The sequence below is a fragment of the Stegostoma tigrinum genome, unplaced genomic scaffold (assembly GCF_030684315.1).
Source record: "Stegostoma tigrinum isolate sSteTig4 unplaced genomic scaffold, sSteTig4.hap1 scaffold_162, whole genome shotgun sequence".
In the NCBI taxonomy this organism is placed as follows: domain Eukaryota; kingdom Metazoa; phylum Chordata; class Chondrichthyes; order Orectolobiformes; family Stegostomatidae; genus Stegostoma; species Stegostoma tigrinum.
The window spans coordinates 583,890-655,978 of NW_026728103.1; the positions used below are offsets into that span (position 1 = coordinate 583,890).

The window sequence follows — 72,089 nt, forward strand, 5'->3', positions numbered from 1 at the left end:
CCTAAAATTATTGAACTCAATACTGAGTCCGGAGGGCTGCAGGGTCCCCAAGTGGAAAATGAGGTGTTGTTCCTCCAGCTCGCTTTGGGCTTCACTGTAACACTGCAGCAAGCCAGAGACAGAGATGTTGCCCAGGGAGCAGGGTGATGCATTAAAGTGGCAGGCAACAGGCAGTTCAGAGACTTTTTTTTCAAGCCGAGCATAGATGTTCTACCTCGCGTTCACCAAGTCTTCACTTCATTTCCCAATGTAGAGGAGACCACGTTGTGAGCAGCGAATGCAGTAGCCTAGATTCTGGGAAGTGCGGGTGAAGTGTTGCTTCACCTGGAAGGGATGTTTGGTGATACTGGAGAGGGAGGGAGTAAATGGGCAGGTGTTGCACCTTCACCGGTTACAGGGGAAGGGCCGTAGGGCTGTGGGGAATTGTTGGGGGTGAAGGAAGTGTGTACCAGGGCGTCCGGGAGAGAACGGTCCCTGCGGAAGGCAGGCCTGTGATGCTGCTTGGCCTGCTGTGTTCATCCAGCTTCACACTTTGTTATCAAGGGAGAGGTGGTCTGGTGGTGGCATCTCACTGAAAGTGGCAGAAATGGCGTCTGATGATCTTCTGGACGTGGATGCTGTTGGGATGGTTGGTGAGGCTAAGGGGAACCCTATCGTTGTTGCGGGAGGAAGGAGAAGGAGTGAGAGCAGAAGTGTGTGAGATGGATCGGACCTGGTTGAGGCCCTGTCAACAAAGGAGCTGGGGAATCCTTGGTTGAGGAGGAAGGTGGACATGTCGGAGGCTCTCTTGTTGAAGTTAGCCTCATCTGAACATATGTGCTGGAAACGGAGGAACTGAGAGAATGGGATGGAGGGAGTCTTAGCGAAAATAAAGACCGGAGTTTGTAGGCCTTCTGGAGCTGGGAGGGTCTTTCAAAACATGACAGGATTGTGTGTGGGTGCAGTGGGAATATCACTCACTGGGCTGTGGTGTGGCAGATTGTGTTTAATTTGCACAAATGCAAGACATTTACCGGATTTTATCGGAAGGTGGGTGTGAGGACATATAGCCCAGGTAGCTGTGGGAGGCACTGGATTTGTAATGAATATTCGTGGCCAGTCTATCCCAGAAATGGAAACAGAAATGTTGAAGAAGGGAAGGTCAGAGATAGACCAGGTGAATGTGAGGGCAGGGTGGAAGTTGGAAGCAAAATATGTGAAGCTTTCCAATTCCAGACGAGAGAGAGAAGCAGTACTGATAATATCTCAGATTCTCCAGTATCTGCAGTTCCTACTATCTCCGATGATATCATTGATACAGTGGAGAAAGAGCTGTGGGTGGGGGAGGGTAGCAGAATAGGACTGGGAAAAGGAATGTTCCACGTACCCAATGAAGAGACAGGCATAACTCGGGCCCATCTGGGTGCCCATTGGCAAACTCTCTACCCTGAAGAAAATGAATCTCCCCATCACAGGCTGGTCTGCAATCCACACTCCCACCACCACCACCCCACGCCTCCTGCTGCCCGCACAAGGCAAACCAAGCTCAGGGTCTTTGCCAAAATAAAGGCAGGAAAGTGTAGGCCTTCTGGAGATGGGAGGGTCTTTCAAAACATGTCAGGGTTGTGTGGCGGGTGGAAATATCACTCACTGGGCTGTGGTGTGGCAGATTGTGTTTAATTTGCATAAATGCGAGACATTGCTTTTGGTAAAACAAACAAGGGCAGGACTTACACAGTTTTAATTAGGGCCTTTGGTAGTGTTGCAGATCAGAGAGGAGGCCATCAGGTATAATTCTTCGAAGTCTGTGTCACATACAGACAGGCTGGTGAAGAAGGCATTTGGTGTGTTACCTTCTTTGCTCAGACCTTTGAGTTTGGGAGTTGGGATGTCATTTTCATGTTGTACAGGATGTAGGTGAGGCATCTTCTGAAGTACTGTGTCCAGTTCTGGTCGCACTGTTATAGGAAGGATAATATTAATCTGGAGAGGGATCAGCAGAGATTTACCGGGATGTCGGTGGGAATGGGTGGTTTGAGATATAAGGATTAGATTAGATTCCCTACGGTGTGGAAACAGGCCCTTTTGCAGAACAAGTCAACACCACCCCTTGAAGCATCCCACCCAGACCCATCCCCCTATACCCCACACACTCCTGAACACTGCGGGCAATTTAGCATGGCCAATCCACCTAGCCTACACATCTTTGGACTGTGGGAGGAAACCGAAGCACCCGGAGGAAACCCACGCAGACACGGGGAGAACGTGCAAACTCCACACAGACAGTTGCCCGAGGCTGGAATTGAACCCAGGTCCCTGGTGCTGTGAGGCTGCAGTGTTAACCACTGAGCCACTGTGCTGCCTGTGCCAGGACAAGGGGTGCCATGGGTGTCACTGCCAGAGAGAGATGGTCTGGAATCGGTTTAAATATGAACAAATGGGATGGGTTGGATATATAGATAGAGAGGGGCAGATAGAGAGACAGTGCCATGGAAGGATGTGTTCGCAAGTTTCAGAATGCTGTCATGTAGACATACTCCCTTACACCGAAAACACTGCATGGGTCCAACACTGTCGCCTGATTCAATCCGGATACATCACCCCTTCAGAGTGTTTACAGAGGCTGGATAGGCTGGGACTTTACTGACTTATGCACAGGGAGGATGAGGGGTGACCTGATTGAGGCTTATAAATCATGAGGTGCACAAATAAGTTGAATGTCAGTTACCTTTTCTTGGGGATGGAGGATTTCAAGGCTGTGGGGATGTTTCAAATTTTGAGGATCAAACATTTTAAAAGAGACATGAGGGGCAATTATTTTACAGACAGTGGTTCGCGTATGGAATAAAATTCCAGATGAACTGGTGGAAGTGAGTGCAGTTACAACAATTAAAAGACATTTAGATAAGTACATGAAGAAGAAATCAGTTTGGATGGTGTTGTGAGCTGCTGCCCTCCCAGTCCCTCTCTGAATAAATCCCTGACGGTCCCCCATCCTCTGCTGCTGCCTGTGCATTGGCTTGTGGAGACCAGCAGAGGGTGGCATTGCATCACATCAAACAGCACAGAGGCTGTCAGACCTGCCCCACACAGAGACACACAGATACACACACAAATACACCGATACTTACACAAATAAGGGGAGCCTATCAGAATTTCCCTGGGTCTGTGGTTTGTCAATATTTCATTCATTCCATCTGGTGTGTGTCAGGATTTCTGTTATTCCGTGGACAGCATTTCATTATTTGAGTCACTCCATGAGAGTACATCAGTTATTGCTCTCTCCAGTGAGTGTGACAGTATTTCTGTTGTTCCATGGGGACTGTGACTCTGTGAGATTTTCAATGCTTGATTATTGAAGATGTAAGGACAAGTTGGGAGACTAGTAAATATTACAGGTTAGCTTCAGTATCTGAGCTGTCTGAAGGAGGAGGTGTAGGAGGGAGACTCCGTGCTCCCTTCCTGGGAGCTGGTGGAGACGATGTGTTGTGAGCCCACCCTCCTGCCCACCGAGACCGTGGGGATTCCATTTGTACCGGCTCGATATAAAAGGGAGATGGCATCAGGGGCACGGTTTCTCAGCTGTGCCAGGTGGGAATGGAACTGACAGTGGGGTTAAAGTGAGAAATACCCTTCACTGAACATTGCTCCTTACTCGGTCGGTGGGGCATGTATATTTTGAAATCTCCACACAGGTCGCCTGGTTCTCTCCGGTTCATTCCAGGGCCCTCCCCATGCAGCCGGGGAAGGTGGGTGAGGGAACTGATGTGGGGAACACCACCGCCCTGCTTGGCCTTTTCTGTCCTATTCCAGGCTGCTCTTCCTGGAATGAGGGAAAGTGAGGGAGGGAATGAAGTTGAATGTGCGTGGCCCTGCTGTTAGTGATGGTGTAGGTGAGGGAGAAGTGGTGAGGAATCCGGATTGAATCAGTCGACAATGTTGATTCCATGCAATGTTTTCAGTGTAGGGGAGTATGTCTACATGTCAGCATTCTAAAGTTGTCAACACATCCTTCCATGACACAGTCTCTCAATCTCCCCGTCTCTGTCTGTTTATCCAACCCATCCCATTTGTTCGTATTTAAAGTGATTCCCCACCATCTCTCTCTGGCAGTGATTTTCACACCCATGGCACCCCTTGTCATGGCACATTGGAGATATGGAGCTGTCAACGGATGGGAGCCCCACACCCTGTCACTTCCAGCATGGGCTGCAAGTTTCCCCAGGCTGGGAGGTGATTTAACACAGCGTTACCAGGGACTGCACTGGGGTGGTCTGTACAGATCTACACGCTGGGAGAGTAACTGCTCCGGGTTTACAGATCAGTTCAGTGGTGTTCACTTCACAACCCCCTGTGCTGGAGAGATACCTGGTCCGGGTTTATAGATCAATGCACTGGTGTGGTCTGCACAGCTCCCCGTGCTGGACTGATATCTATTTGACTGGTGAGGCCTGCACAGTGTCCCACTCTGGACAGATTGCCGGGTTGTATTGAGCAGGACACTAGCCTGGTCTGCACAGTGCTCCATGCTGAACAGATATTTCATCTGGGTTTGTGGTGCCTGGGCTGGTTCTGTGAGGTGGATTGAGAATGTGGGATAACTGACAACTTCAGCTGATCTGGCAATGCCTTTAATTTGTGTTTGCCAGTTGTGTTGAGTTTGGGGAGAGATTTCTACTTCGAGGCTGAGTGGGTCTCACCAAAACTGATGGACAGAAGGGCCTTTGTGATGTGGATGTTTGTGACTCCATCACATTCTGTAACCGACATTCCCTGGAACATTCTGTAACGGACATTCCCCGGAACATTTTGTAACCAACATTATTTGTGAACGATTAGATGTCACTTAACTGAACAAAGGATAAGATCCCGAGGGAAAAGATCCCATTCCAGGTAGAAGGATACACTGTTTCAAAATCTGCTCAGGCAGTTAAAGGGGTGAGTACATTTTTCCTGTGTTCATGTTTCTTCACAACTGAAAATTTACCACAGTTTAGACTCAAAGACAGAAATTTCCAAACTCTGTTTGTCTTCAAGAAACTGGGAGACAATCCTTCAGGACTGCAACGTCTTCACCCTCTGTATCAGGAACTGTAAAGAAGTGACCTATGCCTGCTCTGGACCGATCGAGTGTGTGGGAATGTTTTAGAAACCATCTGTTCTTATGGATATCTGTTTGTGTCTTCAGGGAGGGAGAGTTTCTTGTGTTTTACATTACATTTCTTATGAGAAAAATGAGACATTACTATTTGTTATTTCAGCTTCATTTTCTTTTCAATATATCGGTGATACGTTTCAAAATGTGACTGGGTCTTCAATCAAACTGGTAACTTTGCCTCCAGACTGATGTGTAATTTATTTATTTTCTTTCCTCACAGTTAACGTAGTGACGATCTACATCCTGCTTTTCAAAGATTGTGGATTGTCTCCATGTGTCAGACGTTACCTGGGGGCCATGGCAGTGGCGGATCTACTGGTCATTATCCTCGACCTGATATTGAGACACATTCCCATTGTTTATCTGGAACAGTTTTATTTCCTGTGGTACATCCCAGTGTGTAATATCCACGCCGTCCTGCTTTTTGCAGCCACTGACTGTTCTGTCTGGTTCACCGTCACTTTCACCTTTGATCGATTTGTGGCCATTTGTTGCCAGAAGCTGAAAAGTAAATATTGCAGTGAGAAAACGGCGGCTGTGGTTCTGGGAACAGTGACTGTGCTGAGCTGTTTAAAGAACATTTTCTGGTATTTTATGCTCACAGCTCGCTATTGGCTGGCGAACCCCCGCTGGTTTTGTGAGGTAACAGACAGTGTTTATGTGTCTCGTGCCTGGGTCACAATCGAGTTCCTCCACCACATTCTAACCCCGACTCTCCCATTTCTCCTGATTCTGCTGCTCAATGTTTTCACCGTCAGACACATTTTAGTGACCAGCAGAGCCCGCAGGAGACTCCGGGCTCACACCAATGGGGACAGTCAGTGTGACACAGAAATGAGAAATCGAAAAAAATCCATCATTTTACTGTTTGTGATCTCAGCCAATTTCATCCTGTTATGGTCAACGTTAATGGTGTATTCTATCTGGGGCCGAATGTGGATGATTGGGTATGACTCTGTGTACCTCGATGCCTTTGTGCAGGAATTGGGCTTCATGCTGCAGCTCCTTAGTTGCTGCACAAACACCGCGATTTATGCCGTGACCCAGACTAAGTTCAGGCAGGAGCTGAAGAATGTGCTGAAATATCCCTTTACCCAAATTCATCAATCAATCAAATTCACTCATTAATCAATCCATCCAGGATTTTCTCATTTCAGTTCAATGTTTCAGCAATGAAGCAGCCTGTCGCTATGGTAACAGACTGAGGGTAGTGCTGGTTTATCCAACCTTATCCCACAGGGGGTCACAGGGAAACATGTCAATGTTTCTCTCAACTCACAGGCCGAAGAGAAAAGGCACCATTCCACTGACTCTATCCATAACTTCAATTTGTAATTTAATCAAGATATTCATTAAAAAGTGCCAAGCAGCATAGCAAAGAACATTGTTGTTTCTCTTTGTGTTGTAGAAGCTGAGCTGGAGAGAGACAGACCCAGCCCCAGGTCCTGCCCTCAGGGAAGGGGAGGGGAATGGGGTCAAGCTCAGGATTTGGTTTTAAGTCACTCTGTCCTTGCTTTCACCTGTGGGTCACCCATTCTGACCTGGCCTCTCCCTTGTTCCATCTTCCTCCATATGTCCCTTCGAATCTCATCATGTCCCTCTCTCTCCTCATTCTTTTTACTCTCCTCTTTTTTCATGGACCCTCTCTCCCGCATTCTCCTTCACACTCTCCCCTTCCCTATCTCCCTCTCTCTCAGCTTTTGACAGCGTCCATGGCTCACTTCATCTAAATCTTCTCTCACCTCCCATTGCAGGGGGATCAGTGTGGATTGGGGAATAGGATGGTGCTAGGGTTTGGGTGAAGGCCACGCCTGTTGTTAAAGGATTAGTGTAGTGGGGGTGCAGCAGGCCAGTGGTTGGGGAACAATGTGGGTGTAGTATCCTTGGCATTTTCCAGGGGAACAGTGTTGTTGTGTGGCTGAAAGTCATCTCCGTGTGGGTTACGAACAATGGACACTGCTGTGGGAAACATCTTGGTGTGGGTCCACATGCCATTGCCGTGGTCAAGGACTCAGTGTGTCAATCTGGTGGTATTAAACATAGGAGTTACTTAAGAATAAACAGTGAAAGCAGCTTGTGATTGGCACAGCTCAGAGACGACCCAAACAGCAGACCAGGTCTGAGCTATGCAGGTCTGCCAAGGGGGATTGTGAATGGAGGTGGGCAATTAGAGCCATAACAGGAAGACGCATCTCCATAAATATTCCCAGAGGCAATGCTGAGGGAACACAGGACATCATTCCACTGACAAGGCAGTACTGTTTGCTTCCATCCTCAAACAGAAGTTTTGAGTTGATGACCCACCTGTTTGATTTGGTTTGATATATTACTGTCGCATGTACTGCGATACAGTGAAAAGTTTTGTTTTGCATGCAGTACAGGCAGATCACACAGGTATATCTTTTGTATCTTCTTGTTGTGGCCACTTCCTGAAAACCTCAATGTCATTGATGTTGATCTTGAACTAATTTGACTCACTCCATGGAATATCGGGAAACAGCTGAAGGAACTGGATATGACAAAAGCTGTAGGCGCTGACAACCCTCCAGCAATAACACTGAAGGGTCATGCTCCAGAACTGGCACGGACACGAGCCAATCTATGCCAGTATATCTACAGCATTGTCATCTACCCAGAAATGTGGGCAATTGCCCAGCAACGTTCTGAGCGCAAAAGCAAGAAAAAAAACCCAGTCGAGTGAATTTACATCCAGTCAGTTGTCTCCCAATGTTCAATGAAGTGATGGCAGGGAAGTGGACAGGACTCTCAAGCATCACATTCTCAACAATTCGCTGCTCACTGACACTCTATACCTTCTAATGCTCGCTGTCTTTGTTCATAGTCTCAATTTGCTTCTCATTTTAGATTTATCACCTTCCTTCCGGCAGGGAGGTGGCGTTCAAACACAATCACATCAAACATGAGCTTTCCGAATGGTGGCCCAGAGCCAAGGGACGAGACAGAGAGGGAGACAGAGAGAGAAAGAGAGAGAAATGTGGAGAGAAAGGGGGGTGGAAGAAAGGGGAGAGATGGTGAGAGAGTGGGTGAGGGGGGGGATGGAGAGAAATGGAGAGGGTGAGAAAGGGACAGAGAGAAGGAGAGAGAGAGGATGTGCGAGCTCAGAGATAGAGAGAGGGAAAGAAAAAGCCCCTGTCTCACCACTGACTGGTCCCTTTTGGTTAAAGTGACACAATGCCGACATCTGCTGGCGTCCCCCGCCACTACACAGGGGATGGTGAAGGGTGAAAAGCATCAGAGGTTCAGTCAGAGAGAAAGAGAGAGGAGCTAGCTCACAGCAACAGCAACACACATACAGAGTGTGCTGGTGTAGAGAGGATTGCAACTGTACTGAGACTGGTCTGAATAAATATGCTAATGTTCAGAAATGTTTGTGTTCCCTCTGCAAATGAGGAAATGGTTTGCCTTTGGGCATTGTTCTGACATTACACACAGTTAATAGAGTATTCCCTTTGCAAGTGTATTCAGGTACCTTCGAGTAAACAGTTTTGTGAGGAGGCATGGTGAATCTTAATGCACTTTCTGCAATTTGTCATGTTTTGGAATCTACTCTCCCAGATCCTAAGCGGGAAAAAATTCAAATGTGAAGGGAGTGAGATACGCAGTGGGTTTATTCATGCCTCATTCTGTTCATATCTCAAGGACAACATCTACCGGACAAAACTGCTTTGTGTCTCCAAAGACATTGGTTGAAGAACAAAACAACTGCAACCAGAGAGGTTCGGAGACTGTGATGCCTTGTGAAGCGAAAAAGAAAATCGGTGGCTTGTGTAGTGTCGTGGGGAGGCAAGAGGGAGCGAGAGAATGAGTCTTTGATTCATGACTTTTTAATTCCTTCATGATTCATTTGTTCAAATTTCCCCCCAGGGAGTCCCACTGCAGCCAGAGATAGAAATACAGATGCAAACACACAGAGACACACATTAATAGGACAGGTGTATCACTTTAAACAAAAGAGGGAGCGACATAATGAAAGAGGAGTGGGGGCAAAACACATTTCAATGGATTCACCCTCAAGACAAGAGATAGCCCATTGCACAGAGACACAGGCACAGAGACACACACAAACAGAGAGACAGATACTAATGCACATACTCAGAAACACTAAACAACAACTCATATTCCGCTTGGGAACCCTGCAGCCCAATGGCATTAATGGGGGTTTCACCAGCTTCAATATCTCCCCTTCCCCCACTGCATCCCAAAACCAGCCCAGCTCCCCCGCAGCTGCCTAACCTGTTCTTCCTCTCACCAATCCCCTCCTCCCACCTCAAGCCGCACCTCCATTTCCTACCTGCTAACCTCATCCCATTCCCTTGACCTGTCCGTCCTCCCCGGACTGACCTATACCCTCCCCACCTCCCCACCCATACTGTCCTCTCCTCCTATCTTCTCCTCTGTACGTATTCAGTCTGCCTTCCCCTCTTCCTATTTACTTCAGAATCCTCTCCCCATCTCCCCTTTTCTGATGAAGGTTCTAGGCCCGAAACATCAGCTTTTGTGCTCCTAAGATGCTGCTTGGCCTGCTGTGTTCATCCAGCTCCAGTCTTTGTTATATCAGATTCTCCAGCATCTGCAGTTCCCATTATCTCTCTCACACTCACACATACAGTTACAGAGACACACAGGCATATTTATACACTGACACAAACATACACAGACCTAGAGACACACAGCCACATTTATACACACAGAAAAACAAAAAAAAAACAAAAACATTGATAGACACAGAGGCACACACTGAGGCACAGACATACAATCCGATACTGACATCCACACAGACACACTAACACACAAACACACAGAAACATACACACATACAGCGAAACACAGCCACATATATACCGACACACAGAAACACACACACAGGGAGACAGAAACAAAGCATACACGGACAGATTCTATATGCAGTAACTGACACTGCGCTGAGATTAACCACCGTTAACATAGTTTTTGTTAATCAGATAATGCCCAGTTTTTCATGATGAAATGTCAATGAGAAAGTGGGAAAGCGCCTTGATGTCCCTTACTTTATTGTCAGGGCAAAAGTGAATGTAAACTCACTGACTTTACAAGATACCACGATGTGAAGCTGGATGAACACAGCAGGCCAAGCAGCATCTTTGGAGCAGGAAAGCTGAGTTTTCGGGCCTCGACCCTTTATCAGAAATGGGGGAGGGGAAGGGGGATCTGAAATAAATATGGAGAGTGGGGAGGTGGATCAAAGATGGATAGAGGACAAGATAGGTGGAGGAGACTGACAAGTTAAAGAGGCAGGGATGGAGCCAATAAAGGTGAGTGTAGGTGGGGAGGTAGGGAGGAGATAGGTCAGTCCAGGGAGGACGGACAGGTCAAGGGGGTAGGATGAGGTTAGTAGGTACGGAATGGGGGTGCAGCTTGAGATGGGAAGAGGGGATAGGTGAGAGGAAGGACAGGTTAGGGAGGCAGGGATGAGCTGGGCTGGTTTTGGGATGCGCTGGGGGGGATTGAAGCTTGTGAAATCCACATTGATACCATTGGGCTGCAGAGTTTCCAAGCGGAATATGAGTTGCTGTTCCTGCAACCTTCGTGTGGCATCATTGTGGTATCGTTGTGGTACTGCAGGAGGCCCAGGGTGGACATGTTATCTTAAGAATGGGAAGGGGAGTTGAAATGGTTCGCGACTGGAAGGCCTGGTGGTTTCATGGTGAGGTTGGGGTTGGAGCAGAGGGAGCGGAGGGCTGCAAGTTCTGCAGGGGCGAGGTTGTAGTGGGTGGGAGGGTGGAGAGGTTGAGGCGATTGATGCCTCAATACCTCCCTCACCTTCCTCGACCTCTCTGTCTCCATCTTGGGCAACCACTAGAATCCGATATCTATTTCAAGCCCACCGACTCCCACAGCTCCCTAGTATACACCTCCTACCACCCACCTTCCTGCAAAAATGCCATCCCATAATCGCAATGGCTCCATTGCATCTGCTCCCAGGATGAGGCATTCCACTCCGATACATCTCAGATGTCCTCGTTTTTCAAGTGCCACAAGTCACCCCCCGCAGTGGTCAAGAACGCCCTCGACCATGTGTCACACATTTCCTGCAACTCATCCCTCACGCCCCATCCCCGCAATAACAACTATTGTGATGAGAAAAGGGTGGGCATTGGTTCATAGGTCATTGCCAGGAGAAGAGATTGGGGTGTTTTGCACCCTGTAGCTTGTGGAAAAGAGTGAACATGAGTTCACACAACGACATAAGTCATAGCATGAAGGAAGTGTGAATGCTCTCACAGGCTGTTACTAAGGGAACAGTGTTGGGATGGTTTTGTAGACTATAGCAGGAAGAATATTGTGGGTTCCGGTTCGCAGCATGTTGGTAGGGGAACTGAGGAAGGATGCGTTCACAGGCTGTTGCTTGCAGAACAGTGGAGATGTGCTGATAGGCCGTTACTAAGTTAACAGAGTGGGGCACGTTCACAGGGTTTTGCTGTTAGAGAAGAGAGGGGATGGGTTTACTTGTTGTTGCTGTGAGAAACGATTGCGGATGGTTCACAGGTCAGAGAGAGGGTAACATAGACAGGATGGGCTCACAGGCCACCGCGAGGGTGTCCAAATGGAATAATTTCACAGGTACTTGCTGAGGAAATGGAGTGTGAACGTGTTCACAGGATTTTGCTATGAAAGGGAGTAGGGTGGGTTCAGAGGTTGTTGATTGGAGAACAGAGTGGGGAGGGATTAACTGGCTGTTAGTGTGAGAACAGATTGTGGATGGGATCTCAGGTCACCGTTAGGATGACAGAATGGGGATGGGATTATAGGTCACTGTTAGGATGACAGAGTGGGGATGGGTTCGCTGGTCACTGTTAGGCTAACAGAGTGGTGAAGGGTTCACAGGTCACTGCAGGATGATAGACTGGGGATGGGTTCACAGGTCACTGTTAGGATAATAGAGGGGGATGGGTTCACAGGTTACTGTTAGGATAACAGCGTGGGGATGGGTTCACAGGCCATTGGCAGGGGATCAGAATAATGAAGGGTTCACATGCTTTTTCTAGGGGATCAGCATGGGGATGGGTTTGCAGGCCGTTGCCAGGAGAACAGAGTGGGTTATCATCTCCCAAACCATTCACAACCTCATCACCTCAGGTGACCTCCCACTCACAGCCTCCAACCTCATTGTTCCCCAAACCCGCACCGCCCACTTCTATCTCCTTCCCAAAATCCACAAACCTGCCTGCCCCTGTCCGACAAAACTCATCTCCACCTATCTGGACTCCATTTTCTCCCCCTTGGTCTGGGAACTCCCCACCGACATACATGACACCACCCAGCCCCTCCACCTCCTCCAGAACTTCCAATTCCCCGGTCCCCAACACCTCATTTTCACTATGGGCGTCCAGACCCTATACATCTGCATTCCCCATGCAAATGGCTTATAGGCCGCCCCGCTTGTTCCTGTACTGCAGACCCGACCAATCCCCCTCCACCGACACCCTCATCCTCACCCTCAACAACTTCTCTTTTGATTCCTCCCACTTCCTACAAAGGGGGTGGCCATGTGTACCCGCATGGGCCCAAGCTATGCCTGCCTCTTTGTAGGTTATGTGGAATAGTCCCTCTTCCACACCTACACTGGCCCTAAACCCCACCTCTTCCCGCGTTACATTGATGACTGCATCGGCGCCGCCTCTTGCTCCCCAGAGGAACTTGAACAGTTCATCCACTTCACCAACACCTTCCGCCCCAACCTCAAGTTCACCTGGGCCATCTCCAACACATCCCTCACCTTCCTAGACCCTTCTGTCTCTATTTCAGGCAATCACCTAGAAACCAATGTCTATTTCAAGCCCACAGCTACCTAGAATACACCTCCTCCCACCCACTTTCCTGCAAAAATTCCATTCCCTCTTCACAATTCCTGCACTTCCGCCACATCTGCTCCCAGGATGAGGCATTCCACTGCCGTACATCCTAGATGTCCCCATCCTTCAAGGACTGCAACTTCACTCCCGCCCCCCTACCACCCCCCCACCCCGCAGTGGTCGAGAACGCCCTCATCCATGTCTCCCGCTTTTCCCACAACTCATCCCTCACATCCCGCTCCCGCAATAACCGCCAAAAGAGAATCCCCCTAGACCGCACATACCATCCCACCAACCTCCGGATACAACGCATCATCCTCCGACACTTCCGCTATCTGCAATCCGACCCCACCAACAAAGACATTTTTCCATCCCCACCCTTGTCTGCCTTCCCGAGAGACCACTCTCTCCATGACTCACTTGTCTGCTCCACACTCCCCTCCAACACCACCACATCCAGCACTTACGCCTGCAACCGCAGGAAATGCTCCAATTGCCCCCACACCTCCTCCCTTACCCCCATCCCAGGCCCCAAGATGACTTTCCACATTAAGCAGATGTTCACCTGCACATCCGCCAATGTGCTGCATCCACTGTACCCGTTGTGGCTACCTCTACATTGGGGAAACCAAGCGGAGGCTTGGGGACCGCTCTGCAGAAATCTATGCTCGGTTCGCAATAAAGAACTGCACCTCCCAGTCGCGAACCATTTTAAGTCCCCCTCCCATTCCTCAGATGGCCATCATGGGCCTCCTGCAGTGCCATAACGATGCCACCCAAAGGTTGCAGGAACAGCAACTCATATTCCGCTTGGGAACCCTGCAGCCCAATGGTATCACTGTGAACTTCACCAGCTTCAAAATCTCCCCTCCCCCACTGCATCCCAAAACCAGCCCAGCTCGTCCCCGCCTCCCTAAACTGTTCTTCCTCTCACCTATACCCTCCTCCCAACTCAAGCCTCACCTCCATTTCCTACCTACTAAAATCATCCTGCACCCTTCGCCTTTCCGTCCTCCCTGGACTGACCTATCCCCTCCCTACCTCCCCACCCATAATCTCCTCTCCACCTATCTTCTCCTCTATCCATCTTCGGTTGCCTCCCCCTCTCTCCTTATTTATTTCAGAATTCTCTCCCCATCCCCCTCTCTGATGAAGGGGCTAGGCCCGAAACATCAGCTTTTGTGCTCCTAATATGCTGCTTGGCCTGCAGTGTTCATCCAGCTCCAGTCTTTGTTATCTCAGATTCTCCAGCATCTGCAGTTCCCATTATCTCAGACAAGCCCAATAGGTCTGGCAGCATCTGTGAAGGAAAAAACAGAGTTAATGTTTTGGGTCCAGTGACCCTTCCTCAGAGCTTTGTTTTTGTTCTTGCTTCACAGCATCTGCAATTTTTTCAGTTTTTATTTAGTATTTAACTCACTGCCACATCTCTTCCAGGCATGCCCACCTTGAAGAATTTCTGCTCCTCTCTCTAATGGGATGTCTGTTCCGATCTTTCTTCTTGTCCACCGACATCAATTTCACTGTCACTCCTGGTGTTTGCCCAAGTATTTGCTCAAACCTCCTCGCACGGACATATCACATTCTTCAGTGACTACCTCCAGCTCAGACTTCCCTCACGTGGATTCCAGCTGAAGTTTTATCCATCATGTTTTGAATCTTCCCACTGTCATAGATCTCTGAGATGTTCAACGTTCCATAGATAGCTGCTGTTGCCGCACCCAGAGATCCACACTCACTGCCATGCGGTGCCACATACACACTCTCAACCTTTCTTTCCAATAGCATCGCATCACACGGGCTCAGGGCTGCACCACTCTGTAGTTCCACTTCATCCTCCGGCTTATTCGTTGTGCTAATAAGAAACTTCTTCTTTTCCTTTCAGGCATCAAGGCCCACAAGATGCAACAACTCAGAGATACCCATGAGCCTTTGGAAACTTCCTCTCCTCCCCGTCCCTCAGCCTCCATCTCCTCCCCAACTCCACCTCCTGGCGGGTATTCACCATCCTGCCTAACCTTCTGCTCTCTGATGCTGAACGTTCTGTACTCAGCAAAGGCCTCAGCTTTATTCCTCTGCGTTCTCACCCAGTTCTGAGGAAGGGTCACCGGACCCGAAACACTAACTCTGTTTTTTTCGTTATAGACGCTGCCAGACCGCCTGAGCTTTTCCAGCAACTTTGGTTGTTCCAGAAAATCTTCAACTGTACTTTCCTGCCTTATCCCCAAAACTGCTGATTCCCAAATTAAACAGAAATTTGTTTAATATCAAGTGTGCATTGCCAAAAGAGCTTTTAAATATCTGATTGCAGGGTGTGGTGTGTGTGTGTGTTCTGTGGAGCTGACTTGCCAAGGTGCTCACATTGACGAGACCATTCAGGTGTTCTCACCATGGGAAAGGCTGGAGACGATCATGGGAATTCACTGTCCATCTGCAAATTCATACAGCAGGGAGAGAGCCATCATCTGTTCTGCGTGTGGCAAAGGATTCAAATCAATCATTTATCTCATTGTATAGCGACTTGCTCATTTTGATAAGAAAACTTCTCTATATTCTGTGAACATAGTCTTAAAAGCAAAATGGACTTGGTGTCCACAAAATCCCACAGACACTGGTGAGAAGCGGGTCACCTGCTTCGTGTGTGGGCCAATAGTCACTCAGTCATCTCACCAACTGAGATACTTGTGAGTTTGCTAGTGACTGCAGGGATTTAGATCCTGCAGTTAGTCGCTCCTAGAGTAAATAATGTTCTGATCGCTGGGTTTTGCTTTTGCTCATATTGACAATTCTTGGTATTCTAGATACATGGTTAGTACTTCAGTTTTACTGAATTAAAAACATTATTGTTGATATTCTTTCCCAAATCAGTGTTTAACATCATCTGTTGGATCTCAAAGGATAATCTGGAGAGGGAGCGTTGGTAGGAACAGAACCCGTAGCCTGGACACACTCCTCGGGGACACACTGTGAGAGGCAAATAGCACATTGGTCTTTCCCATCTCTCTGTTCTCACAGAAAAGTCCCCACGTGGGTTAACAGTGAGGTGTGCTGCAAATGTTTTCCAACTGTACTTTTTAATGGTTCCAACTCCTAGGCACAGAACAGAAGCCACTTTCTAAGTCTGTTTCGAGTCAGGAAAAACATGACTGAATCCTGGAAATGTGTGTCAGTTCAGATACTGATGTCAAACTGTCAACTGTTCCAGAATAAAAGTAAACATGTTGAAACTTCTAATCTGAAATTGACTGTTGCCATTACAATGTAACCATGCCTGGTGCTCACTTTTAAAATAGACCTGATCAAAGTCTGTATTAAAATAGATGGAGAATGTTAACCTCAGACACGATGATACAATTGGCATTTCATCTGCCAGGTGAGCAAGGACTTCTAGCATCTTTCTAGGATTGCTCTGTTTTATTTTGTTAAATACCAGAATAAAGAAAAGTACATTAAAAAACATTACAAGTCATAGCAACACGGGAGTAGACTATTCTGCCCATCAGATGCCTCTGCATGTGGGTTATAGTAAACAACGGCGCTTGTCTTAAATGGTATTACGTCCTGTCCAGTCTGTCCAAAGGCCTCAGAAACTGATAGTCAGACTTTGAGGCACACAGTGACTACACCTAGAGAAATGGTGGTTAGCAGCAAGAAAATGCCTGAGGTCAAGATCAGCAGCAGGACAGCAGTAGGTGAAGGGCTCAGAGGTGAAACCTAGCAATCAGACTGGAGGGAGGACTGTGGTGCGGACAGCCCTGACTAGACGAGAGAACACCTCGAGATTTGACTTTATTTATTTACTACCATATGTACGGTGTAAAACTTTGTCTTGTGACCACTGCAGGCAAATCATAGTAAGCAAGGACATACAGGTCAAAGGATGCTGGGACAGAGTGAGGTGTGTAGCTTACGTCACACAGGAGATGTGCTGAGCAAGATCAGCATTTGAACATGATTTGAAGTTAGATAGCCCATTCATCAGTCTAATAAAGTCCGGAAAAAAGCTGTTCTTGAACCTGCTGGTGCGTTTGTTCAAGCTACTGTATCGTCTGCCTGATGGAAGAGGTTGTGGGAGAGCATTACACAGTGGGAGGGGTCTTTTATGATGTTGGTAGCCTTTCTTTGTAGGCATGTAGTCCATGGGTGGAAGGTTGGCTTCCGTGATGGTGTGGCCTGCGCACACCATCTTCTACAGTTAGTTCAGTCCTGGGCAGAGCAGTTGCCGTACCAGGGCATTTTGAACCCAGGGCAGTATGCTTTCTATGATGCATCTGTAAAAGTTGGTGATGGTCCTTATGGACTTGGCAAATTTCCTAAGCTGCCTGCAGAAGAGATGTCATTGTGCCTTCTTGACCGTCACATCTAACTGGTAAGTCCAGGCCAGTTTCTTGATTTTTTATCATCACTCCTGGAAACTTAACTCTCAATTTCCGCTCTGTTGACTTAGATGGGAATGTGTTCTCCTCCCTTCTTCCTGAAGTCAATGATTCGTTCTTTTGTTTTGCTGACATTGAGGGAGAGGCCGTTTATCATTGCATCATGACACCATGCCTCCAGTCTCCTTTCTGTAGGACACAAACCTCAATTCAAGTGGGCAATATTTTCACACTTTGCCACTGAGCAACTTTACAGAAGGTCATGGGCCCAAACAGGCCAAGTAAGGGCAGGGCAACAGGAACTTTTTCAGGCCATTCAGCTCCGAGGCTGCAGAACAGAACTTGCACTGTGTTAGTTACAGGGAATTGCTGAACAAGCACTAGCCTCCACTCGACAGTGCCCCAATTGTAAGATGCAGAGGGAAATTGATACCAGTTAACAGTCTGCACTGGAGGGTTTATTATTGAGGGAGTGGGGAGATGGAAGCTGATGGTGGCGCTGGTGCTGGTCCCTGAGTCTCAAATCAGCAATTATCAATCCTTCAGCTACTTCCTGTAACATTCGGGTGACCACCTGACACTGAAATTCACCGAGTGACAATCTCCTCTTGTAAATCTCCAGTAAATCTGCCTCTACCACCCTCTCTGGCTGCACATTTCAGATAATAACCTTGCCCATTATTTAAGATTTTACTCTGACATTCTAGCCACTTGTGTGAAACAATGTGGAACGGAATGTTTGTCAGTGTTGACATGGCGACCTGTCTGCAGTGACATGACTGGGTTTCAAACTTCACCCTCTCCGCCGCTGCCTCCTCAATCAGCCTGAAACTATGTTCTTTCAAGCACTTGCCCAATTTCCTTTTGATTGCTCCTGAACCTCGGCATTTGAAAGATTTCTCCCCAGCGTAGATACTGGTGTACTAGCAGCTTGGACGAATTAATGAATCCCTTCCCACACACAAGAGCATGTGAAAGCTCTCTCCCCAGTGTGAATTCGCTGATGTATCGACAGGCTGGATGATCGCCTGAATTTCTTGCTGCAGTAAGAGCTTTGGAATGGGGAGTATCCTATGGGAATGTGCTGGCTCTCCCTCAGTCCACACGGACATTTAAAGCTCTTATCCCAGTCACAGCAATGATACTGTCTCAATTTTGCAAATAAAAATATGTACCTCTTCCCACACACAGAAAAGTTAAATGGCCTCTCTCCAGTGTGAACCTGCTAGGCCATCAGCAAGGTGGATGAATGAACAAATGCTTCACCACATTCACTGCAACAGAACAACCTCTCTCCTGGATGACTGCGTCAATGATATTCCAGCTCATATGAATAATTGAATACATTCTCACAGTCTCTACATTTATATGGTTTCTCCCCAATGTGACTCTGCTTGTGTTTTCGCAATCCAGATGATCAACTGTAGCCTCATCCACATCCACAACGTGCTGCAGTTTCTTCACTCTGTGAATGGGGTGCTTTCTGTTTCCAGGAATCAAGCATCACTGTCAGATCCTGATGTGATATTTGAGTTTTCCACTTGTACATGTTCCCCATCTAATATCTGGTGAAACGAATTGAAAAAAGGGAATGAGAGAGAGAGAGGGAGAGAGAGAGAGAAACAACAAAAATACAAAATAAAAACTGAAAGAACACTGGATGCTGTAAATCAGGAACAAAACTGGAAGCTGCTGGGAAAGATCAGCAAGTCTGGCAGCGTCTGTGAAGATAAATCAAAGTTAATGTTCTGGGTCCAATGACCCTTCCTCTGAATGTCCGGGTCACCAGACCTGAAATGTTAACTTCTGTGAAGAAAAATCAAAGTTATCAGATTTGCTGAGCCTTTCCAGCAACTTCTGTTTTTTAAACAAAAATTCAAAGCAAGATTGTGAAATTGAGCTGAATAAAGCTGCTCTTTCATGGGGTCAGCAGGTGAAAGGAAGAGTCTGAAAGCTGCCAGATTTTACCAACTTACATAAGTGTCCATCAGGAAGTGCAACCTACCACCAGGTTTTGGCCGACACAAGAGAAGTTGGGAAGTCAGCAAGGAAGGATTTCTATATTTGCATCTCAATGTGAGGTTTGATGGAACCTGTCACCTCCACAAGTTGGAAAGCCAAGAGCAGCAGGTCTGTGTAAACATTATCTCCAAATTCCCTTCAAGTCACATTCTGATTTGGACATAAGTTGCTGTTCCTGAATTGTTGCTGATGAAGATTCTATAAATCTTTATCAGAAAGCTTATGGTTGTACCTTCACCACCTTGTCTGCAACAGTTCAACAACAAGAATACTATCACCTTCTCAGTGGGGAACTTGGATTAGACAGATCTCCTCAAGTTCCATTTATTGCAATTTTTCTTTGGATTTGGGTTAGTAAGCAGTGTGTTTCCTGTGCATCTGAAATTAATAATTATCTCGTATTACTGTAGCCACAGCGGTTTACTTTAAAACAGGTTTTTGAGGCCTGGCTGTAAATTGGATATCTTTGCGAGCACCTCTTACGGATTTTTTGTTCTTCTTAGATTATTTTCTAACCCGTTAAGGAAAATAATGGGGCCTCAAGGTTTGATAGAGATTTACAAAACTTTCTTTTAAACAGTTGAGCAAAACGCTCATTGCTCAGAGAGGGAGACTTCAGCTTTCACTTTTACTTTGAGTTTTGAGCGGACTTGTGAAGTTATTGGATGAGGAATGCCCTGCAGTTCAGTTCACTAAATAGTGAAGGAGATATCGTGAACTAGATAACCTTAGAATGAGGAGTTAGAGTTTGCCCACACCAGACGTGTTGTAACTAAACCTTAAAGCCGTTATTTTAAGCTGAGCATATTTAAGCTTGAGTACATAATAGCTCCAGGGAGAAGCTGTAACATTAAAGCATTAAAGCCAAAAGTGTGTTAAACCTACAAAGGTGCAGACACAGAGGCTCTGGTGTGAGTACTGCATAACTCTTGGATACAGGCTAGGCCATTTAGGACTGAAATGAAAAACACTTATTCATTGAAAGGGTCGTGAACCTGTAGAATTTTCACCCATAGAAGGCTGTGAAGCCAAGTCTGAATATATTCAACAGACAGATGGATTTTTTTAAGACTTTAAAGGTGTCAGCAAGTGCAGGGCAAAAGCAGGAATGTTGTACTGAGATGAGGATCAGTCACGATCACGATGAATGGCAAGGCAGACTCAAATGCTGAACGGTCTGTTCCTGCTCCCAGTTACTATGTTTCAATGAGTGCTGTATTGGGTAATGTACAAAAGCTATTTTGTTTCTTTTTAATTTATGACTGGGTTTTTGCAATTTGTGTGGTTATATATTTACTGTGTTTTTAAAAATAAATTACTCAAATTGTATTATAAGTGAATAGTTTGTTTTATTCTATTTTATATTCATCTCTTTTGCTAGTTAGTTTCTATTTAATTGTTAAAGCAAAATCTGCAGCACTATATGCTTATGTTTTAGTGAGAGATAACATTGTTAAACTATTAGATTTCTGCCTGGCTTGTCTAACAATGACTTCAGCTGGGATCACAACATGTGGAGGGTCATGCGGTCTCTTGATGGGATTTTGGAGTTCCTTAGCTTTAAAAAGTATCTGTGTCTTTCTTGTCCAAATAACAGCTACAGAATAGTTCCAGGGCATAAAGCAGAGTGTAGTGGGCATGTTCATTGCACAAAACCTAACAATGGTTTAGATGTGGCTAAGAGTTTTCCGGAAGTGAAAGATAATTCACTGATCAATCTAAAATCTTTGAAAACTAAACCAAGAGAATTAGAAAATAAATTGAAGGTAGAAGTACAAGTAGGATCTTGTGAGGATGAGAAACTTCAAGTCATTTTTCAACATTTAGAATTGGAAGAAAGGAAACTTTGAAGCAGGATATCACAGTTGGAATTGGCTGATATATAGTTATAAATGAAAAGAGACAGGACTTTGAGAAAAATATAAATACCTGAAATTATAGAAAATGAAAAATAGAGAGTAATGAAATTAGAAGGCAAAGTGAACAGGGAATAATGGAGACAGAAAAGCAAGGAGAAATGCAAAAGGAGGTGGATTTTAAAAATCAAACTCCAAAGAGATAAAGAAATTGGAGAACATGAGTTTGTCAAGGAAAAGGTGAGAATAGAGAAGGAAGAAACAGGTAATACCCTGACGGGTAATAATGATTCCATTGAGGGAACTGATTTACCCAAGAATCTATGCTTTGTATCTAAATTAACAAGGATGGAGCCAAGACATGCTTTACCCCATTTAAGAAGGTCGTTGCACAGATTAAATGACGAAAAGTGATTTGGACTCCCATGTTACAAAGTATTTTGGCATGCTATGACAGTATACACCAGCTCCCCAGGAGAACAGTCTGCAATGTAGGAAGCTTTCTAAGTGACAACAATGAATGCTTATCTGCTCGTCTCTAAAGCTTATGAATGGAGGGTGACATTTACTGATACCCCCCCGAAACCTCCATTAGTGTACATGCGCAAAACACACACGTGCAGTACACCAGCCTGTACTGCCAATGAATTCTTACCAACCGGTTGTTAATCTTCAAGCTTACTTGGGCCCCACCGCATTTTGTTTTGTAACTAGTAGGGTTTTCACAAAGTCTGCACAAGTAGAGCTTTCTGCATTGCGTATGTCAGGAAACTCAGCTTTAGTTGAAGTTAGAGAAACATTTTGAGAAGTTATGGGAAATTACCATCATGAAATAATTCAAATAGCAGTCTTTCAAATTTATAAACTTATTTTGATAAGCACCAAGTATTCACGACCAGTGAAGCAGCAAATCTGGCAGATACTGTTACTATCTCACACAGACACATATGTGGAGAAATGAATGTATGGCGATATTTCATCTCACCTGATTTTATGTCACTGGAGATGTTCTTTTCTCTCTCTTTCTCAGTCAATTCTTGTTGGAACCAAAAAGAATGTAGTATTTCCTCAGCATGAGGAAATCCTTCTAACACACAGCCAGTATGTTATCACACCCAAAGTGATGGTACAGGATTTAGATGATTGGCACACATAAGAAATGTGAGAATTCAAACAGTGTGAAAAAGGTAGTATTTGCAAACAAGAACAAGGGAAGGTCTAAGACTTGAGAGAATGAGGTTTATGGACTGTCATAGAGTCAGATACACAAATGGACTGAAGTTGAAGCGCAAAATGCAGCTTCGATGGTTTGACAGTGACATCACAGGCAGTCTGGCCAGAAGGTGGCCATAACTGGGTGTTAAATATCACAAGTTACAATGAATTTGAAATGAAAATAAAGGATGCAGCAACTGGATAGAAGGAAGACTGGTGCACTGGTACAAAAGAACTGTAGATAATCAAAGCAGTATGGAGATTTCATTTCAATAAAACAAACCCCTGTGAACATTGGAAATTTTAAACTAAAACAGAAATCGGACAAACACAGCAGGTCTGGTAGCATCTGGTGAGGAAGAATAGTTAACATTTCAAACCCTGAGAATGTAGTCCTGTATTCTTTGTTTCCAATTATGCAACGTCTGCAACATTTTGCTTTTATTGGTGGCATGAGGCTTTTCTCCTTGGAGAAGGGAAGTTAACTTGAGATCTGATTTGTGTGTGCAGAATCCTGAGATATCAGAACAGAGTCGATAGTGAGACATTGTTCACTGTGTTGGTGAAATCAGAAGCAGAGGATACCAGTTCAATGAGACTAACAAAGGAATTCTCATATGAGGAGGGTGAAACACCTTTCCCATTGCAAGTGGGAGAATGCATTGTCAGGTTCATTCAACCCCTTTAAAAGAGAATTGGACAATTACGTGAATGGAAACGATGAAGGATTGGGACACGATGTGGTGCTCATGCACAGACACTGGGGATCAAATTCTGTCCTTCGATTCTGTAATAAGATGCAGGGAATTCTGGGACTGCATGTGGCTCTCATAACCTCCCCCATCCCCAAACATTCAAATCAGATTAGAGAAATGAATGTGTGCATCACAGGCTGGTGAGAACAAGTGGGTTCAGGGCTGTGTGGGACCTGCACCAGCACCAGCACCAGCATGGTGGGAAATGAGGAATTTAAACTGCACCTAAACTGGAAAAATCAGATGCGCTAATGTAGCCTTGATGAAGAGTTCATAAAATGTTCTCAAAATAGTCGCTTTGAACAGCATATTCTAGAGCTAACCAGAGAGCCAGTTGTACTGGACTTGATGTTGTGCAATGACAGAGGTTTAATTAACAACCTCACAGTGAAGGCACTCAGAGGTAGCAGTGACCCTAATCTGATGGAATTTTACAACCATTTTCGGGGACAGGAGTGGGTATCAGACTATTATTTTAAACTTAAATTAGGGCAGTCATGTGGGTGTGAAATCAGAGCTAGAGTGAAGTGGCAATTTAGCTTCAGAGGTCGGTTGAGATACAATGGCAAATAATTAAGGGGATACATCAGTATACACCCATCAGATACATTTGAGTGAGAAAGAAAAGTTCCAAGTCAATAAGTATGCTCCAGTAATCATCACACAGATATGGTGACAGGATGACATGGATTTGGAGCAGGATATTGAAGGATTCATGACATTGGAGGATTGGAAACTGGGAAAAAATGGAGGAAATATTACATCATCTGCGGGTAACTATAAAATGCATTTAAGATGATGTCAACTACAAAGAAGAAGCATACAATTGCTGAAGTATGGGTGGCAGATTAGACAAAGCAGAAGGTATAAAATGGCAAAGAATGACTACAAGATTAATAAGGAGAGAAAAAAAAAGTAGGAGACAAAGTTAGCCAAAATACGAAGACAGTTTAGCAGTTTCCCTGCATATTTAAAACAAAGTTCATAAAGGAAGCATCTGTACTAAAGGAGAAAAGTCTGACGAATTACTAATAGAAAACAAACAGATGGCAGGTGAATTGAACGGGTATTTTTCATTGGCCTTATTCAATAAGCAGGAATTAATCAGGAAATGGAGGAACTGAAGAAAATTACAATCACCAGAGAAACATATTGAGTGAATTGTCGGAACTACATGCTGAGACACGCTGAGTCCTGATGGACAGCATCCTGGAATTTAAAGGAAATGACCAGAGAGTTGATGTGTTGGTTTTGGTTTTGGATTTGAAAATTCCCTAGATTTGGGGAAGATTCAGAGATTGGGAAACAAAGAAATTTAAATCCTTTATTCAAATGGGTATAGACATAGAATGCAGGTAACTGCGCACCAATTAACTTATAACGTATTCCCTGTGATGGATGTTATGATCAAAGATGACTTAGCAGGGCATGAAGCAAATTTTAAGGTGAGCAGTCCGTGGTTCGGTAAGAAATCAACTTTAAACAATTTATTGTCATTCTTTCAGGAAGTAACACATTCTTGATGAAAGGGAACCAATGGAGCATAATGGCACAGGTTTCTTGGGATAATTCAAGAGACACTGCAGAAATTCATTCCAAGGAAGAAGAAACTTGCTAAGGTGAGGATGAGACATTCACTACTGCACGGGATGGTGGGTAAAGATATTCCCATTGGTGAGATTGTTAGCTATGATGTGAGAGTGAATTGGGATGGCAATCAATGTAACTTAGAACCAAATAGTACGGAAATAAGTGTAAATGACAAGAATTCCTAAATATTTTCAGGGAACTGTTCAACAGCATTGTTTTATTCATTCATGGATTTGCACTTTATTAACAGGGCTAAGTTTTGCTGCCTGTCGTCAAATGACCTTGACATGGTGGCAGTGAGCTTGTGTGCGTTTGGTTTGGAGACACCCACAATGCTGTAAATGAGGATTTTAATCCAAAATATGTTTTCAGTCCAGCGAGAAAGGATGTACGACTAGACTTGGTTTTTGGAAATGAGGCGGGGTAAGATTATGCAAGGGACCTAGCATTAATCCCAATGGTACACCACTGGACACTGGCCTCCAGTCACACAAACAGCCTCCTCCCATCACCCACTGTCTCATCAGTCAGCCAATTTTGTATCCAACTTATCAAGTTATCCTAGATCCCCTGTACTTTGATCTTTAATTTTATCATGTGGACTTTCCTGTTTGGTCTCACCGGTGAGCTCCTTTTAATGGTTTAAATGTTACTTTACGGTCCATAAATAATATAAGGATTGGGTGGTTGTCCCTGGTGTATTAAAATGTGTAACACAATCTTTTCCACTGCCTGTACCAGGGACCATGCGGAGGTTTTTTGGAGGGTTGAAGAAACAGATCTGATGATCCTGAGTCTGATGAGTAGCGAAAGGGAGTGGGATCCCAGTCATGGGAACAATCTGATTTGGCCAAATTGTCTTGAGCAGTGACAAGAGAGTGAACAGGAGTGGAGAGCTTGATGATGAGCGCGGCAGGCAAGACAGTGATCTTGACCATATCAACAGCTCCCTGTCAACCATCTGACTGGAGTTTAAGTGTTTAGAGATGTACAAATGTTGCATTTCTTCCGCTGTTGCATTATTTCTGAGTTAACTTGGCCCCACGTTAATAATGTCATGACAGGATATGGGATGTGAAGATTTACTGAATTAAACTTTGAGGTACTCTGTCCTGAAATAAACAGTGAATACTGAACATATGTTGAGTACACGGAGGTATTTGTCAATCTATGGGGTTGACTAGGTCTGAAAAGTAACCAACTGGAAAACCTTTCCCAATCACTTCTTGCACTACTAGAGCAGATAGGCCTTGTGTTGACAGCAAATCAATTGTACTACAATTGTAGAAGCAGTTTAAACACACTGTATGTTTAACATATTTGAATGATTTGACTTTTATTGAGGATATTAATCCCTATAACTGGGATGAGATTTATCCAATATTATCAGAAACAGACCTCAATGAACACTGTTCATCTCCAAATGTGCTTAGCAGCAAATCTCTGTCACGCAAGTAACTTGTGAATTGGCTGGTATCTTAGCAGATTGGATGAGTGAGTGAATCTCTTTCCAAACTTACACCAAATGACAAACGAGAAGCTATCACATTCCAAACTCAGAAGTGCCCTGTGTACCTCAGATTACTCTGAAATGGCAAGGTATCTTAAATTTTTGAGCATTAAATGAAACCAGCTGATTCAAACTGCTACTGCCATTCAGAATTACAGGATTGGTGTTCAACAGTACTGGAATGCTGCTGTCCAACCAAAAAATGTTCTGCCAATCACATAAATGTGTAATATGGGATATGTGTGATGCTAGGCATGTCTGCCATAATCCCAAAGACTGGCTGATCGTATCAAACAGCATTTCCTTTTGAATGTTTGCAATGGCAAGGTACTGACCATACTCAACTAGTCCATGCTTGTAAAATGCAAACGACAGCATTAGATGTAATTCTGCAATTTGACAACATTTTCAAAGTATTTCATAGTTATGAATTACAGTTGCTAATTGCTAAGAATTACACTGACAATCAATTTAGAGTTGTCAGTCCAGCTCACAGTGTGGTCCATTTGCATGCACTGGAATCCATGTGTGTTAGTACACAAGACCCTGTTATTTGTTGACAGGCAAAACATATACAGATGCCGTACCTGTTTCAACTCAAAAAAATATAGGCATCAGCCATTAGGTGGTTAATTTTTCAGGTCAATGCCAATCACAGGCAATCTGCCTGGTTTAAAGTGTAAACAAAGCTTTGAAATGTCTGCTCCAGCCGCACAGGGTTTAAAATCACAAACAGTTTCCAAGTGAGGCAGAGTTTCAGCCAATAGGGGAGCTCCAGATCCAGTCCCACTCCTCAGACACCCCAAAAGGTTGGAGGAACGGCTGTTCATGCTCAGTCCTCCAACTAAACAAGAGTGTCATGAACACTTGGTATGGGAGTTGGAAAAAAATTTCTTTCCCAATCCTTCCAAATTAATGGGAAAATAAATTATAATTGGCGTTTTCCGCTATTTCTTAAATTCTCCCATTTCTTAGAGTTTTAATACTCAATTGTTTAGTGATAATTAACTGAGCTTTTAAAACTTTTCACTTCTAAGTGACTAAGCATAGTTCGCAAATATTAAGAGTTCACTAGATAGTTAAGTACACAGAGTACTGGGAGGTGTTTCATTCAATAATTCTGTTCTATTTTTAATCTTTCATGAGCTGTGTGCTCACAGTCAAGTTGGGGATGTCCTTACTTTCCAGGTGTTTGTTTTGCTGAGCTCTTCTCATTCTCAGCAGTTATGTTTGTATTTCCTCTGTCACTGATGCACACATTCAGTTCCGCATTTTTAAAAATATAAACTCTATTCACTGAGGTGTATGGGTTTGATTTAAAATGTTAGCGGGATAAAACAGCAGAAAGATCTAAAAGATGCAAGAGAAAAATTGGTTCTCTTTTTTAGTGGAATGTGCTTCGCTAATAAATGCTTGTTGGTTGATCGACAACAGACTAACAGCAAACTCCTATGGTTAAGTGGTTAAGCCAACAGACACAGAGAGAATGATGTAAATATAAATATTCCAATCTGAACCCCTCAGATCTGAAACATTTCTGAATGTGTCGTAATTCGCAAAGGCTAGGAAAGTAAAAGTTCAACCACAAATATCACATGAAGGAATAGGTTATACTCACTAGGAAAGCCTGAAGATCTTTTCCTTGGAAAAGAGAAGGCTGAGAGATGCCATATTAGCAATGGAAGGTTTTGTTCCAGTTTTGTGTTTACTAATGTAGGGAAAGCAGAAATGTGCCCATTAACTTCCAGCCAGGAAAGGTCATCGTTCTACATAAATTTTGATTTGATAGCACATTTCCAGCTTTCATCATTGTTATTTCTGACTTTATACACAATTGTAAAAGGGTTTTCTGATCAAGGGCTAGGATTTCTGTGCCATGGAAGAAAATGGCTGGAACGCACTTCTTGCTCTCCTCAAGATCAACTTGCTAGTTCAGTCCTGGCTGTAATGACCAGCAGCAATACTGTCAGAATCTGACTCCCAGTCAGTTGTGAACTCGCTGATGTTGCAGCAGATTGGATGACTCAGTGAATCCCTTCCCACAAACAGAGCAAGTAAATGGCCTGTCCTCTGTATGAGTGCGTTGGTGTTTCAGAAGGTGAGATGCACATGTGAATTTCTTTACACACATGGAGCAGGTGAATGGTCGCTCCCCAGTGTGAATTCGCTGGTGTGTGACCAGGGTCGATGATCGTGTAAATGCTTTCCCACACACAGAGCAGGTGAATGGCTTCTCTCCAGTGTGAGTGCGTTGGTGTCTCAGCAGGTTATTGCTACTTTTAAAAGTCTCCTCACAGTCAGAACATTTAAAAGTTCTCTTCACAGAATGAACTCGCTGGTGTCTCAACAGGTTGGATGAATTAATGAATCCCTTCCTGCATGCAGAGCAGGTATATGGCCTCTCCCCAGTGTGGGTGCGCTGATGTACACAGAGTTCAGATGATTTTCTGACTCCAGTCTTGCAGTGAGAGCACCTGAAAGGTTTCTCATTGGTGTGAACACGTTTATGGGACATCAGGTCACCAGAACATTTGTAGCACTTTCCACAGTCTGAACATTTAAAAGGTCTGTCATTAGTGTGAACCCGCTGGTGAGCAAGCAGGTTGGATGACTCTCTGAATCCTCTTCCACACTTGGAGCAGGTGAACGGCCTGGCCCCCGTGAGAGTGCGTCCATGTATTTCCAGCTGGGATGGCCAACTGAATCTCTTCCCACAGTACTCACATTTCCATGGTTTGTCCATGGTGCTGGTGTCTTTGTGTCTCTCCAGGTTGGATGATTTGCTGAAACCTCTTTTACATAAAAAAACGTGTAATTTCTCTGGGTTGAGAATGGTGGAATGCTTATTCAGGCATCGTAATTGGTTAAAGCTCTTTACACAGTCAGTGCACGGTAACATTCTCATTTGGGTGTTTCTGTGTCTCACGATGAAGTTTTCCCCAACAGACAGAAGAGGCAAGCATTTCTATTTCCACATTGAAAAGCTGATGATAATCAGATCCTGACTAGTGATGTTTACTTTGCATTTGCCATTCACAAATCAGCTTCTCCCAATCCTCTGTAAAAGAAATACAGAATGTCAGTATTTTGCAATGATTTGTAGCTCAGGTCGTGGGTGAGATTGTTGACTTGCTCACCTTGAAAACAAAAACAAGCCAGCTCGGTGAGCAAGTCAACAACCTCAATGCCAGAATCATGATCAGTCCATTGATGGCAATTTAGAGTAAATAATTCTAGCTTCTCAGTCAGTCAGATTGATATTGTGAAGAGCCAGTGCAGACACGGCTGGTCAAAAGGTCTCCTTCCACACTGTAATATTTCTGTGACAGAATGTTCTTTCCACTCAAAACTAATAAAAGCAAAAATAAAGAACAAAGTCATGAGGAAATTCCCAGCGTCAATGAGACTTTTTTTTACTCCATATTCCTTCCTGGGATGAGGGCACCGCTGGCTAGGCCAACACTTATTGCCCATCCCTAATTGCCCAGACGGCAGTTACGAGTCAACCACATTGCTGTGGGCCTCGAGTCACATGTAGGCCAGACCAGGTAAGGATGGCAATTTCCATCCCTGAAGAACTTTAGTGAGCCAGATGATTTTTCCAACAATCGACAATGGATTCACGGTCATCATTAGACTCTTAATTCTAGCTATTTATTGAAATCAATTTCCACCATCTGCCGTGGCAAGATTCAAACCCAGGTCCCCAGAACAACACCTGGGTCTCTGGATTAACAGGCCAGTGAGAATACCACGAGATGATTGCCTCCCCTTATGCTGACATGTTACCATTGTGGAAGGTATCAAATGTAATGGTTAGCAGTGTGTGCCCAGGGACAGCTGGGCATGGAAGACACTTCTCATGGAGGGCAGGCAGGAAAGTAGAATTAAAGTAACAATCTGATCAGCCATGATCTTACCAGAATGATAGAGAAAGCTCGCTGCGCTGACGACTGTTCCAGTTTCTTAAATAAGAATGCTCAGTAATAATACAAAGGAGGCTAAGAGGGCATTTAATAGAGATATCCAAGATGATCAGAGGATTAGATAGGGTGGACAGTGAGAGTCTTTTTCCGAGGATGATGACTTCAACTTGTATAAGGGGGCATAGCTACAAATTGAGGGGTGATAGATTTAAGACAGATGTCAGAGGCAGGTTCTTTACTCAGAGAGTGGTAAGGGCGTGGAACGCCCTGCCTGCCAATGTAGTGAACTCAGCCACATTAGGGGCATTTAAACAGTCCTTGGATAAGCATATGGATAATGATGGGATAGTGTAGGGGGAGGTGCTTAGATTAATTCACAGGTCAGCGCAACATTGAGGGCTGAAGGGCCTGTTCTGTGCTGTATTGTTCTATATGTTCTATATTACACAATGCTGTTTTAGCCAGAATTCCCTGACTCACCAACTCTTCTCCACGTTGAGCAGCCACAGATGAGAAATCAGGGCTGAAGTGACACAAAACGAGAAGTTCAGCTCTTCTACGTATCAGGAGTTGCAGCCACAGCCACTCAACTGAATGTATCCAAGGCCCATGGCAACTCGAGGCTGCATAGGTCAGCTGTGGCTGGGAATGGGTGAAGCTGCTAAAAACCCCATTGTTAATTACGGTTACACGCCTGGCGCTAGGACCCAGCTGAGACCGTTCGAACCCCACTCACGATAGGAACCCAGTCAAGATGGCGACCACTAAACCGGAACCGCTTTTTGGGCAAGGGCCTGGATCTGGAAATACAGCACCTGTAGATTCATTTTTAGTTTTCATTGCCTTCCAGAGGTGTTTAGAAACCCCTCCCGGGCCTCTGTGGTTTCCATCGCTCCCGTCGCACTTTCAACCTTTACCGACTGCGAATGTGACAAAAGAACGTCTTTCCCCGTCGCCATTACTCTCAGCGCACACATTCCAAAGAATTCAACGGCATGACGCTTGCGCAGTGCTGTCCTGTAATGTTAATCAGGGACCTTTATCAGCGCGGGGACTGCTGGGTAGAGGCACTGCCATTGAAAACCCTCAATCAATAAAAATTTTACTGTGATGCAGCAGATGGAGAACGGTGCAGTACAAAAAAACGATACAGCACAGAAGCAGGCTCTTCAGTCCTCCAAGCATGCGCTGACAGGTTTTGCCCTTCCATATTAAAACTGTGTTCTCTTACATCCCTCTGTTCCCTTCCTATTCATAGACAATGTATACATAATATTTACTTTTTCAATATTTCAAGTCTGAATCTATAAATAAGATAATTTTGTTAATTTATTGCAGAAAGATGTAAAAGGAACCTAAGGGGCATTTTTTTTCATGTCGAGGGTAGTGCGTGTATGGAATGAGCTACCAGAGGAAGTGGTAGGGGCTGGTACAATTACAACATTTAAAAGGTATCTAGATGGGTGCGTGAACAGGAAGAGTTTGCAGGGGTGTGGGCCAAATGGTATTAAATGGGACCACATTAATTAGGATACCTGGTTGGCTTGGACGCATTGGACCAAAGATTCTGAATCCATGCTGTGCAACTCTGTGGCTCTAAGTTGGAGAGTGGCAGAGTTGCTTCTGAGACTAAGATCCTGAATTTAAAAAGAGGAAACCATGATGGCATGGCACACAAACCGGCCATAATAAATTGGGGAGTATTACTTCAGGGGATAGAAGTGGATAGGCTAGTGAAAACACTTAAAGAAAATATTGGGAACTGCAACAGTTGTTCATTCCTTTCTGGCACAAAAATGAAATGAGAAATGTGGCCTAGCCATGACTCGGAGGGAAATTAAGAATAGTGATATAGAGTCTTAGGAAATAAGAACATCAGGTGCCGGTGTTGGACTAGGGTGGACAAGGTCACAAATCACACAACACCAGCTTATTAGTCCAACAGGTTTATTTGAAAACACAAGCTCTCGGAACCTCAGATAATAAAATGTGTGGCTGGATGAACACAGCAGGCCAAGCAGCATCTCAGGAGCACAAAAGCTGACGTTTCGGGCCTAGACCCTTCATCAGAGAGGCTCTCTGATGAAGGGTCTAGGCCCGAAACATCAGCTTTTGTGCTCCTGAGATGCTGCTTGGCCTGCTGTGTTCATCCAGCCTCACATTTTATTATCTTGGATTCTCCAGCATCTGCAGTTCCTATTATCTCTCGGAACCTCAGACCTTCTTCAGGAACAGATCGCTCTTTCGCCCTTGAGACGGTTCTGCCATTCATGCTGATATTGCTGATCTAAAACTCAGTACCCTCTCACGTTCAACACCCTTTGATCCCTTTGTCACTCGAAACAATAAGCTAAACCTTCTTCACAACGTTCAATATTTTGCCACAACCACTTTCGTTGGTAATTGAACTCCACAGATTCACTCCTCTCTGAATGAGGAAACCCTCTTCCCGGAATCAGTCTGGTATATCTCCATAGCACTGTGTCTACAAAGACAGTCTATCATTCCTTAGATAAGGAGAACAATACTGCACAGAATACTGTGGCAGCGGTTGCCCTGGTGTCACGCAGTGTTGTTCAGTTCACCGAGTGTGGGTTACATTGGCTCCGCCCCAGCACTGTGACACTTGGAACGAGTTTCAGCCAATGAGGAAGAGCTACATAAACTCTCTCCCGTCATTCACTCCGATTGGTTGGAGGATCCCCCGTGCTTTGTTGGTCACTCCTGTGTCCTCCCACCCAACCTTCACATTGACAGCAGCTCGAGACCAATCACATGGGCCGAGTTGTGACCCGGAACATGCGCAGTGCGGGCTTTGCAGCAGATCGTAGGTGGTGCCAAATCGGAGGAGAGGCGTCACATTTTTAGAAGCTCTCCAGGCCCAAGCAACAAAATCCCTGTCCTGCTCTCGAGGCAGGGTAGGAATAGAAACCATCGGGGGTTGTTGCCTGGGCAGTTTATAATCGCGTGAGGGAGGCCTGGGGACCCGAGTACCAGGCCCACGGATCACTAACCGCCATCTTGGCTAGGTTGGGGACGGGAATTCTCTCCAGATACTTGGCCACCATCTTCGTAAAGATAAGCCACGTCCGACTTGGGGAGAAATCGATGAGGCTGTGACTAGGAAAGAAACCCTAGACGTGTGTGGGGAGGATTCACCAACACCTGCTGGAGACTCAAATCCTGAATCAGACTCATTGGTTTGATTTTCAGTCAGCAGACAGGAGTTGGGAACTTTATCCAGAGAGGAGAGGACGGAGAAAGGGAGAAAACTGGAAGAGGAGAACAGAGATAGGGGGATAGATCTGGATTTCCTCTGGAAGGAGGGTACAGCCAGGAATTTACAGAATTGAGAAATAAGAGAGGAGAATAATGGACTTGTCTGTTCTGAATTTCTAGCCTGCAATGACAGTAAATGTCTTTTGTAAACTCCTTTTGCAGGATATTAGAAAAGAAGGGTTTGCAGATATTAAACACAAATCAAAATTCCTGCTGAGACTGGTTGACTCATGCAATTTACAAGGACCTGAGTACCTTCAGCCTCTGAATATGGAAGGAGAAATGTTTGACCTGTATGTAGGTGATACACACAATATTCAGCTGAGAGAGTGTTGCAGCGAGTGGACTGCATAAAAGATTTACCCTGTTGCATGTCCCAAGTGGGAGCATTCCAGTGAATTTCCAGTGGAGAGAAATTGAACCAATCAAGCAGGTTGGGAAAACATTTACACCATTCACAGTGGGGAGATACTGTGCTCGATCAGTGTGCTGTCAAGGCTTCAGTTGATCAACCATTCTGAAGTAATACAAAGGTGACAGCACTGTGGAAATATGAGGAGTGTAGTAAAAAGATTCAATTACCCATCCCAGCTGGAAATCTATCAATGAATTCACACCAGGAAGAAGCCATTTACCTGCTGTGTGTGGGGGAAGGAACTTAATCAAAACAAACAAACTCATGTCACACCAGAGAATTCACACTGGGGAGAGACTGTTCACCTGTTCAGAGTGTGGGAAGAGATTTACACAAACATCCTAGCTCATGTGACATCAGTGGATTCACACTGAGGAGAGGCCCTTCAGCTGAATTTACTGTGTTAAAAGGCTCATATCTTCATCTGACCCGAATATACACCAGCTAGTTCATACGGGGGAGAAGCCATTCAGTTGTTCTGTGCATGGGAAAAGATTCCCTCATTCATCTGGCCTTCAATCACACCAGCAAACTCATACCGAGCAGAAACTATTTGGCTGCACCTCCTATGGAAAGAAGTTCAGACATGCATCTGCCCTCATTGGACACCAGGGAGTTCACGCTAGGGAAAAGCCATTCATCTGCTCTGTATGTGGGAAGGGGTACAGTCAATCATCCAGCTTGCTGAGACACCAGTGAGTTTACCCTGGAGAAAAGCTGTTCAGCTGCACTGCCTGTGAGATAGATTTTTGGCAGTCATCCACCCTGTTTGCACACTGGCAAAAAACCGTTCACTTGCACTGTGTGTGGAAAGGGATTCTTCATTTTGTCCACAATCGAGTATCACCGGCTCATTCACACGCAGGAGAAGCCATTTGGCTGTACTTCCTGTGGGAGTAGTTTCAGGTGTTTATCCTCTCTCTGCTCGCCAGCGAGTTCACACCAGAGAATGGCCTTTTATCTGCATGTGCGGGAAGGGATTCATTCAGTCCTTCAACCTAGTGATACATAAGTGAACCTCAATAACCTTTATTGTTCAACAAGGAAACTCACCATCATCTTCTCCAGGGCGACTAATGATGGCCCAGCCAGAGATTTCTGTATCTTATGAAAGATTTGAATTCTGCTGTTATTGATCACTTCCAAAATTAACAGTCTGACAATATTAGATTTGTTTCAACTGATGTTAACACACCTAAAACTGGCTGCAGTTTGGTAATCTGGATATATTGCTGATGGTTTGGACAAGTGTCCCTTTTAAAAGCACCAACGGTCATTCTAATTCAAGATTGTGTTTGGAGAAAGAAACAGATACCTTGTGGAAGGGAAAGCACAAAAATCATCAATTTGTAGAAAGAAAGCTGACAAAGTGATGGCTTAAAAAGCTTTGTTCATCAATGCTTCCAGGGCCAACTGCTCCTTTCATTGCCCTGTATTGCACAGATTAACAGCATCACATCTGAGAGGTCCAGGGTAAAGAATGAAGGGAAACTGGGCTGTGTCGGAACCCCAACTTTGTTTCACATTTTCTTCTTCATTCTCTCAGCCTTGACATTCCCCTCTGAAATGAAGAAGTCTACCTGTATACCTGGTCAGGCAGCGAGCTCGACTCTCAATCCAGACTGAACACAAAAGACAAAAATAAAGCTTGTCTTCAAATCTCTACCGTACACTGATGACAGTGCACTGGTCCACTCAACTTTCTTTACCACCTTATCCAACTGTGTTCAGGGAGCTATATGGAATTGGACCCCAAGATCCCCCTTTATACCAATGATCTTAACGGTCCTGTCATTTACTGTATACTTTCCTCTTGCATTTAGCCTCCCAAACTGCATTACTTCACTCTTCTCTGAATTAAAGTCCATCTGCCATTTCTCCATCCAACTTTCCGATTGATCTACACTCTGCTGTGTCCTCTGACAACCAATCTCATGATCCTCAGCTGCACCAATTTTCACTGCATTAGCAATCCTATTAAACAGACAACTTAGATTTTCATCCAAATCTTTTAAAAAAATTACAAACCTTGTGGAACACCACTGGTCACAGATCTCCAGTCAAATGCTTAGGTAGAGTACATGCAGACAACATCCACTGTGCTGCCTTCAATCATCTTCGTCAGTTGTTCAAAAAACTCAATCCAGTTTGTGAGACATGACCTTCTCTGCAGGAAGCCGAGATGCATGTTATCCACATGAAGTTTAGCAAGGCCTTTGACAAGGTCCCTCATGGCAGGCTGATAGAGAAGTTTAAGTAACCTAGGTTACACTGAGTTGGGTACAGAACTGGCTTTGTCATAGAAGATGAAGAGTAGCTATAGATCTGTGACCAGTGCCTTTCTGTAGGAATCAGACCCCTGTCGTTAACATATTTATTATAAAAAAAATTTGGAGGAGAATGTAGGTGATCAAATTAGTAAATATTTGAATGACAAATATCTGGGGAGCTGTGAGGAGTGAGGAGGAATGCCAGAGGATACAGCAGGATATAAATTGACTGGAGACTTGTATGGAAAAATGGCAGGTGGTATTTAATCCGGACAAATGTGAGGTGATGCATTTTGGACGGTCTAATGAAGGAGCAAAGTGTACAGTAAATGGCAGAATTCTGAGAAGCACAATCATAGAGCAGTATCTAGGTATACAGTTTCACAGTTCCCTGAAAATGGCAACCGTAGTGGAGATGATGGTCAGGGCAAAGTGCATAAAAATTGGGCATGTTGCAGCTCACTAGAACTTTAGTGCGGCTACATTTGCAATGCTGCGTACAGTTCTACTTGCCAAACCACCATAAGGATGTGTGGCTTTGCAAAGGGTACGGAAACAGGTTACCAGGATGTCACCTTGTTTGGAGGATATTAGTTATGAGGAGATGTTGGATAAATTTGGTTTATTTTCTTTTGAACATCAGAGGCTGAGGGGCAATCCGGTAGAAATTTACAAAACTGAGAGAGACATGGATAGTTGGCATCTAGAGTAGAAATGACAGTTTGTGTAGGGGACATAAGCTGAAAGTAAAAGGGAAAAATGTACAGGAGGTGTGAAATGTAAGTTTTTACACACAGGACAGCATGTGCCAAGAATGCATTGCCAGAGGAAGTGGGACAAACAGATACAATCACAATGCTAAAAGGACATCTTGATGGATTCGTGAACTGGCAGGGAATACAGAGATACAAACTGTGCAAGGGAAAGAAAGAGATTTCATGATTAGAAAATCATGTGTTAATGGAGGCTTGTGAGCTAAAGGGACTGTTCCTGTTCTAGTGTTCTTTGAGGCCTCAGTTTTTCAAATACAGACTGGAATATTGGTAGAGTAACAGGCAGTGACGGTAAGTTTTCCTGGATTGTATGCACGATAAATCTACGAAAACAGTGCATTCAGTTCAAAAAGAAAGAGCGCTCGTTTGGTCCTACTTCTTGGGAATGATGGGGGCCAAGTAGATCAAGTGTCAGTGGCAGACCATTCAGGAGACCATGATCACGTGTAGGAAGGTGCAGAATAATGTCAGATAATACCCAGCATTAATTCAGAATAAGAAAGCTCAGTTAATGGAGAGTTGTCTTCGACAGAGCAAGGTCAACGCTGGACAGCAATGACTGAGTGGCAGGTTGATGGGACAAAGTATAAATAATAATAAGGGCTACTTTCAAAGAGAAGATGGCTCAAGTACACTCAAAAAGGAAGGGAAGGGCAAATATTCAGGGCTGCTTGTATGACAAATAGAATTTAAGATAAGAAGAAAAGCACTTATGATAGGTGTCAAGGAGAAAAGTCCAAATTGACAGTCACAAGGAATACAGAAGGTTCAGAAGTTGGGGCAAGCAGATGAAAAAGCACACAAGGAAGGGAGACAGTTAGGAGAAAAGGTTGGCAGCCAGTTGAGAGGGGCTGATAACACACTGGCTATAACAATGTAGGAGAGAAACATGCAGGTTCTGGTATCAGACACAGGGCAAAATTTAGGAGCCCCTTGGCCTCATCAGAAGCAGCAGAGGCAATGGATTGATTGTCACCATGAGTGAGACAATGAAGCTCTTTGAGCTCCTCAGTTGTTGTTGTAGGTGAGGATGGAGGATACATGGGGGAGCGGGAGAGATCTTCAATGAGAACAAACTTGTATTCGAGATATCATAAATAAAAAACATACTGCAGGTCACACAGAAAGCTGTTTGATTTGACTCTTATGCTAAATATAAAGACTGAGAACTGGAGTTATTCAAACCAGTGGAAACAGATTCCGTTCAAACGGTTCGGTACTGACTGTGATTGAAAGCAAAGTCCAAACATCCAACAGCTACCTACAAACTCACTTCTGTGTCAGCAACTGAGATCAATGAGTGAATCCCTTCCCACCCTCCTTCCATGTTCAAAATCTGATAATGTTCTGTTCACAATAAACTGAGGGGTCCATAAGACCCTGGGATTATGCCTGGTGTCAATTTCCCTTTGAATACTCTGCAAAATCAATTTAAAACAGAACAATGCGAGTAAGAGAGTCCACACAAACACCAGGCTGCCTATGAACAGCTGGTAATGAATTTGGTAGTTTGTAGGATTAATGATGCACTATGAAAAAGTGACCACAAAAGCCAAGTGGTTCACTATGTCGATTCAGGGAATGGAACCTGCCACCTGGTCTGGACTTACAAGACTCTGGCCTCTTTGAGAGTGGTCAGACGAAGAAAGAATGTGGAGAAAGAGGTGAAATACAGGTATTGACTAAATCCACATCTCAAATCAGGACTTTGACATCATGTCACAAACCCTTAATCTTCACTATTGTGAATGTCCAGTGTGGAAGATCTATATGGAATGCCATCACCATGAGGACCCCCTCCAAGTCACATATCATCCTGACTTGTCCGAATCCAGTGCAGGATGAACAGCAATTTCCTCCAATTAAACACAGACAGCTTCTACACTGACTCCAACCTTCTGTCTAGTAACTGTGTGAAGCTGAACCAGACTGTTCACAACTCTGATGAAATACTTCACATTAAGATGAGCTTTCAACCACATCATCACCAAACCAACTGTTTCCATCTCAGTAACCTCACCTGACTCCATCCACGTCTCAGCTCATCTGCTGCTGAAACTCTATCCATTCTTTGTTACGTCTAGATTTAACTGCCCTGACGCTGACCGGTCCCCCACATTCAACCTTCCTGTAATGTTGGAGTGATTCAAATCTCTGCTCTCTCAGTTCGTGTTATTGGCCCAAAGTGCATCACAGGTGCTGAAAAATAAGTCAGCAGATCTGTTAAAAGACTATCCAATTTAGCATCGTGATAGTACCATGCAGCATGAGAAGTTTTTCTCAAAGTGAGAATGGGACCTACTTTCCACAAGACTGTGCAATGGTTACTCTCACCGAATGCTGAGGATGAGGTAACATAGGTTTTCCCCTCCCTCTCTCCCACTGTTCTTCCTCATCCCTGCTGTACCTATTTTGTTTCTACGTCTCCTGTACACTCAAACATATCTGTGTAGCTCCTTGAAAAATAACTTTAATAGAACTTCAAGTATATCTCTTTTTTTTTCTTCACGCAGCAAATTATGCATATTGTCTCCTCTTTTCTGACACACAGCAAAATCCTGTGGAGAAGAAAATGCCACTTGCTCAAGGGACATTCACAGCAGTGAGATTCAAACCCACATCAATGAAAAGACTGGAGTCTTAATTCAGCACCTTAGACTGTTCAGCCACAGTAACTGACAAGTCATGGTCATCCTTATTGTCTTCGATGATAATGACTCTGCACCAAATTTGAGTCATGGAGCAGGAGGCCTCGAGACTGCATTACCATTTCTCAAATCTCTAATGGGTTCCCAACCTCAACACCAATTTTGCCTCAAATCCCTGCAAAGTCTTCAATTTCTCTCAGGTCACCTCTCAAGCTTTTCTCCTCAAGAAAAGAACTTTTTGCTGTTTAACAGAAAGTGCTATAGAAACATAGTAGGTCTGGCAATGTCTAAGACAAGTGAAATCATGTTAGTTTCAAGATCTTACCACTATTTCTCTCTCTCACACCCTCTCTCTGCAGGAATGGCTTCACTACATCCTACACAGTTGTTACAATTTTTAACAATTATGTAGCAATTAAAGTTAAAATTCTATTTTCTTTCTTTATCATTTGCAGCACCAGCAAAGGACTTTAGACCCATTTCTGTCCTTTTCCATACCAATCCTGAATCAAAAAGAGCTATAATAACTAACTGAGAGACCTGCTGCATTTATCCAGCACTTTTTTTTGGACAATTTGTGTTTCTAAATTAATTCCCCTCAACGTGTCAAATGCCTTAAATACTTGCTCACAAGGTCTTGGTGTCTGTTGTTTGAACACTGCACTGTGAAGACTTCAAAGCCATTTTATAAGAAGCAAGCACACAGAAACTGAAGTCTACACTTAAAAATACATTTCCTTCCTAATCTTTTGCCTGTTTATTTCTTTGTACTGCTTAGCAGTAAGTCATACAACTGCACCAGAAACCTCTGATCCTTAGAATCTTTTTAACCAGTGTCTGAACATGTAGTCCATAACATGAGAATTGGCAAAAGTTGTAGACACACAGAACAAAGAAAATGTTGTGTGAGACTCAGCAAATAAAGGAACATTTCTTATACTGTAGCTGAAAAGAATTGGTTTATTGAAACAGTTTTATTCACCATTTGACCGAGTGACTGGAGTCATACAGGCTGCTTAAAGATGAGGGCAACAACATCACCAAATTAATTTTGAATTTAAATCATGGAGCAAGTACTGAAAATGGATTGCAATGTGAATGAGAAGAATACATTGGAACCTTGGGATTTTCTAAAGCAAACAACTTTTACTTCCTTGGACTGTGTGGCGTCAGTGAAAAACCCATTCATCATCTTATAAAGCAGGATTTGAACACTGACTGTGGGAGGCCAATTTAGCTGAGTTGTCAGAACATATGCTGCTTAAGTGCAGGGTTGTGAATATGAGCCCAACACTGGGCACCACCTATTTATTATTCAGTATTTCCCCTCTGCAAATTCCCTTCCTCCAGCTATTCATGATAGGCTAACCCTTTCATCCCATGAATCAGCTTAGTGAAGCTCTTTTGCACTGCATTCAACGCCAGCATATCCTTTCTTAAATACAAGCACCAAAACTGTAAATAATATACCAGTATGGCTTCACCAACATCCAATACAGTTGTCACAAGATGTCCTTATCCTCAAACACCAACACCTCGCAATTAAGGCCAAAATTCCATTTACTTTCTTCATAACTTCAGCAGCAGTTTAGGACTTAAGACCCGTCCTTGTCCTTTTCTTACAAATCCTGAATCGAAAAGTTATAATAACTACCTGCAAAATGCCATCCCACTGAAACTTCAACCACTTGCTCGACTTTGTAACCTAAAGTTAAGTCCAGGACCTTCCCCTTCCTTGTTGGGACTTCTACTTAGTGGCTGAAAAAAATGCTGTCCTGGATGTATTTTAAAAATTCTGATAAATCCTTCACACTGTGATGACTACATTAATGTCGAGGAAGTTGAAAGCTCCTGCTACTTTTACACTTGCTCAAAATTTGCCTCCTTATTTATTTGTAGAGTTTTCAAAGATGCCACCCCTCCTTATTGCTGTAATCGATTCCCTAAACAAAATAACAATATCTCCTCCTCCTTTACCACCTCCACTGCCTTGCATGAAGACCCTGTATCCTGGAAGACTGAGCTGCTAACCATGTCCAAGTGACAGCAATGTCTTTATGGCCCCATTAATTTGTATCCTCAAATCATCTGCCTTATTCATCTGACTCCAAGCATTAAATACCATTCACCCTTAAACTCCCTGATACCTTAAACTGGCCTGTAACAATGCCTTCCAGACTCTCGTTTCTTCTCTTTTTGGCCCTTGTTATTATTTTGAACATTCTCTCTGGATTTCAGCCCACTGCTAAGTGATTTACAAGACCCTCAACAGTACTGGAAACCCACCCCCACCCCCCACAAGGATGCAGGTCCCATTCTGGTTTAGGTGTAACCGCTGTGTGTAATTCTAGTCTTCCTGCTAAAGGAAGGGTGTTGTAAAACTTGAAAAGGTTTGGAAAAGAATTGTAATGGTTATTATTGTAATAGTGTACCATTAGTACACTAAGTTTCAAGCATTATGGGATGACCCTGTTCCCAATTGCTCATATGAAGTGTACTGACTGTCATTCTGAGTGAAAAATAAAAACCACAGGTTCCTCGCACATGTTGGAGGTGAGGATGGAGGAGTTAGGGGAGATGGAGAGCCTTTCAAAATAAACTAGTCTGCTTTTGAGATGAAGACTCAATGCACAGTAGTTTTATTAAAAGGTTGACTTATATTGTTTTTTTTCCTCCCAACTAGGTAACCAGACACGTGGTGTTTTCAAACATCATGAGAAACAAGCCCAGATAACATGACTTGGAAACAGATAATAGGAGCAACAACAAAAATTCCTACAGATTCTTGGGAACTCATTGGTGGTTATCCACAGTGGCTCAGCGGTTAGCACTGCTGCCTCACAATGCCAGGGACCCAGATTTGATTCCACCCTTGGGCAACTGAGTGTGTGGCTGTTGGCATGTTCTCCCTGTGGCTGCGTGGGTTTCCTCTGGGTGCTCTGGTTTCCTCCCATGTGTTGGTTAGGTGGATTGGCCAAGCTAAATTGCCCAGAGTGTTCAGGGATGTGTAGATTAGGTGGGCTACGGGGAGATGTGTCTGGGTGGGATGCTCTGAGGTTTTCTGTGGAATTCTTGGGCCAAATGGCCCGTTTCCATACTGTAGGAATACTGAATTCTATAAAAACCAGTCCTAATGAACTAGGAAATCCCTTTTCACAGTGTGCAGGTGGATTGTCTTTACCCAGTGTGAATGTGTTGATATACAGCAAAAAAAGTCATCATTTTCCAAACCGACCCTACAGTTACATAATTGTTATTAAGATTAATGTAAAAGGACTAATAAATTAGACACCATTTATTTCAATGCCAGAGGCCTAACAGCTCAGGCAGATGAACTCAGGGCAAGGTTGGAAACATGGAACTGGGTTATCATTGCAATTACAGAGACAAGGCTCAAGGATGGACAGGGCTGCCAGCTTAATGTTCTAAGATATAGATCCTATAGAAACGATAGAAAGTCAAAAGCGGGAGGGGAAGGCAAAGCAAGAGAGGAGTGAAAAGTGGCTTTTTTGAGCCAGGGTAACATTATGGCTTTACTTAGGCAGGATATATCTGAGAACACATCCAGGGAAGTTATTTGGGTGGAACTGAGAAATAAGAGAGGGATGATCACTTTATGGGGATTACACTATAGGCCTCCCAATAGTCAGCAGGAATGTGACAAACAATTTTGAAAGAAGATCTCAGTTATCTGTAAGAATAACAGGGTTGTTATGGAATGGATTTTAACTTTCCAAACACAGACTGGGAATTCCATGGTGTAAAAGGTTTGAATGGAGAGGAATTTGCTGGGAGTGTGCAGGAAAATGTTGATTCAGTATGTGATGTACCGACTAGAGAAAGTGCAAAACTTGACCTGCTCTTGGCAAATAAAGCAGGACAGGTGACTAGGGTATCAGCATGGGAGGGCGTTGGGGCCAGTGACCATAATACTATTAGTTTTAAAATAGTGATGGAAAAGAGTAGACCAGGTCTGAAAGTTAAAATTCTATATTGGAGGAAGGCCAATTTTAATGGTATTACACAACAGCTTTCAAAAGTTGATTGGGACAGATATTTGCAGGTAAAACGGAAAGGTTCAGAAGTGGGAAGCCTTCAAAAAATAAGATAACGAGAGTTCAGGGACAGTATGTTCCTGTTTGGGTGAAGGACAAGGCTGGTAGGTGTAGGGAATTCTGGATGACTACAGAAATCAAGGTTTTGGTCAAGAAAAAGGACGGACATGTCAGGTATAGACAGCAGAGATTGTCATTATACTCTTATAAGAATTCACTCAATGGTATACTTAAGAGGGAAATTAGGAGGGCAAAAAGGGGACATGAGGTAGCTTCGGCAAATAGCATGAAGGAAAATCCAGAGGGATTCTACAAATAGATTAAGAACAAAAGGATAACTATGGAGAGATAGGGCCCCTTAAAAAGCAGCAATGCCGCCTATGTGTGGAATTGCAAGAAATGGGGAATATAATAAAACAAGTATTATGCATCAGTATTTACTACAGAAAAGGATATGGAAGATATAGACTGTGGGGAAATAAATAGCAACATCTTGAAAATTAGCCATATTTCAGAGGTAGTGACGCCGAACGGCTTAAAATGCATAAAAGTGGATAAATTCCTGGGACCTGATCAAGTGTATCAGAGAACTTGGAGGGAAGCTGGGCAAGTGATTGCTGGGCCCCTTGCTGAGATATTTGTATCAATCGATAGCCACAGGTGAGGGACCAGAAGTTGGCTAATGTGGTGCCACTATTTAAGAAAGGTGGTAAGGAAAAACCACGGAACTATAGGCCAGTGAGCCTGATATTAGTGGTGGGCAAGTCGTTGCAGGGAATCCTGAGGGATAGTACTTGAAATATTTGGAAAGGGAAGGACTGATTAGGGATAGTCAACGTAGCTGTGTGTGGGAAATCATGTCTCACTGACGATTTTTTTTTTAAGAAGGAACAAAGAGGATTGATTAGGGCAAAGCAGTGGATGTGTTCTATGGATGTCAGTAAGGCGTTTGACAAGGTTCCTCATGACTGATTAGCAAGGTCAGATCACATGGAATACAGAGAGAACCAGTCATTTGGATACAGATCTGACTTGAAGGTAGGAGACAGAGTGCTGGTGGAGGGTTGCTTTGTAGACTGGAGGTGTGTGACCAGTGGTGTGCCGCAAGGATCAGAGCTGGGTCCACTCATTTCTGTCATTTATAAAGATGATTTGGATGTGAATGTAGGAGTTATAGTTACTAAGTACCAATCCTTGCAGCATACTGCAGGTCAAAGGCCTTTCCAAATGGCCAGCTCTCCCTGGATTCCATGTGATCTAACCTTGTTAATCAGGCTACCATGCGGAATTTTACTTACTGAAATCCATAATCGAAAACATCCACCGCTCTGCCATCAATCTTCTTTGTAACTTCTTCAAAAAGAAAACTCAATCAAGTTAGTAAGACATAATTTCCTACGGACAAAGCCATCTTGACTATCCCCATTCAGTCCACGCTTTCCAAATACATGTAAATCCTATCCCTCAGAATTCCCTCCAACAACTTACCCACAACTGACGTCAGGCTCACCAAAAGTATTGTTCCCTGGTTTTATGTTACCACCTTTCTTAAACAATGGCACCACATTAGGCAACCCCCAGTCTAACAGCTCACCTATAACTGTCAATGGTGCAAATATCTGAGCAAGGGGCCCAATCGCAAGCCTAACTTCCCGCAAAGTTCGACAGTACACCTGAAGAGGTCCTGGGATTTATCCACCTTTATGCTCTGTAAGGCATCCAGCACCACCTCCTCTATAATATGGAACTTTAAGATACACATTCATTTCTCTAAGGTCTCTAGCTTTCATATCCTTTTCCACAGTAAATACTGATGTAAAATACTTGTTTTGCATCTCACCCATCTCATGCATTCCCACACATAGGCGGTCTTACTGTGCTTTGAAGGGGTATAATCGTGTCAAAGTTGGCCTTCGTCCCATTTAAAACTTTAACTTTTAGACCAAGTCTATCATTCTCCATAAATATTTTAAAACTAATAGAACTATGATCATAGGCCCCAAAATATTTTCCCCACTAACCCTTCAGTCACCTGCCCTACCTTATTTCCCAAGAGAAGATCAAGTTTTGAGCAGGGACTAGTGACACAAGTACAAACAGCCCAAAGATCAAAGTTCATTCCTTGATTTAAGAGCAAAATCCTTCAAATGTGGTTGTGGTGAACTTGCTGGTGTGTTAACAGTTTGCATGATTGAGTGAATCCCTTTCCACACATAGAACAAGTGAATGGTCTGTCCCCAGAGTGAACTCGCTGGTGTCTCAGCAGGTTGATTGAGTGAGTAAATCCCTTCCCACACTCGGAACAGGTGAACGGTTTCTCTCCAGTGTGAGCTCGCTGGTGTATCAGCAGGTTAGTTGACGAAATGAATCCTTTCCCACACAGAGCAGGTGAACAGTCTGTCCCCATTGTGAATTCGCTGATGTGTCAACAGGCTGCATGACAAAGCAAATTTTTTCCCCACATACAGAGCAAGTGAATGGCCGCTCTCCTGTGTGAATTCACTGGTGTTTCAGCAGGTGAGATGTCTGCGCAAATCCTTTCCCACACAGAGCAGGCAAACGGTCTCTCCCCACTGTGAACTCGCTGGTGTATCAGCAGGTTGTTTGACTGAGTAAATCCCAGCCCACAATCAGAGCAAATGAATGGTTTCTCCCCAGTGTGACTGCGTTGGTGCATTTCCAGCTCGGATGGGTAAATAAATCCCTTCCCACAGTCTCTCCCCAGTGTGACTGCGCTGGTGTTTGGACATTTCAGATGAATCTTCACAGACTCTTCGACACACAAACAATACGCATTTCTCCCTGGTGTGAACAGTGCTTCTTCCTTCAATGTTCAAAATCCTGAGATAATTAGGTTATGACAAACAGATTGAGTGTCAGATCTGGGTGTGGTTTTGTTTGATTTCTCTGAATGCAATCAAAATTTCAAACAGAAAAGCAGAGAGAGAGAAACCAGAAGAACACACATAAAGATTGTGAAACTCAGAAATAAATCTGGTCAATTGTGGATCCAACACTTGGGGCCACAGCTGGATTATCAGTAAAACTGAACTGGTTCATTAAATGTCCTTCAGGGAAGGGAAACATTCAGCGTTTGCCCAAAACTACAAAAAGAGATAGAGTTTGGACAGACATGCATTTTATACATCTGAAAATGAATCCAATTCCTGTTTTCTCCCCATACCCTTTGATGCTTCTGAAGGACTAAGATGCAGCAAAATACCTGAAATCTGAAATAAAAACAGAAAAAGATGGAGATACACAGCAGATCTGGCAGCATCTGAAATGGTGATAGATGCAGGAACCATTGCAATCTTGAAGAAGTGTTGAGATGATCATCCATTGCACCATAATACAGGTTACACACCAAGTGCCAGAAAATGGGCCTAGCTTCAATAGGTGCTTGATGGCCAGCACCGATACAATGGGGACATTGTGTTCAACAATTTTACCCGAGTGTCTGACCCCATTTAGTTCCGTGTTTCTCTCCTGTTCTCTTTTAGAAAACAGGCAGCAGCAAGTAGTGAAGAATGCAAATGATATTTCGGCCTTCATTGAGAGGATTCGAGTACAGGAAGAGGGATATCTTTCTATAAGGGCCTTGGTGAGACCACACCTGGAGTCGTGTGCACCTTTGTTCTCCTTTCCAGAGGAAGGATGCCCTGGCTACTGAATGATCGTAAAGAAGGTTCACCAGACCAATTCCTGGGATCACAGGACTGATGTATGAAAAGCGATTTGATCTTGATTAATCCTTCTTTCTTTTAATCTTTCAGCCACCGAAAACATCATGAACTAATTTCACGTCCCATTTGCTGATTTGAGTCTTTTACTGCTAAAGGTATACTTTGGTTCCCATTCCCCTGTCATACGAGTTTAAATCCTCACCAGTGGAACTAGCAAAAGCATCAACAAGAATATCTGTCCCAGCTCTGCCCAGGACAATTGTTCAAGCTTGTGCATGTCCCACCTTCCCCAGAAACAAACAAAGTCTCAATGCCTCAGGAATCCAAACCTTTTAAGTTATAGCTCCAGCCATGCACTCATCTCATCTGTCCCCTTATGCTTTTACTAGCACGTGCATTGTAGCAGCTCACACTGTTACTGGATTAGATCACAAAAGGTCCTGTGGGGGTATAAAAGAGTCCTGTTGAGAAGGAACATTAGGGAATTTACTGGGGTTTCTGTAAACAGACAGTTCAAAACACATAAGCATTTTAACAAGAGGCAGTTTTTAAAGGCCTGGTTCAGCCACAATCACAAGTTTGTTACTTAATAAAAAGTAGAAGCAAAAGTCTGATCCTACAGCATTCTGAACTGTTTAGGTAATTGTAACCAGAAATGCAAACAACCAATTAACGTGAAATGGTTAGTTGAATTCCTTGAGCAAATGTTTGTCAGCAATAAAAGCAGCTCACTGTATCATTATGGAAGGCAAAGCAATAAATGGTGTAAACACAACCTCTAAAAGACCAACAACATAGGAAGGGGCAAAGAAAGGTTATAAAGAGAGAAGTCAGGGCTGCAGAGAGATAAAACAATTGAAATGTAGATATGGATAATTTGAATAAATTCTTACATCCAAAGATCAAGGGAAGAGTGACAAAGATGGATTACAAAATCCAAAATGAAGATATGGTTAGTGCCTTAGTTATTTGTGAAATCTAAACAAGTTCTCTTTCATGGCTTGGTAAAGCTCTAAAGGTGACTGAATTTCACCCTCGGTGGAATTTGAATAGATGCTTTTTATTAAAACAAGAAAGTAATAATGGAAAGCGCTTAGAGTAGAAAATGAAACTTCAGTTTAAAAATCATTTACAGAATGCAAATCGTTGGGATTGTAAACTGCAGCAAGTCAGAAACACTGTTTGATCTCTTAAGCTGAAGTGAGAGAGGGATTTTTCCACAATTTGTATTACAAAATTGTAACTTTATATCAGAGTTGAGTTTAAAAGACTTAATCACAATTCCTAACAATCCACATTACAGTTAGTAGAGAATTTGGAAAAGTTCTTAGTGAGAAGCTACTATTTTGGTTTTGGCAAAAAATGTGGTGCAGCTGGCAAATGTCTGAGGAGGGATGTAACTGTCAAAAGCATTGCCAGGTCCCAAAGACAGACGAAGTAGTTTTCTAGATAACCTCAGGAGATTATAGGAGGGTTTAGGACTGAACATAGTGTTGTCCACAATTGTTTGAACATAGAACATAGAACATTACAGCACAGTACAGGCCCTTCGGCCCTCGATGTTGTGCCGACCTGTCATACCGATCTCAAGCCCATCTAACCTACACTATTCCATGTACGTCCATATGCTTGTCCAATGACGAGTTAAATGTACCTAAAGTTGGCAAATCTACTCCCGTTGCAGGCAAAGCGTTCCATTCCCTTACTACTCTGAGTAAGGAAACTACCTCTGGCATCTGTCCTATATCTTTCACCCCTCAATTTAAAGCTATGCCCCCTCCTACTCGCCGTCACCATCCTAGGAAAATGGTTTGCTTACTGGATTGGGTATGTTGATTTGGGGTGTGTGGCTAACAATGACAACAATATTGCATGTAAATAACACCTAGCGAATGGAATAAAAATATCACAATCAGCCAGGGAAAGTTTGAGTGTCACTGTCCACTCTTCCAATCTGAGCTGTATTTAAGAGGGGAATTAGGCCTCATGTGAAAGCCAGGTTTGGAGCGGACTCTGGCCTCTCCCACACATGCGGTAACAGAGCTCTGAATAAAGGTCACTTGTACAACTGACCACAACACAAACTTCTCCCGACAACAATGTGGCACTGGGTGTAAGCTTGACAATACTACATTTGAGATCTCGTATTTTAGTGTATCTCTTAACTTCCTATCTTCAGCTTTCAGGTCCTCCTCCCTTGGTTTTCCTATGTCACTGGTACAATCGGATGTTCATCCTCCCACTCCAGAATGTCCTGAAGCTGCTCCATGTCATTGCTAATCCTGGCACCAGGGAGGCAACATACCATCCTGGATTCATGTCTCTCTCTATCCCTTACTATCGAATCCCCTGTCTCTACAGTCATATTCATCGTTTCCCTCCCCTTCTATGCAGCGGAGTTACTCCGAGTGCCATGAACCCGACTGATGCTGCTTCCCAAGTGGCCACCCCAACATCACCCCCACCCCCGGACAGTACCCAAAACAGTATATCTATTTGAGGGGGATGACTCAAGCACTTCCTTTCTGAGCCTTTTACTTGTCTGATGGTCACCCATTCCCTTGCTGTCTGTGTAATCTTCACCTGCTGCGTGACCAATCTGTTGAGAATGCGACCACAACCTTCTCAGTTACCATGGATGCTCCATACTGACTGCACCCACAGCTCAAGCTCTGAAAAGCAGTTAACCAGTAGCTGCAGATGGACACACTTCCTGCGCAAATAGCCAATAGGGACACTGGTAATGTCCCGGAGTTTAATGCGGAAAACTGTGAGGTGATTCACGTTGGAAGGAGTAACAGGAATACAGAGTACTGGGCGAATGGTAAGATTCTTGGTAGTGTGGATGAGCAAAGAGATCTCCGTGTCCATGTACATAGATCCCTGAAAGTTTCCACAAGTTGATAGGGTTGTTAAGAAGGTGTACAATGTGTTCGTTTTTACTGATCGAGGGATTGAGTTTCAGAACCATGAGGTCATATTGCAGCCGTACGAAACTCTGGTGCGGCCGCACTTGGAGTTCTGGTCACCGCATCGCAGGAAGGATGTGCAAGCATTGGAAAGGGTGCACAGGAGATTTACCAGAATGTTGCCTGGTATCAAGGGAAGGTCTTATGAGGAAAGGTTGAGGGACTTTAGGCTGTTTTCGTTAAAGAGAAGGTTCAGAGGTGACCTAATAGAGACATACAAGATGATATGAGGATTAGATAGGGTGGACACTGAGATCCTTTTCCCTCAGATGGAGCTGGCTAGCACGAGGGGATATAGCTTTAGATTGACGGGTCATAGATATCGTACAGATGTCAGACATAGGTTCTGTACTCAGAGTAATAAGGGCGTGCAATGCCCTGCCTGCAACAGTAGTCGACTCGCCAAGTTTAAGGGCATTTAAGTAGTCATTGGATAAACATATGGATGATAATGGAATAGTGTGGGTTAAATGGGCTTCAGTGTGGTTTCACAGGTCGACACAACATCAAGAGCCTATGTTCTATTGTGCAAGAGGAGCACACCACAGATGTGATGTCTTCTGTTATGACTTCTCTCCAGATTAAACCAGTTTCTGCCTTAAAAAGAATTTAATTAAGCTAGGTCCTCCCCCTTAATTTCAAACATTACTATTATAAACCTAAAGCCCCTAACTTTATTTAAGCTAATACATACTTTAAAAACTGTAAGAAAGTTCTTTACGGTATCAAATATCAATTTGAGAGACTTTCTGAACTGCCCAAACTGAGACTGAGCATCACACTCAATCTTTCAGTTTCACTTTCTGTTTCACCCAACTCCAAAGCACTCTCACTTAGCCAAGCAGTACTCACAGTGCAGCCTTTTCATTTTCATTGTCTGCTCACACCCACTCTGATCTCAGCCTCCCATACTGTTTCAACACAGCTCAATGGAAGCTCAGGGAACAGCATCTTCACATTAAATGCAGTAATTTATAACCCTCAGGAATCAACACAGACTTCAGTTTCAGGATCAATGGAGTTGTCAGGAAATGGAAGATTCCACCTGGAGGGGTGCTGGAATTTGTGCCCATAAGGAATTTTAAAAGGAAGTTTACAGGTATTCAAGAATGAAAAATGTATAGATTAAAATCATGAAGTAGGCGATTGGGACTAAATATGGCAGTTCTTTCAAAGAGACTAGGTGTTGTTTGGACAAATCTACCCCTCTCAGGCCAATATCTCCTTTCTCAGCTGCAGGATATAGAACTGAACACTTGTCCCAGGGGTGATCAAACCAAAAATTTGAATATCCTGCTTTCAAGTTACAAACTTACCAGGAATATTCTCCCACGCATAGAATGGTTAAACCTCTTCCCTTTCCCAGTTAAGTGTCAATGATACTCAGATCCTGATCACTCCGCTTAATGGAGAACTTGCTTTGTGATCCTGGTCTGCAAATTATTCTCAATAAATATCTTGCAAAGCAAATCCACAAGAGACAAATAACAGTCAGCCCTGGACAGAAATCCAGAAAAAACAACAAGATTGTCTGGAAAAGGCAAACATTTCTCTTGGTTTCTGTTAGTTATGTATAAATCCTCCTCTTCAAAGCACCCTGCTCCCCCACACAGAAAAATGCAGAGGTAAAATACACCCATTATTAGAGACTGAGGAAGTCAGACATTAATAAATTTGACCAGGGAGCACAAGGGGACTCAGAGCACTTTCAGTGATTTGATCCCAATCATATGAATACTGGGCAAACGGATATGCTTTAATAGATCATAATATTTAAAGCAGGACTTCCTACAGTGAGAGTGCAACAGGTAACATGAAGTTCTAAGCAAGGGTTAGCGGATCCGAAACGTTATTTTTTTTTCTTTCACAGATGCTACCAAACCTACTGAGCTTTTCCAGCAACTTTGTTTTTGAACATGGCAGTTCTGAACGCGTTTTCGGCATTTCTCCTCCATTAAATATCTAACGTATAACTTGCAGCAATTTATACTGCCTGAAGCCAGTACTCCGCCAGTGTCAAAAGTCCTTCCCAGGAAATACACGCCATGTCCCACAGTCTGGGAAAGAAGTCCAGAAAAACAAAAACAAACATTTCTCTTGTCTTAATCTCCCCCTCCCAAACAAGAAAAGCTGCGCTTGCGTTCCACTGCAGATTGCCACCTATAAATATGGCGATCCGGCATGAGTCCCGAAGATCATTGCCCCTAATAAAGATGGTGGCAATTACCTCTGCCTATCGCAGCCTCAGGTCCGCAGCAGTTTTTCCGTTTCCTGCAAAACACGGGGCCGGCATGTTAAAATTTGTTTTCTGACATGCATCAACGGCTATTAAAGCCTCTCAGTCAATACCGAAAGTATTTCCCTCCCGTTTTTTTGCAGCTTTCCTTTTTGTCCCGTGTACTGTACTTTCGGCAAGCAGCTAACCTTCAGTCGCAGAGATATTGCGTCTCCGGACAAAGACGATCACGTGATTTTCAGACAAACATCTCACTCGCTCTCTGATGAAGGGTCTAGGCCCGAAACGTCAGCTTTTGTGCTCCTGAGATGCTGCTTGTCCTGCTGTGTTCATCCAGCCTCACATTTTATTATCTTGGAATCTCCAGCATCTGCAGTTCCCATTATCTCTCACTCGCTCTGATTGGTTGGAGGGTAGGCCGCTTCCATTGGGTCCTCCAAGCCCTGTCCCGTGCTCCTATTGAACCAAAGCTGACATCGCTCACAGGGAGACAGCAATAGCTGCAGGTGCTGGAGTCACAGTTGACACAGTGTGGAGCTGGAGGAACACAGCGAGCCAGGCACCATCAGAGGAGCAGGAAAGTTGATGGTTCAGGACCTTTCTTCAGAAGTGGGGGAGGGGATGGGAGCTGAGACATAAACAGAGTGGGGGCTGGGGAAGGTAGGTGGGAAGGTGATAGGTGAGTGCAGGTAGTCAGTGGTGAAGATTTTTCCTGCTGTTCATTAGCTCTGTGAGTGATGGTGAGGGTTCATCCCGAGATGGGGAAAAAAAAGGCCACTCCTGATTCTCCTAATGTACGGCAAAACAGCTTGTATTTTGTGGAAACTTTTACTCTGTCATTTTCCTCGATGTTTTGGCTGTTTCAGAGACTTGGATAGAGCAGGGTCAGGAATGGATGTTGCAAGTTCCAGGGTTTAGATCTTTCATTGAGGTCAGGGAAGATGGTAAAAGAGGGGGAGGTGTGGCTTTGTTAGCCAAGGACAGTACAACGGTGGCTGAAAGAACTTTTGATGAGGTGGTATGGGCTGAGGTCAGAAACAGGAGAGGAGAGGTCACACTGCTGGGAGTTTTTTATAGGCCCCCGCAAAGTTCCAGGGATGTGGAGGAGTGGATTGGCAAAATGATTCTGGGCAGGAGTGAAAAGAACAGGGTGGTCATTATGGCAGATATTAACTTCTCTAACATTGAATGGAAATGCTATAACTCTAGTATGTTGGATGCGTCAGTTTTTGTCCAATGTGTGCAGGAGGGTTTCCTGACTTGGTATGTCGAAGGACCGACAAGAGGGGAGGCCACACTGGATCTGGTACTTGGTAATGAACCAGGCCAGGTGTTTGATTTAGTGGTAGGTGAGCACTTTGGACAGAGTGACCATAATTTGGTTATGTTTACTGTAGCAATGGAAAGGTTTAGGAGTATGCCACAGGGCAAGAGTTATAGATGGGGGAAGGGCAATTATAATGCGATTAGGCAAGACTTAGGAGGCATAGAATGGGTTAGCAAAATGCAAGGGATGGGGACAATCGAAATGTGGAGCTGGTTTATGGAACAGATATTGCTGTCCTTAATAAGTATGTCCCTGTCAGGCAGGGAGGAAGCGATAAGGTAAGGGAACTGTGGTTTACGAAAGAAATTGTATCTCTTGTTAAGCAGAAGAGGGAGGCATATGTGACGATGAGACAAGATGGTTCAGATGAGGCGATGGAGAGTTACAGATTAGCTAGTAAGGATTTAAAGAGAGAGTTAAGAAGAGCAAGGAAGGGACATGAGCAGACATTGGCAGGTAGAATAAAGGAGAACCCTAAAGCGTTCTATAGGTATGTGAGGAATAAGACGATGTCTCGGGGAGGAATAGGGCCAGTCAAAGACAGAAGTGGGAAGTTGTGTGTGGACCCTGTGGAGATTGGAGAGGTGCTAAATGATTATTTCTCATCTGTTTTCACTGAGAAACAGGAGAATATTGTAGAGGAGGTTACTGAGTTACAGGCTACTAGAATTGAAAGGATTAAGGTTAGTAAGGAGGAGGTGTGATCAATTCTAGAAGGTGTGAAGTAGATAAATCCCCTGGGCCAGATGGGATTTTTCTGAGGATTGTCTGGGAAGCCAGAGAGGAGGTGGCGGAGTCTTTGGCCTTGATCTTTGAGTCCTCATTATCTACAGGTTCAGTACCAGAGGTCTGGAGGATTGCAAATGTTGTGCCCTTGTTCAAGAAGGGCAGTGGGGCTGACCCAGGTAATTATAGACGTGTGAGCCTTACATCTGTTGTAGGAAACATTTTGGGAAGGATTATAAGAGATAGGATTTATTATCATCTAGCAAGCAACAATTTGATTGGAGATAGTCAGCATGGATTCGTCAAGGGCAGGTTGTGACTCCCAAAACTCATTGAGTTTTTTGAGAAGGTGACCAAGCATGTGGATGAGGGAAGGGCAGTTGACGTGGTGTACATGGACTTCAGTAAAGCCTTTGATAAGGTTCCACATGGTAGGATATTGAAGAGAATACAGAGACACGGGATTGAGGGAGAATTAGCAGTTTGGATTAGAAACTCGCGTTCTGTAAGAAGGCAACGAGTGGTGGTTGATGGAAAATATTCAGCCTGGAGTCCAGTTACTAGTGGTGTGCCTCAAGGATTTGTTTTGGGACCACTGCTGTTTGTCATTTTTATAAATGACTTGGACGCAGGCACAGGTGGATGGGTTAGTAAATTTGCAGATGACACTAAAGTCAGTGGAGTGGTGGACAGTGTGGAAGAATGTTGCGGGTTGCAGGGAGACTTGGATAAACTGCAGAATTGGGCTGGAAGGTGGCAAATGGAGTTTAATATGGATTAAATGTGAGGTGATTCACTTTGGCAAGAATAATAGGAAGGCAGAATACCGGGTCAACGGAAAGATTCTTGGTAGTGTGGCTGTGCAGAGGGATCTTGGTGCCCATGTACTAAGATCCCTGAAAGTTGCCACCCAGGTTGATCGTGCTGTTAAGAAGGCTTACGGTGTATTAGGTTTTTTTGGTAGAGGGACTGAGTTCCGGAGCCATGATGTCATGCTGCAACTGTAGAAAATGCTAGTGTGGCCTCGTTTCGAATATTGCGTGCAATTCTGGTCGCCCCATTACAGGAAGGATGTGGAAGCATTGGAAAAGGTGCAGAGGAGATTTACCAGGATGTTGCCTGGTCTGGAGCGTAGACCCTATGAAGAAAGGCTGAGGGACTTGGGTCTGTTCTCTCATTGTAGAGAAGGAGGCTAAGAGGGGATTTAATAGAGACATACAAGATGTTCAGAGGATTAAATAGGGTGGACAGTGAGAGCCTTTTTCCGAGGATGATGACTTCAGCTTGTACAAGGGGACATAGCTACAAATTGAGGGGTGTTAGATTTAAGACAGATGTCAGAGGCAGGTTCTTTACTCAGAGAGTGGTAAGGGCATGGAACACCCTGCCTGCCAGTGTAGTTAACTCAGCCACATTAGGGACATTTAAACAGTCCTTGGATAAGCATATGGATAATGATGGGGTAGCATAGGGCAAGGGGCTTAGATTAGTTCACAAGTCGGCGCAACATCGAGGGCCGAAAGGTCTGTTCTGTGCTGCATTGTTCTACGTTCTATGTTCGAGGTGCTTCACAGATGAGCAAAACATCGATTAAAGATATCAATTTTACGATGTATCAGAAAGAATAAGAGAGAGGTTTAGGGAGGAAATTCCGTAGTTTGGGTTGTCAGCAGCTCCAACCCTGGAGTGTTGTAAGTGGGGTGGGTCAGAAAAATATCTGGAAAGGGGAATTGCAGGAGTGCAAAAAACACATATGGCCTTAATGATGGCAAAGGTTTCAGAGACTGTCATTAGAGAGTACGGATGTCGCATGGAACTTAAGGCATTACTCTGCACTCAATCCATTACAAGTCATGACCACAAAGGTACAGAAGATTTCTGATGCCTTAATCAGGCTGATCAATATTTGTATCGATGGGCTTGCAAAATGTCAGTAATCGCCTCTACCTCAGAGTCATGGTTTTGTTGGGATGCTGCTACAGAAGAGGAGACTGGGAGCAAGGAATGTCACATAAAATGCTCTCCTCTTCTCACTATTTTCACTGCAAAACCAAGGGAGCACCTAACATACCACCTCTATCTCCCGTCACAACACTTTGCCCCACAATAACTGTGTCTGCCCCTGCACAAGGAGAAGTGGGAGTCTTTTCCAGGACCATGTGGCGCCCTGAAACTCTGAGTGAAGACCAAAAGCATCGGAGCGGTGAGAGCAAAGATTTGAGAAGACTGTCTGCACCTTTGCTGAAACTTACAGGAGCACCAGGTCAAAGCAATAGGCAGCATGTGGAGTACAAACTGGAATTGATTAAGTGTGCATCTGTACAAATTTGGACAGGCCAGGGGTTTGGGACACTTGACAAAATTTTCAGTTTCCTTTTTGAATAGTCACCTGAAATGTCTTTTTGGAACCACTTCTAACCCTTATCCTTGCTCAGATCTGGAGGGCCAGGTCACTCTTGCTCTGGTTTCATCCTGCAATTTTATGAAGTCAGCAACAAGATGAGTTTCAACATTGACTTTGAAGATTATTGAAAGCTAACATCGATTGCCATTAGAATGTTTTGATTTTGATTTATGTTGTCTCGTGTACCGAAGTACAGTGAAGTGTTTTTGAGAGCGGTGCAGGCAGATCATAGCAAACAATGATTTACAGATCAAAGTGTGCATAGACAGAGCAAGGCATGCAAGGTTATGCCTGCATAGGAGGTGTGCAAAGCAAGATCAACACTATTTGGAGTTACAGAGTCCATTCATCAGTCGAATAATGGCAGAGAAGAAGCTGTTCTTCAACCCCTTGATGGGTGTGTTCAATCTTCTGCCCAATGGAAGAAGTTGGATGAGAGCATTACCGAGATGGGACGGGTCATTGATGATGTTGGCAGCCTTTCTGCAGCAAAGAGAAGTGTAAATGAAGTCCATGGCTGTTGCCGTTGTGGCCTCCTCTACATTGGGGAAACCAAGCGGAGGCTTGAAGACTGCTTTTCAGAACACCTACGCTTGGTTCACACTAAACAACTGCACCTTCCAGTTGCAAACCATTTTAACTCCCCCTCCCATTCCTCAGACGACATATCCATCCTGGGCCTCCCGCAGTGCCACAACGATGCCACCCGAAGGTTGCAGGAACGACAACTCCTATTCCGCTTGGGAAGCCTGCAGCCCAAAACGTATCAATGTGGACTTCACCAGCTTCAAAATCTCCCCTCCCCCCACTGCATCCCAAAACCATCCCAGCTTGTCCCTGCCTCCCTAACCTGTCCTTCCTCCCACCTATCCCCTCCTCCCACCTCAAGCCCCACCCCCATCTCCTACCTACTAACCTCACCCTGCCCCCTTGCCCTGTCCATCCTCCCTGGACTGACCTATCTCCTCCCTATCTCCCCACCTATACTCACCTTTACAGGCTCCATCCCCGCCTCTTTGACCTGTCTCCTATCCACCTATCATCTCCTCTATCCATCTTCAATCCGCCTCCCCCTCTCTCCCTATTTATTTCAGAACCCCCTTTCCCTCCCCCATTTCTGAAGAAGGGTCTAGACCCGAAATGTCAGCTTTCCTGCTCCTATGATGCTGCTTGGCCTGCTGTGTTCATCCAGCTCTACACCTGTTATTCTCTGGATAAGAGTTTGGCTTCTGTGATGATTCGTGCTGTGCACACAACTTTCTGTAGTTTCTTATGCCCTTGGGCTGAGCAGTTGTTGCACCAGGCCATGATGCACCCGATAGGATGCTTTGTATGGTGCATCTGTAAAGGTTGGTGAGGTCTTCATGGACATGCAGGACAGTAGATAAACAAAACATAAAAAGTAAAAGTTCAAAAAGATGCCAAGTTAGACATGCTGGGACTTTAAGTCAGATTTGAAACTGTTTTGTGTAGGTAACAGTTAAAGAAAGCTCTTGCAGTTCTTTTGTCAGTGAGTACAGAAGTGCTGGTGAAATAAAGGATTATAGATGTAGCAGCCCTGAGTTAAGAGGAAAACAGCACAGGCATAAATATGCAGAAGATCACGAGGTTGACTAAGGTCAGTGTTGCTTATATGAACTGTGACTGGGCACAGTGGGGAGTTAATCAGATAAGAACAAGGATAAAATAGACCTGTGTCTGTGCAGTGGAGACCAACCAGAATCAGAAGATGAAGGCCCAAGACAGACACTTTGAAGATCAAGGCTGCAAAAACTACCAGAAGTCCTTTTAACACTGTTGTTTAGCCACTGACAGGAACAGTACAACTGTTTGAGTGTAAGTTGTTGTCTGCATTTATCACTGCAGTTTGCCTGACAGCAGATCACCTTCTACTGACTCTGTCTCAATAAAGTTGATTGTTGCTTCACAGCCCAGCTCTGCTGCCAAGCCTGCTCCTGCCTGACAAGTGTAATCACAAAAGAAGATAATGCTTATTGCCAGTCCAGGCAGGCTGTGATTGTGGATGAGAGGGGAGGATGTTCGACAGAATGGGAAATGTTCATTCTGAAGAGATTGACCTGAAACAGTGACCATTAGTCTACTACTTTGCTGCTGTGCCTTTCCCCATGTTTGATATGTCAGTTCAAACTGTGGTGGTTTTGCTGAGTGTTCAGATCACAAGACCATAATGCATCCGAACAGAATTGTGCCATTCCGTCATGACTGAATGGTGTGCAGTTCTGGTCTCACTGCTATAGGAAGGATGTTGTGAAAGGGCTGAGGATTGACAAGGATGTTGCCAGAGTTGGAGGGTTAGCGACTCGCTTGTCAAATTGACTTTATTTCTGTGTATTACAATTGTTGTTCTGCTCCAGTTCTTATTTTAATCAGATGTTGATAATCATGCCCAGACATACAAGGCAGAAAATGATCTATCTCCATCAGCAGGGTATCAACCCCCTAATATTTTGAATAATTTTTTTAATCTCATCTGCTGTCTGGTTGCATATCTCTTTCTGTTTTCTTTTTGTTTTCTTTTTCGCCACTTTGTCACTTTACAGCCTGGAGGAACATTGAAATCCATAACTAAACTGACCACATGATATCTGTTCTCCTTCTGTCTTCCACCTTCCACGCACCTTCCTTCCATTGATAATAAAATGTGAGGCTGGATGAACACAGCAGGCCAAGCAGCATCTCAGGAGCACAAAAGCTGATGTTTCGGGCCTAGACCCTTCATCAGAGAGGGGGATGGGGTGAGGGTTCTGGAATAAATAGGGAGAGAGGGGGAGGCGGACCAAAGATGGAAAGAAAAGAAGATAGCTGGAGAGGAGAGTATAGGTGGGGAGGTGGGGAGGGGATAGGTCAGTCCAGGGAAGACGGACAGGTCAAGGAGGTGGGATGAGGTTAGTAGGTACAAAGGGGTGCGGCTTGGGGTGGGAGGAAGGGATGGGTGAGAGGAAGAACAGGTTAGGGAGGCAGAGACAGGTTGGACTGGTTTTGGGATGCAGTGGGTGGAGGGGAAGAGCTGGGCTGGTTGTGTGGTGCAGTGGGGGGAGGGGACGAACTGGGCTGGTTTGGGGATGCGGTGGGGGAAGGGGAGATTTTGAAACTGGTGAAGTCCACATTGATACCATTAGGCTGCAGGGTTCCCAGGCGGAATATGAGTTGCTGTTCCTGCAATCTTCGGGTGGCATCATTGTGGCACTGCAGGAGGCCCATGATGGACATGTCATCTAAAGAATGGGAGGGGGAGTGGAAATGGTTTGCGACTGGGAGGTGCAGTTGTTTGTTGCGAACTGAGCGGAGGTATTCTGCAAAGCGGTCCCCAAGCCTCCGCTTGGTTTCCCCAATGTAGAGGTAGCCACACCGGGTACAGTGGATGCAGTATACCACATTGGCAGATGTACAGTGGATGCAGTCCTTCCATTGATGTTTTGTGAGGATTTCATCAGTGCCAGCAGCCGTGATCGAATCGGAGGAACAGGTTACATTGCAATTACATTTAAATCCTCCCCCAACTGAAAAATCCCTCGAAAATTGAACACAATTTCAAGGAAGTTATAAAACACATATGGAGCAATGAATTGAATTGTTAATAATGTTTAATCGGTGTGACAGGATTATAGAACGAAAAAACACTGCTGATGGTTCGAAGCTGAAAGACTAACAGTGAAATGCAAGAGACACTTAGCAAGGCGGGACACAGTCTGACGCACACACACTACAAGATAACCAGGGGAATGGGGAGGGAATTTGTTGGTTATACCGGGATACAGGGTCAACAGCGAAAAGTGGGAGTCACTGGATTGGGAATCGCGGGATAAAGACACGTAACTGGGTCAGAGAATGGGGACAGCACAGCGAGGCTCCCTGTGGTACTCGCCTTGGACTGCCCCGCTTTTGGGCAGGTCTGAGTTCAGTTTCCGGAAACTGCAAGTTCTGTGAAGTGGGCGGGACTAAATTTGTGATTGACAGGTAGGGGGTGTTTTTCAGTCCAGAAACAGCCTCTGCTCCGCCTTTTCTTGGTGAATGTTTCCCTGCAGTCGAGTTGGTGAGTGTTTAGAACTCTGTCGGTTTCCCGGTAATGTAGGTGAACTGTAGCTCACTGTGTGTTAGATCATATCGCCAACCCTCTCTCATCCCCTTTCTCCCAATCCCCAGTTACACGCTGCTGGCTCAGGGAGCTCTGGCGGATGCGGGGCTGTGGTCAATCTCGGCGCTGGTTTCGGTTCACAGAAGACGGTTTAGTTTTTGAGGTAATGACAGATCATTCTGCCCAGCAGGACAGATTCTAATGTTGTCAGCAGGGACCATACAGCCCTCACAGACTGGGGTTAGTTTCTTTCCAGCAGAACAGACCGAGGAAGGGTCATCGGACCCGAAACGCTATATCTTCTTCCCAGATGCTGCCTGACCTGCTGAACTTTTCCAGCAACTTCCGTTTTGTTGTAGACGAAGGGGGGGACATGACTGACATGTATAAATTTATGAGGGAAATAGAGAAAACAAGAACAAATCTTTCTGCTTAGTGGTGGAATCAGTATCGGGCGACATGGATTGATGGTAAGCGGCGGGAAGTTTTGATGAGTTGAGCGGATTTTTTTCACTCAGATAATGGGGGGAAACTGAAACTCACTGCCTGGCAGCCTGGTCGAGCTAGAAATGGTCATAACATTTCCGGAACTATTGAGATGTATAAAATAAACACGGAAAGAACTGGGATGCTGTAAATCAGAAACAAAAAAGAAATTGTTGACAACATTCTGCAGATCTGGCAGCATCTTGGAGAGAAGTCAGAGCTCAAGTTTCGGATCGAGTTTTTGAAGCCAGGATGTAGAAACCCCAATGAGGAAAGAGGGGACCTAACTTCAGACAACCAACGCGGACAAGTGCTTGAAGTATCAGCGGGGAGAATTTTGCAGGCAGTTATCAGAACTCTTTTGAAAAGATTTGGGATTGTTATGGAAAAGGACAAGGATGGACCTGTAATCAAAGTTCTAACTTGGTTGATTTTAATAAGATATGATTTGGCCATAGTGCACAGGAAGTAGATACTTTCAGGTACATGTGCAAGAGGGAACATAAATGGAGAGATAAGGAGAGCTCTAAGGGAAATATGAATTGATACTGTCAAGTGAAATGAAGCAAAATGCTCTGTTGTTTTACAGGTAGACATATGGTTAAAGGATAAGGGGGAATGTGTAAGGTCCATTAAGGACCACAGAGGTATCTGTGCGTAGAACTAGAGAGTGTTGGCCTGGGTCGAAATGAATACTTTGTGTCAGTGCTCACTAGTGAAATAGATGAATCAGGGAGAAGGTCTGTGATAGAATGTGAAGAAACTATCACAGAGAGAGAGAGGAAGTACTGAGTAGTCTGGAAGGTTTAAATGCAGATCAGTATCCAAGGTCAAGTGAAATGTCTCCTGTGATGTTAGGATGAAATAGCAGGGTGCTTGCAAGGTTCTTAATTCCCCACTAACCACAAAGGGACCCTTCTGAAGGGCCACCGGACCCAAAACGTTAACTCTGTTTTCTCCTTCGCAGTTGCTGCAAGAAGTGCTGAGCTTTTCCAGCAACTTTGTTTTTGTTCCCAATACTTTTATTTAATCTCTTTGGACATCAGCAAGGCTTTTGGGAGACTGAAAGAAAAGCTAAGTGCGCATAGAATCCATTGAAATTTAGCAAATTGGATCCACAATTGGCTGAGGTTCAGGAAGCAGAGAGGTGGGTTTTTTCTTGTTTCTAACCGCAAATCTGTGCACATTGGTGTGGCAGAGTGGCCAATGTTGGGCCCTTATTTTTGTTTTAGGTAAATGCCTTAGATTTGAATGTATGAAGGTTGATCAGTTAGTTCAGATGATGCAAAAGTAATAGATGGTAAATAATGAGATGGATAGCCTTAGTTTACAGACAGGCTGATCAGTGGTAAATGGAATTTGATCTAGATTCGTGAATAGCAATACATGGACAAGTTATCCTGTCCTTGAATTCATTTGTTAATCAAACAGTTTGTGATTAGTTGACTAGCCAGGGAAGGAAGGCTATTTCCTTTTCCCATCAACATACACCATGACACAGTCCTGGATTGTAAATGGGGATTTTGGCTGTAAGACAATTTTGCTACATGTTGCTCACTCCACAGTTAGACCTCAAATGAGAGGCTCTAATGTATGGTGCTGCAAATTATGAGGAACGAAAATCACATTTTGGCTTTTATTGCTCATCAATTTGCTGTCCCCTAAATCTTGATCATCTCTAATAGAAATCATGCAAACATGAACATGAGGAAAGAGGCCACCATTTTAGCAGGAAAACAAATGTGTAAAGCTAAGAGAGCAAATGATGACAGTAAATTTAAGAGACGTACCAGAACCAACATTTGCAGTGTCGGCACCCTCCCTGGATTCACTCCCTGTCCCTTCCTTTGCTGCAAGTGAACAATTTCCCCACCCTACCACTCAGGAAGACGAAAGAAATGGAAAGGAAGGAGACATTGCTTTGCTCCCAGATGTTGCACAGAGGAAGAGGTTTCACTGGAAAGACAACATCTGCATTGTGAGCCCATAACTGAAGCAGCCAATAGGAATTGCTGTGCTCCGTGGTGATGTCTCAGGTTTCAGGCACGTGGACACGGGAGCCCCGCCCCCACCTGTTGTTCCCCTCCTGCTGCCAAGGTTTCCGGGGCAACCAGCGGGCGGCTCGAATCAGAGCGAGAAGCTGCTCGGGATCTGCCCCTCCCCCTCCCTCCGGCGGCAATTGCTGAATCAGAAGGTGACCATGATCAGCCTCTGACTGTTCTGTCTGTTTATGGTTTGCCTGTTCTGTCTGTGGGGAAAGGTATGGACCATGTGGAAGCAAAGAAGGAAGACCATGGAGGAATTTGAAAATAAGGATGGGTCTGAACAGCGGGCCTTAGATTGTTTGTTATGAAATGTTTGTTGGTGAGATGTGGCCAGTGCTGCCTGGATCAGCATTTATTGCCCATCTCGGGTGCTGTGGAGAAAGAGCTGCCATGGACCATGTCTATAATCTTTGACTGCCTATTATGCTGGGGACCAGGCAAGTCAGCGTTTCTACTGGACCTGAAGCCTGTCAATTTCGGATGGGTAAATCATGTTAGACAAATCTACAAAAGTGTTTTTTGAAAATGTAACTGATAGAACCCGGTGGATGGGGTCATTTGGATTTTCTCAAAGCTGCTGATCAAGTTCCGCTTAAGAGGTTAGTGTGCAAAATCAAAGTTCATAAGATTGTTGGGAATTTACTGGTGTCGATTGTGAATTGGTTAGCAGACAGGAAACAGTAGAAATAAATGATCTTTTTTCAGTGTCTAAGGCTTTGACAATTGGGACACCACAAAGATCAGTGCCCTTGGACCTCATGTGTTCAAAGTGTACATCAATGATTTGTATGTGCGAATCCAATGTACTATTTCTAGGTTTGTTGACACAAAAGAAGGGGGATTGTGAGTGAGCAGGACATAAAGAGACTTCAGAGTAATTTAGATGATTTGAGTGAGTAGCAAATGCATAGCAGATGCAGTATCAGTGTGAAGTTATCCACTTTGGTACCAAATTCAGAATGGCAGAGTATAATTCAAGTGGTGGTCGATTTGGAAATGTTCATGTACAAAGGGACCTGGGTGTGCTTGTACACCAGTCATTCAATACAAGCTTGTAGGTGCAGCAAGCAGTTAGGAAGGCAAATGGAACTTTCTCCTTCATTTCAAAAGGGTTTGAGTATGGCAGCAAGGTGGTCTTACAGCAGCTGTGTTGGGTTTTGTGAGGCCACATTGAAATCTATGAGCAAGTTTGGTCTCCAAAACAAAGAAACATTATTCTTGCTGCAGGCAAACAGCAATTTCTTGTGTTGCTGAGTGAGGGACAGAAGTTATCACTGACCATGAATCAAGAAGAAGCTCCAGTTGCTGTCTTGGTTTCAAGTCAGATTTGGAGATGATGTCACTTGTTGACAACACTTTAAAGCATTTCCCAAAGCGGGAAGTGGGTGATGTTCCCTCACTTTTGCTTCATTTCCCTCTGGCAAAACAAGACAGAGTCTGAGGGTCTAGGCCCGAAGCGTCAGCTTTTGTGCTCCTGGGGTGCAGCTTGGCCTGCTGTGTTCATCCAGCCTCGCATTTTGTTGTCTGAGGCACTGTTTGGTTTAGGCATACCCACTGCAGGGCTCTGCTCCCCACCCCACCACCTCCCCCTGCTACACACACTAAGAAAGGAATGATGTGGATAAAGTAATCCAAAAGGTGTAGTGTGAAATACAAGACAAAATAGAGAGAGGTAGTGTTAGAGGAGCTGGAATCATTGAAAGTGGATGAGTCACCAGGCCCAGATAGATAGTTCCCTGGCGTGTTGAAGGAAATAGCAGATGTTGTGAGGATTAATTTTCAATCTTCACTTGACTCAGGTGAGGTGCCAAGGGGCTGGAGGAATGCAAATGTGGTGTTGTTGTTTAAAACAAGTACAAAGGAAATGCCATACAACTATAGGCCAGTCACTCTTACTTTGGTGGTGGGCAAACTGTAAGAATCAATCCTGAGAGATCAGAGAAACTGTCAGTTAGAAATGCATGAACTTGTCCGGGATAGTCAGCATTGCTTTGATGAGGGAAGGTCATACTTGAGCAATTTGACTGAATTCTTTGAGAAATTGGTAAGGAGTCTCAGTGTGGGTAGTGAAGTGGATATTGTTTTCATAGATTTTGTTAGGATATTTGACAAGATCCCACACAGCAAACTGGTCAAAAGTAAAAACGCATGGATAACAGGGTAATGTGTTGAATTGGATCCTCTGTTTACAGTGCTCTGACATATTTCCAGCTGCAAGTTCCAGCAGGAGACTGTAATATAGGAAGCAGTGAAATTGTTTCAGAGCTGAGCATAATGGACTATTCAGCAAATTTTGAGTTGGTACTGCTGTGTTCTGTTATCTGTGAGAGTTTGCATGGTCCAGGGCTGATGTGACTCCTTTAATCTGGCTCTGAATTCATGTTCACCATTGCTGTATTTCATCTCTACTGTCCTAGATCTTCTGTCTGCAATTGTCTAACTTCTGTCCCTGCATTTTAGCTCTGTTTTGTGTTTTACTGTTACATCTGCTAATTGTGCCTTAATTAGACTTCCACCACTGCCTATCCCCTGACCGTGTGCTTTTGACTGACCAACTTGATTTTCTCACAGAATTGTTAATAGTCAGAAATTGTTTTTAGTGTTCTGCTATCAACTTCTACTCTGCAAATTACAAGATTCATCCAGTTCACATTTTATAACCTACCATTTTGATTTTATGGTTTCTGTCTCACTCTCCTTGTTTCATCCAAATCAGCTGAACATGGTTTTCAGAAGAGGAGATTTTGCAGTTTACAAACTGAAACCAAACGTCACTCAGGATCTGAGAGAGTTACCAAACGTATCACAACCTGAATACAACAGAATATTGGACATGGAAGGAGAAAGCACTGTTCCCAGTGGGGAGAAACTGGTTCTGTTTTTGGGTAAGGCTTCAATCAATCATCTGGCTTATCAGAATGTAACACACTCATAATGATTAGAAGCCATGGAGATGAGGGGATTGTGGAAAAGACTTCTTTCATCCATCAGTACTGAAAAATCATCAGCATAGTTACACCAGGAAGAAGCCATTCACCTGTTCTGAGTGTGGAGAGAGACTCACTCAAATCATCCACCCTGCTGACACACCAGAGTGTGGCAAGAGGCTGTTCACCCCCACAGAGTGTGGAAAGAGATTTATCAATTCTTCAAACCTGGTGACACACCGGCAAGTTCACACTGATGAGTGACCTTTTAAATGCCCAGCCTGCAGGAAGTGCTATGAAAGGTCTGGGGAACTAATGCTCCATCAATGTGCTCACACTGAAAGAGACTGTTTGGGTGTCCTGACTGTGGGACAACATTTCAGTGATCATCTCGGCTCACTGTATACCATTACGTTCACATTAGGGAGAAGCCCTTTACCTGCTCTGACCGTGGGAGGGAAGTCAGTCAGTCACCCCATCTGCTGAGGCACCAGCACATTCACACTGTGCAGTGACCATTCACCTGCCCCAGCTGTGGAAAGGGAATCACACAGGTGTCATATCTGCTGAGTGACCAGAGAGTTCACAAGAAACTGCAGTGATTGGGCTTTACTATTAACCGTGTTCAGGAATTAACCAGGTTCATTGTGATCTGTTTCTGCTGATATTAATAACCACCTGTTCAGGTATATGTTAATGTAGATACGTATCAAATAAACCAGTTTTGTGTAAAATACAATGTTTCATCTTCTTATTGTCTCTAACACAGGGGATTCCCTTTCAATTGCTGTCCCACTCCCCTCCACCCTCACCTTTAACAAGAAGTATGAAAGCTCCATTGTCACTGAGATGAAGACCATCTGATCAGTTGCCTCTGCCCAGACTGGGAAAATTGCTCTGGAAAATGGGTCTGATTTTCCACCAATGTATTTACTCACAGAGGAAAGACCATTCAGGTGCTCTTGTTGCAGGGCTGGCCTCAGGCAATCGTCTGTCTCACTGCGCATCAGTGTGTTCACACAACAGGGAAGCTGTTCACTTGGTCTGAGCATGAGAAGATTCACTCAGACCTTTCACCTTCTGAGACGCCAGTGAGTTCATTAGTGACTACAGGAGTTGGATTTCCTGTTAATCAGATGCGAGACACATTCATTTTCTCATTTTGTCTTTTTTCTACTGGTGTTAATAAATTCCAGAAGTTTTAAATGCAAATATTCAGAATAAAAACTCACATGAATTAGCTTAGTGTTAAACCCAGTGTGTTGAGTCTTTTTCATAGCTCGAACACAAGTGAGTCCCTTTTGAAGGCTCTCCCTCTTTCTTCTCATGACACGGGTGAGACGTTCAAGGAGCTGAGACCCCAGTACAATTGAGACAATCTGATTGGTTGCCTCTGCTGCTCCCCTCCCTTCCTCGAACTCATTGGGTCAAACTGCTTGTCAAGTGCTTCTAGCCTGACCCCGGATCCCCAGCTTTCTCCAGTTTCTCTCCTGTCAGAGCTTGTCTTGCCCATGAGGCCCATGTTCGTTCCACTGACCTATTCTCACGAAACATATTTGCTAATAATGTTAAAGTTCACTGTCCCTTAAAATTTCATCTTCCCAATTTTTTTTGAAAAGCCTAGATTTCATGGTATTTGCAAAGACTTGAACTTGGTGTTCACCAAAGAGCTGTTCTCGGTCCCTCCTATTTCTCGCCTACACGCTGCCACTTTTAAACATCATCCAGAAGCATTTTGTTAGTTTTCACATGGTCACTGACAACTACCCGTTCTAACTCATCACCAGCCCTGTCTATTCCTCTATTGTTATTCAATGATCCCACACCTAATACTGGAAAAGCTGAAATGTCCTCCAGGGAAACGTTTGAAAGAACAATCCATTTTCTTCAGTTACTGCTACACATTCCATTCTCAAAATCTGAACCTGTAACTCTTTCCTGAGAGTAAGGCTGAACTACACTGCTCATAGTCTCAGTCACAGATTTGACATGAAGATGAATTTTCAATCACAAAACCATCCTTTCACTCACACCAGATATTCTAATTTCCATAAAGTCAGCCATCTCCACCTCAGCCCAGCTCATCTGATCCTGAAATCCTTGTCTGTGTCCATGTTAAACTTGATAATTGCAATGCATTCCTGATCACCTTCTCACGTTCACCCCAGACCCGTGTGGAAATGTGAGGTCTCCCAAAATCTGTGTTCTGCAATTCCTGTTGACATTCCCGCTAAACTGTGTGAGTGCAGTCACTCCAAGCTTAAGTGGTCTGACTGAGGCATTGACTTCCAGTTTTGGAAGTCATGAGCGTGCACCATCCCTGGAGGCCTGCACAACCAGAATAAAAATGAGAGGGAATTCTGGTCCTGTTCACCCAACACCTCTTTGTTCCCTGAGAGTGTTGCTGCTCATTTCCCTTGCTGTGTTGAACTCTGAGGTCTGCCTGCAGCAGCAGCAGTGTTTGCTCGTGGGACCTTGGTGCTCCGCTGGATCTTTTTAAACCTGTCCTTGTAGTGAATCTGTTAATCTTGGCCCTCGTCGGCTGAAATCTAAATATTAGAGCATTTATACAATTTCATTTTTCCACTCCAGTCTCTTCCTTCCCTCTCCCTTGTCTGCTTTGAATTCACCACACATTGTGTGCAGTAACAGACTGAAATCAATGAGATAATGTTTTTAGTGGGGTCATGAGAACTATGAAGAATGTAGAAGAATTAACTGAATTACTGTTAATTTTCAACCTATTTAAAATAACCTTTCTTCAGTTTAAATGTGTTGAATATGGAAGGAACGCTTTAAAGTTTCAAAATTTGTACATGTGAAGGAAGAAAAATTGAACAAGTCCTTTTGCACTCTTGAAATGTCAGAACTGTCTGTCTCCTTGTTTGTTTGTGGTGCTGTGTGACCAAGTTAATCCCATTCTATAATTATTTGGTGGATTTCCTCCCCTGGTTTAATTACACCCATAATAAATAAGAAGAACATAAGTAGATGCAGTAAATTTTACTTATTTTAAATAAAATAATTAGTTTTTAAAGCCCAATCAGGTGGTAGGGAAGGTGATGTGTTGTGACTTCAGGATGTGGGAACTCCTGGAGACTGGTGTGATCCCAGACTGATATATCTTCAATAAGCATCTGCGGCTAGAGGAACCTCAGCCCATAATCATTGAATTAGATGTTATATTACAAATGCTGCAAAATATCAGGGAGAAAGTTACCTGGACAGTTTGTTCCAGGTGATAGTCACAGCTCATAGGTATTCTCATCTTATTTGGTCCATGGTTAGGGGCATGAAAATACATAAGGCAGGTTTGGGGATTTTCTTACATTTCTAAGAACAGCATTTGAAATCTAAATGCAGGTAAGTGTGACAGTATGGAGAAACTGGGTTTGACTGTAGCGGTATACTGGCAGACCTTCAAGAAGACATTTACCAAATCTTAGCAACAATGTATCCCAGTCAGAAAGTGACTAAATAATGAAGTTAAGAATACTTCCAAATTTAAAGAAACACTGCACCCATTTACAAAGGTCAGTGGTAGGTCAGAAGATTGTACAAATTTGAGTGAACAAAGAATGATACTAAAGAACAGGAAGAAAGAGTGTTATTAAACTAGGGAGGGTTCAGAAGAGATTTACCAGGATGTTGCTAGCATGGAATGTCAGTTACAGAGGAAGACTGGATACGCTGGGACTGCTTTCTCTGGTGCATTGGATGTTGAGGGGTGACCTTATTGGGTTTATAAAATCAGGATTAATGGTAGGTGCCATTTTCCAAGGATGGGGGTTTCAAGACAAGCGGGCATATTTTTAAGGTGAGAGGAGAAAATTTTAAAAAAACACGTTTTCTAACATGGAATGAACTTTCTGAGGAAGTAGTGGATGTCAGCACAGTTACACTGTTTAAAAGACACTTAGAAATGTATTTCCACAGGATGAGGGTGTCGCTGACTCGGCAGCATTTATTGTCCATTCCTAAACAGTTTAGAGTCAACCACATTGCTGTGGGTTTGGAGTCATATGTAGGCCAGACCAGGAAGGATGGCAGTTTCCTTCCTAAAAGGACAGTAGTCAACCAGATGGGTTTTCCTGACAATTGGCTATGGATTCACTGTCATCATTCGCTTCTTAATTTCAGATATTTATTGAATTCAAATTCCACCATGGGCCACGGTGGGAATCAAACCCAGGCCCCAGAACATTCTCAGGGTCACTGGGTTAACAGTCCAGCGATAATACCACTAGGCCATCACCTTCCCATTGGGTGGGGGGGGGGGGTTGTGCACTGATTCTCAATCCCCAGGACTCCCTGGGTCACCACAGTCTAATCAGAGCACACAATATGCCTGATAGCAAAGTGTGGAGCTGGATGAACACAGCAGGCAAGCAGCATCTCAGGAGCACAAAAGCTGACATTTTGGGCCGAGACCCTTCATCAGACAATATGCCTGACTTTGCTGTCTGTTGAATCAAATTAACAGAAAATACAACCAAGTTCTGTCCTTAACAAGCTCTCCTGTATATTACAAATACGAGAACAGAGTTAGTTCTCATATCAGTTTTCTCACTATGCTCAAGCGAAGGTGAGATTTGAATTCCTGATATGCAGAAACAAGAATCCTTTCAATGTCTCAGATAAGTAAATATCATCAAGAATGTCAGAGTCAATGTCCCAGCAGACTCAGAGAAAGGGAAGTTGACATCATCCCATAAGCTGCTCATGTGCAACTTGCAATTCCCAACACCCAACTTCAGGACTCTGATGTTCTCAGTGGCATTTCCTGATGGGAAACCTGCAAACTGCACACAAGTCAGGTAGGTGTTGAACCTACAAACCTAAGATCTGCAGTCAGATGTGTTACTCATTACACCATTGACCTGCTAGTGCTCACATGCTGCAGAGTTGTGGTGTTAACAGGGACATCACCATCACTGCTGCACTTCAGTGGCCCCCACTTTGAGATTAGGTGAATTTCACTGGCAAAAAAGAAACACATTTGTTCTCAGGTAGTTTCTTCAGTATGCCCTTCTGTCTGTGCTGGAACTTCCTGTTATTTTACTCACCGTCAGCCACTCCAGTGAAATGTATTTTCAGGCTTTGAGTCATGGTTTGTTCAATTAGATTATGGGTGATCTGGTAATTCTCAACACCACTCTCCTGACTTTCCCCACTAGAGTCTCTTACTGATTAGAAATCTGACTTAATGTGCCAGTCTCGACAGCTCTCTGCAGTCAAGAATGCCACAAATTCATAACTCTCAGAGAGAAGAAATTCCTCCTCAGCTCTGTCTGAAATGTGTGAACCTCGTTCTGAGATTCTATTTTCTGTCCTAAGATTGTCCCAGAAGGGGAAACAACTTTGACAAGAAGCTGTCAAGCTCCTAAGAGAAGCTTTCTAGTTATTAGTCTATTAGTCTTATTGTTTCAATAAGGAGCAGGGCTTATGTAGTCCTGTGGCCAGTATTTAGGAGCAGCTAAATACTCAGGAGTGGACAAATATGTGAT

At 44.1% G+C, this 72,089-nt stretch overlaps 1 protein-coding gene across 9 annotated transcripts; it reads right to left on the minus strand.

Moving 5' to 3' along the window:
- Positions 1-14,172: 14,172 nt before the first annotated feature.
- On the minus strand, positions 14,173-51,788 carry LOC132207803 (gastrula zinc finger protein XlCGF7.1-like). 9 transcript variants are annotated; one of them, XR_009443844.1, is made up of 4 exons: positions 31,056-31,220; positions 27,933-29,372; positions 22,230-22,280; positions 14,177-14,290 (listed from the first exon to the last, which is right to left on the minus strand). XR_009443844.1 is itself a non-coding variant. In XM_059643656.1 (2 exons), exon 2 carries the CDS (start codon positions 29,217-29,219, stop codon positions 28,299-28,301), a length of 921 nt encoding a protein of 306 aa, XP_059499639.1. In that variant the 5' UTR covers positions 29,220-29,372; positions 51,652-51,788; the 3' UTR covers positions 25,277-28,298. The 9 variants fall into 9 exon arrangements, 3 of the variants coding, with proteins under 3 accessions (XP_059499639.1, XP_059499637.1, XP_059499638.1); XR_009443843.1 differs by lacking the exon at positions 14,177-14,290 and adding an exon at positions 16,386-18,931; XR_009443845.1 differs by lacking the exon at positions 22,230-22,280 and having other exon boundaries at positions 14,173-14,290.
- Between the last annotated feature and the right edge of the window lie 20,301 nt (positions 51,789-72,089).

Bases quoted from the DNA above. Each gene is read 5' to 3' on its own strand.
- LOC132207803 (XM_059643656.1), bottom strand. From the start codon at position 29,219: ATGAGAATGTTACCGTGCACTGACTGTGTAAAGAGCTTTAACCAATTA.